Here is a 71,076-nt window from a genome sequence, read left to right on the forward strand (position 1 = left end):
ATGCACGCCAACGTCAGTCAGAGGAAATGGGGTAATAAACAAAAGTTTGGACACACCTCTCATCAAGGGTTTTTCTTTATTTTTAATATTTTATACATTGTAGAATATATTGAAGACATCAAAACTATGAAATAACACACATGGAATCATGTAGTAACCCCAAAAAGTTTTAACAACTCAAAATATGTTTATTTTGAGATTCTTCAAAGTAGCCACACTTTGTCTTGATGACAGCGTCGCACACTCTTGGCATTCTCTAAAACAAGCTTCACCTGAATATTTTCCAACAGTCTGAAGGAGTTCCCACATATGCTGAGCACTTGTTGGCTGCTTTTCCTTCACTCTGCAGTCCACTCATCCCAACCATCTCAATTGGGTTGAGGTCAGGTGATTATGGAGGCAAGGTCATCTGATGCAGCACTCAATCACTCTCCTTCTGGTCAATTGCCCTTACACAGCCTGGAGTGTGTTGGGTCATTGTCCTTTTTATTTTTTTTATTTCACCTTTATTTAACCAGGTAGGCTAGTTGAGAACAAGTTCTCATTTGCAACTGCGACCTGGCCAAGATAAAGCACAGCAGTGTGAGCAGACACACACAGTTACACATGGAGTAAACAATTAACAAGTCAATAACACAGTAGAAAAAAGGGGGGAGTCTATATACACTGTGTGCAAAAGGCATGAGGAGGTAGGCGAATAAATTACAATTGTTGCAGATTAGATACACCGGAGTGATAATGATCAGATGGTCATGTACAGGTAGAGATATTGGTGTGCAAAAGAGCAGAAAAAGTAAATAAATAAAAACAGTATGGGGATGAGGTAGGTAAAAATGGGTGGCTATTTACCGATAGACTATGTACAGCTGCAGCGATCGGTTAACTGCTCAGATAGCAGATGTTTGAAGTTGGTGAGGGAGATAAAAGTCTCCAACTTCAGCGATTTTTGCAATTCGTTCCAGTCACAGGCAGCAGAGAACTGGAACGAAAGGCGGCCAAATGAGGTCCTATTGAACAACAAAGACAGTTCCACTAAGCACAAACCAGATGGGATGGCTTATCGCTGCAGAATGCTGTGGTAGCCATGCTGGTTAAGTGTGCTTTGAATTCTAGATAAAATCACTGACAGTGTCACTAGCAAGCACCCCCACACCACCACACCTCCTCCATGCTTCATTGTGGGAACCACCATGCCAAGATCATCCGTTCACCTACTCTGCGTCTCACAAAGACCCGGCAGTTGTAAACAAAGATCTTGTGTTTCTGGCCCAAGCAAGTCTCTTCTTATTGGTATCATTTAGTCGTGGTTTCTTTGCAGCAATTCGACCATGAAGACCTGATTCATGCAGTCTCCTCTGAACTAGAGGTCGACCGATTATCGGAATAGCCGATTAATTAGGGCCGAGTTCAGTTTTCGCTTAAAGTTAGATATAAGATTCCAGCTTCAGTGATTTTTGCAATTCGTTCCAGTCATTGGCAGCAGAGAACTGGAAGGAAGGCGGCCATATGAGGTGTTGGCTTTGGGATGACCAGTGAAATATACCTGCTGGAGCGCATGCTACGGGTGGGTGTTGCTATCGTGAGCAGTTGAGCTGAGATAAGGCAGGGCTTTACCTAGCAAGACTTATAGATGACCTTGGAGCCAGTGGGTTGGCAACGAATACGTAGCGAGGACCAACCAATGAGAGCATACAGGTCGCAGTGGTGGGTAGTATATTGGGTTTTGGTGACAAACGGATGGCCACTGTGATAGACTAAATCCAGTTGCTGAGTAAGTGGATTGGAGGGCTATTTGTAAATGACATCACCGAAGTCAAGGATCGGTAGGATAGTCCGTTTTACAACGGTAGTTAGGCAGCATGAGTGAAGGAGGCTTTGTGCGAAATAGGAAGCCGATTCTAGATTTAATGTGAGTATGGAAGGAGAGTTTACAGTCTGTCCAGACACCTAGGTATTTATAGTTGTCCACATATTCTAAGTCAGAACTGTCCAGAGTAGTGATGCTAGTCGGGCGGGCGGGTGCAGGCAGCGATCGGTTGATGAGCATACATTTAGTTTTACTAGCATTTTAAGACCAGTTGGAGGCCACGGAAGGAGTGTTGTATGTCGTTGAAGCTCGTTTGGAGGTTTGTTAACAGTGTCCAAAGAAAGGCCAGATGTATACAGAATGGTGTCGTCTGCGTAAAGGTGGATCAAAGAATCACCCACAGCAAGAGTGACATCATTGACATAGAAAAACGTGGCCCGAAAATGTAACCCTGTGGCACCCCCATAGAGACTGCCAGAGTTCCGGACAACGGGCCCTCCGATTGACACACTGAACTCTGAGAAGTAGTTGGCGAAACAGGCAAGGCGGTCATTTGAGAAGCCAAGGCTATTGAATCTGCCGATAAGAATACGGTGATTGACAGAGTCGAAAGCCTTGGCCAGGTCGATGAAGACGGCTGCACAGTATTGTCTCTTATTGATGGCGGTTATGATACCGTTTACGACGTTGGGTGCACCTCAGCCACGCTCTCGACCAGCTCAGAAACCGGATTGCATAGCGGAGAAGGTACGGTGGGATTCGAAATGGTCGGTGATCTGTTTGTTCACTTGGCTTTTGAAGACTTTAGAAAGGCATGGCAGGATAGATATAGGTCTATAACAGTTTGGGTCTAGAGTGTCTTCCCCTTTGAAGAGGGGGATGACAGCAGTCACTTTAAAATCTTGAGGAATCTCAGATGATACGAAAGAGGTTGAAGTTTGAGGTTGAGGTTGGCGGCGGATACTTTTCGGAATAGTGGGTCCAGATTGTCCAGCCCAGCTGATTTGTAGGGAACCAGATTTTGCAGCTCTTTCAGAACATCAGCTGTCTGGATTTGGGTGAAGGAGAAGCGGGGGTTTGGGCCAGTTCCTGCGGGGGGTGCAGAGCTGTTGGCTAGGGTAGCCAGGTGAAAGTATGGCCAGCCGTAGAGAAATGCTTATTGAAATTCTCGATTATCGTGGATTATCGTGGATTTATCAGTGGTGACAGTGTTTCCTAGCCTCAGTGCAGTGGGCAGCTGGGAGGAGGTGCTCTTATTCTCCATGGACTTTACAGTGTCCCAAAACTTTTTGGAACTAGCCTAACTAAATAACTGTGTGAGTATTTTGGTTCTTGATTTCCCTGAAAAGTTGCATATCGCGCGGACTATCCGATGCTAGTGCAGGACGCCACAGGATGTTTTTGTGCTGGTCAAGGGCAGTCAAGTCTGGAGTGAACTAAGGGCTATATCTGTCATTAGTTCTAAATTTGAAAGGGGCATGCTTATTTAAGATGACTACCTCTACTGACGGGACAAGTCGTGATGGATCGGCGGGGCTCCGTGTCGACAAAGGGTCCAGGCCAATTGGCAAGAGAGGTATTGTAGTTGGTGTACTTCGTTTACTAGCCGGGAGATGGGCCTAGCTCGAGGCTAACTGGTGCATGCTTCTGGACAATAGTTACTCGGTAGCAGCTAGCTAGCTGCAATGATCCAGTGTAATGGTCCAGAGCTTGCGGCAGGATTCCGGTGATATCGTGGAGGGAAAAAAAGCAGTCCAATATGCTCAGGGCTGATATCGCGCTGTGCAAACTGGCAGGTATTATACGGGCTAAAGTGGCTGGTGTCTGAGCTATAGGTAAAGACCGCTAGCAGTGGCTAACAATGACTAAATAGCTAGTAGCTAACTAGCTCTGATGGAGGTTCCAGTTATAAGTAGAGGTCGACCAATTATGATTTTTCAACGCCGATACCGATTAAATCAGACGATTTTTATTTATTTATTTGTAATAATGACAATTACAACAATACTGAATGAACACTTATATTAAATTAATATAATACATCAATAAAAATCCATTTAGCCTCAAATAAATAATGAAACATGTCCAATTTGGTTTAAATAATGCAAAAACAAAGTGTTGGAGAAGTAAAAGTGCAATATGTGCCATGTAAAAAAAGCTAACGTTGAAGTTCCTTGCTCAGAACATGAGAACATATGAAAGCTGGTGGTTCCTTTTAACATGAGTCTTCAATATTCCAAGGTAAGAGGTTTTAGGTTGAAGTTAATATAGTATTTATTGGACTATTTCTCTCTATACCATTTGTATTTCATATACCTTTGACTATTTGATGTTTTTATAGGCACTATAGCATTGCCAGTGTAACAGTATAGCTTCCGTTCCTCTCCTCGCCCCTACCTGGGCTCGAACCAGGAACACATCGACAACAGCCACACTCGAAGCAGCGTTACCCATCGCTCCACAAAAGCCGTGGGGAATACTCCAAGTCTCAGAGCGAGTGACGTTTGAAACACTATTAGCGCGCACCCCGCTAACTAGCTAGCCATTTCACATCGGTTACACCAGCCATTAGGCTGATAGGCTTGAAGTCATAAACAGCGCTGTGCTTGCGAAGAGCTGCTGGCAAAACGCACAAAAGTGCTGTTTGAATGAATGCTTATGAGCCTGCTGCTACCTACCATTGCTCAGTCAGACTGCTCTATCAAATCATAGACTTAATTATAACATAATAACACACAGAAATACAAGCCTTAGGTCATTAATATGGTCGATTCCGGGAAATTTTCATCTCGAAAACAAGACGTTTATTCTTTCAGTGAAATAAGGAACGGTTCCGTATTTTATCTAATGGGTGGCATCCATACGTCTAAATATTCTTGTTACATTGCACAACCTTCAATGTTATGTCATAATTACGTACAATTCTGGCAAATTAGTTCGCAATGAGCCAGGCTGCCCAAACTGTTGCATATACCCTGACTCTGCGTGCAATGAACACAAGAGAAGTGACACAATTTCACCTGGTTAATATTGCCTGCTAACCTGGATTTCTTTTAGCTAAATATGCAGGTTTAAAAATATATACTTCTGTGTATTGATTTTAAGAAAGGCATCGTGTTTATGGTTAGGCACAGTCGTCAACGATTGTGCTTTTTTCGCAAATGCGCTTTTGTTAAATCATCCCCCAGCGTTGCATCGATTATATGCAACGCAGGACACGCTGCTAGATAAACTAGTAATATCATCAACCATGTGTAGTTAACTAGTGATTATGATTGATTGTTTTTTATAAGATAAGTTTAATGCTAGCTAGCGACTTACCTTGGCTTCTACTGCATTCGCGTAACAGGCAGTTGTGGAGTGGAGTGCAACGAGAGGCAGGTGGTTAGAGCGTAGGACTAGTTAACCGTAAGGTTGCAAGATTGGATCCCCGTGCTGACAAGGTGAAAAATCAGTCGTTCTGCCCCTGAACAAGGCAATTAACCAACCGTTCCTACGCCGTCATTGAAAATAAGAATGTGTTCTTAACTGACTTGCCTAGTTAAATAAAAGGTATACAAATTTTAATTAAAAATCAAATCGGCGCCCAAAAATACCGATTTCTGATTGTTATGAAAACTTGAAATCGGCCATTCCGATTAAATCGGTCGACCTCTAGTTATAAGGTCTAAAAAAAATAGCAGATCCGTACCACATTGAGTGAGGCGGGTTGCAGGAAGGTATATTTAATTTGAAAATGGAAAAAAAGAGATTAAATTATTTCAATGTATACAAAAAATAAATGAATATTTACACGGGACAAAAACAAACACATCTGGGATCTTGTATGCAGAGCACATCAAGCTTGGAATGTTAATGAGCCATAAGCAGCAGCACAGTTGAGAAGTGAGATTTTCTGAATGGAGCACTCCTCATTGATGTGGCAACAATAGTCGTGGGGCAACAGAGCCAGGATGTTGTTAGCCTCGATTTCCACTTCCAGACTTCCCCAACAGCCCAGTGATAAACAGGGCTTGGGAGCATGGTAAGTGGAGACTACACTGTTGTAGGCCTAATCATGGTTGAGGAAACAGTTAGAATGGATGCATGTCTGAACCTAAGGAAGAGCCTCATGGCCTAGGACTGCTTACTAGCTGGATCCTGTCTACCACTGGGGCCCCTCAGGGAGAAACTTTAGCCTGGGAATGAAAGTCCCAAGATAGGGGGTAGGAGAATAGTCAGGCGTCTGAACTTCAGCCCACAGTCCAATCCCTGCTTCATATCTTTCTGGGCTGATGCTGTGATGACCAATACTACTAGGTTGAGATTATTATTTCTCATTAATCTCGTACATCACATTGGCATCCACCAACCTCTCTCTTCCTCTCTGTGGTAGCTTTTTGACATACATTGTTTTGGTTGTAATGCAGGATTCTGAAGTTGCATACAACTGTGATTTAGACTTTTAGTTTCAGAACACTTTCATTGTTTCTGGACACTGGGTAGGTTTTTGGGCAAAATAAGCAAGGTTCACACAGAAAATATGATTCTGACTATGAAATCCACCCTGATATACCAACACATGCAATCCTATGACTTAAAGGCTTCTAAATGGTCTTAACAACACGAGGCGGATTTAATCCCTTATTACACTTTCATCAAACTGTAATAATCCGAGCAGAGCTGCTAAGCCTGAGTACAATCACCATCTGAGTACAATCACCACTCTGTGCTACAGAATCCCTCCGTAGCCTCTGAAACCCGAGGCCCAGATCCTACCCAAACTGCACAAAAAGTGCTGATATTCCATTTCAAAAGTCTGTACTGGAGTTGAGGGCAGTTGCACAGTGTGCCATGGCACTTAAGCATGTTTAGGTTAAATACAAACCACTGCAAGTTTATTTGTAGAACAGCTTTCACACAAAGGAGTTTAAAGAAGGTGATGAGTTTCTGGCAGCACTGCTTGCACTGCAGCAAGAACCATTTGTTTCAGTCCCTTTGGAGGTGGTCTTTGACAACCAAAACAGACAAAGCTTAGTTTGGATAAAATTGAGACCCAGAGCTGATTTACAGACATACCAGCTCTCAAGCAACAACAAACTCTCCATCAAGTCAGCTGGAGCATTTTAAAACATTGATCTTACAATTTGATAATGTTGACTGATAATGACTTCTGATGAGATATAGTTAGGGGCAACAGACAGTGTAAAAACTATTGATGGACTGGCTAGACTACCTGACCCAATGTTTCACACATTCAACCTCAAGTTCATTAGTGGAATTTTTGGCACGCTTAAAGGGATACTGTAGCAGTACTGTACAGTACTACACATCGCTATCATCCAGAAGGCGAGGTGAGTACAGGTGATTTAAAGCTGGGACAGAGAGATTGAAAAACAGCTTCTATCTCAAGGCCATCAGACTGTTAAATAGCCATCACTAACTCAGAGAGGCTGCTGCCTACACTGAGACGCAATTACTGGACACTTTAATAAATGGATCACTAGTCACTTAAAATAATGTTACTTTAATGATGTTTACATATCTTGCATTGCTCACGTCACATGTACATACTTTATTTTATACCATTTACTGCACCTTGCCTATGCCGCACGGCCATCGCTCATCCATATACTTATATGTACATATTCTCATTCACCCCTTTAGATGTGTGTGTATTAGGTAGTTGTTGGGGAATTGTTAGATTACTTGTTAGATATTACTGCACTGTCAGAACCAGAAGCATTTCGCTACACTCGCATTAACATCTGCTAACCATGTGTATGTGACCAATAAAATTTGATTCGGTGTACCTGTAGCCTTCAGTCATTGTACAAATGCTAGTCAGCATTGGCTATCATCATTACCTCTTAACTTCATTCACACTGCATGCAGAGATCTAAAAAAAAATATCCACGAATTCATCCAACTCTGGGTAATAAGAAAAACTTAACTGCCAGAACCTTGTAGTTGGGCGAGCCTTGTAGACTGCTGCTGTACCACAAACACCTAAACACGCTCAAATATTGGATTGAGACAAACTCACACTACGTATATCATAATTTAAGGATGTGGTAATTATGTAAGTAGATATTTAACAAAAAACGGATGTCTGTCAATTTGTACGGATCCATGTTGTTTTTGATCTTATTATTGAGCGTTTAACGTTACCTCAGAGCAGAAACATGGTCAGGTTGAAAATCCAGATTCCTCAGACAGCAACATGAATGTTGGCTGACAGCATGCAACCAGTATGTTCTTCATTTTTTCCCCACATGTGACAGCCCTTGCATTTTAATCAGTGCATGTTGGAGTCACACCTCTCATTTGTTTACAGTTAGCAAGGTAGCTAAGTTATAAGACTTCCTAGCTGGTACAATAGGGACATCTTTCCCCAATTGTCTAGGAAGAATTAGCCAATATTAGACGTAGTGTGCAAATACTCCGAGTTAGCTACACCAACACCCAAAATATATGCAACATTAAAATGCATGTTTAGTTGTCTAGCTAGCTACATGGGTAGCTTACTAGCTAGGTAAATAAAAGTAACTTGCACTTTTGGTACACATCATCCAAACACAGATATAAAAATATTTGTCCTAACGTTGTTACTATCAATAGCTACCTAGCTAGAAAGCAGTCTAGCATGCACTTCACAGTGACATAAATACAATTAGCGATCTACCTGTACAAGCCCTCAACAAAAGATTCACTGCTTGCAGTTGCAACTAGCTAACTACTCCCACTTCGAACTCATATAACTAACACTATAATATTACCTGCTCGTCGAATCTGTTTATCACCGCCTGAACCCATTCCACTGGTTTATGTGCCGCCATGGCCGTGCGGATGGAAACCGCGAATGACTGCTTGCAATTCCAAGACGAATGTGGACGTTCGTGGCGATGTTAGGCCTGAAATAAGTCCCAAAACCGGCGTCTGAAGATGACAGTACGGCTTGGTTATTGTTCCCTTTGAGCAAGCTTCACCATGCCGCCATGACACACCACCGGAAGTCTTCCCAGTGAAACCGATGGGGATAGGAGATTGCAGAGCAAAGATACCCGTGCGTCGCTTGTTGATGTCGAAGGTAAAAGCTAAGAGGATACACACAAACATTGACCATATAATGTAATGTTGTTACATGTAACTAACTAGCTTGACTTCCCACCGTGTGAAACATGTATGCTACCATATGTTACTAAAAAGAGCAAACAATATTATAAAATGTAATCCAGGAGTTTATGTTTGAATTCTGGTTCTCTCACAACACAAGTCACTCAGAAAAGCATCTGTAGGCAGAAGCATGCTACATGTACATTTGGCATTTGAAAAAAAAAATACAGTTGTGCTATGCTACCGAATGCAAAATGTATCTGTATCATAAAAGTGTAGTGCAATATTCCCTTCATCAGATAGAGTAAATTGCATTGGCTATCTGATGTAGTACAAAATGTAATGTATCAGCCTTTGAGCATATTCAAATTAATGAGCATGTAAAGCGATCAAAAGGACATGTAGATATTTAGAATACTAAAATTACAACGCTTGACCGATTTGCCAAGTTAAGACAGGAATTATCATGCTTTGCTTGTTCGTTTTAAAGTTCCCAGACCTCAGTGAAAGTCCACCTGGGAATGACAGAGGACAGAATCATCAAAAGTGTCCAGGAGCAACTGTCTGATCATAATATCCTGTCCTCTTGCCCACCTGAGCTGACTGTTGGTCTTATCAAGGTGGTGGTCGAACAGCTTAACTCTGCCCTCTCTGCGACCATCAGCAGAGCCATTTCAGGGCGGTCCTCCCCTATTTCTTCTGGTACCCAGGCCGCTGAACAAATGGTCAACATGGTCCAGAAATGTTTTGATGATCACACCACCCCAGAGGACCAGAGCTCTACCTCTGTATTAGAGTCATGCATTCCACCTGCAACAGAAGAAGTGATGACTGTTATCGCAGAGATGGTGGGTGAATTGGAAAAAGAAGATCCGGAATTGGCTAAGGTTTTTCGAGAAGTGGCTGTGAAAGTTAAAATGTTGGCATCTGGCAGTGACCTTGTAGTGGAGCACCTGGATGTTGAAGACTCTCCTGTTCCAGAGGAGCTGAACATAATATGTACATCTTGCAAAGCAATGATGCAAAATCTTGGCACTCTGTTTAGTGTGAAGTTCAAGACCAAAGCCTCAAAGGCTGTGAGTGAAATTCTTGTGAGAAGGTTAATGAGCGATATCTCTGGTATGGTTCAACCTTCTCATTCGTTTAGTACCACTCCAAGCTTGATGAATGCATCTAGCCCTTCTGACAGGATCCTTGATTCTGCGGCCACTGAGCTCATACAGATCAAAGTAGAATCTGAGACATCAAAAATAATTGATAACTTTGTTGAAGATGTCAAGGACATTGTGCAGTATGCTGAATTAGATCAGCCAACAAGCACCCAGAGAGATACCCAAGTGGGACACTGTACGACAAAGCGGAAACCCTTCCGTGCAGCTCGTAGACTCTGCGAGAGACTTCAGGCAAAGCTGGAGACATTGTTCCTCAGAATGGGTGGAGCTCCAGTCCAAGGGGAAGAACTTATGGAAAAAGCTGACTCCAGTGCTGTGCTTCTGGAGCATACTGACTCCAGTGATCTGCCTGTTTCAATCCTGAGCTTGCCTTCCCCATGTAGGAGTGAATCCCCTATATCAGAATGTAGTTCATCTTCTTTATCTGATGGATGTGATTCAACTGGCTCTGTAGGAGAGAAAACACCAGAGCAACCTGAAACCAGTAAGAGTGAGGCAATACTGCAAGTGGTCAACTCAACAGGACTTGGTTCTCTCCGTAAATGCCAAAGTGAGAACTCTCAACCATTACTGTCTCTCTGTGATTCCAACATGGTGCCCTGCACCAAAGAGGTCTTGTCCCAGATTGTGACCATGTATAGGTCAGAGGTGGCAGATTTGGAATGCACATCATCTGTTGCAGAGGGTTCCTCTTCCAACTCCCTTGAAGTCTGTGGCTTTTTGGACAGTGTCATGTCTTATCTAGAAGACATGCCTGTGTCTGGTTCTTCATGGGTGGAAGGATTGAGAGATACTCCAGCCTCAGTCATTGAGAAACTCTCCAGTGAGGAGTTCCAGATGAACGCTACCAACGAAGTGCGAAAAATACTGATCAAATCAGTCAGTAGCTCTCCCAGCAAAGTCAGTTCCAGCCAGACAGATTCTCAGATGTTGCCAGCAAAATCAACAATTTCCTTAAGGCATACAGATATAACTGCTTTTGAAATCGTTGGATCAATTACAAATGACATGAAGAGCCTTTTCCCACCCACAGAGTCTTCTACTACTCTATGGCAGGCAGACTCTATGCTTCAACAGAGTGATGAGAAAACCTCAGAGTACACTGAGGCCACACCCAAAGGCTCACAGTCTGGTTTGGAAGTATCTGAGAAGAAGATCTGGACAACTGCAAAGACTATTTACCACAATGTGAAGACAAAGATGAGGAATTATTTTACATGGCAAAATCAAGTCAAAGCAACAACGGCTCAAGCCAAAAAGACCCTCAGCCATATTCTGGTTTCAATTCAGAAAGAGCTGTCAAAATCTGACCAAACGGTGACTGCGCTTTCACAAATAGAGAATGTGGTTGGAATGATGCTGAAGGATGTTGAAAGGGTAAGCAGTGAATGTGGTGAGGAACTGATCTATCAAGCGCCACAGCGTTCTTCCTCCTCGTTGTCATCCTCATCTGCCAGATCAAAGAAGTCAGAGTGGGAATTTTCACTCCCTGGCACTCCCATCTCTTCTGATTTACCAGAGTGTATTACTCAGCCCATTGTGAGATGCTCAGTCATCGACATGGGCAAATCTACTAAGCCAAAAACATTGGTGTGTGATGCCAGGGAAAGCATGTCTGCAATAGTGGATACCATCATAAAGGAGGTACATCCAGAGGAAGAAGGGGAGGTTGCATTCCACCCTGATCTAACAGTTGCAATAGCAAGACTGGAGGAGCTCATATCTCAGGGTAGGATTGGTGCTCTCTCACGTGATCTTACTCACCAAGTCAACCGCATCATTTCTGAGAGCAACTTGACCCCTCTGGTTCTGACAGTGGCGGCTGGAAAGAGTGCATCCGATACAGTCCTTACTGAGCTGAAGAGGAATGACAAGACGGTGGGGAAGCCCACAGCTTACAAGCTGGTTCAGCTTTTTGCAGAGGAGTCTGTGAAGCGCCTCTTGCTTCCTAGCCTTGTGCCCTCTACAGCTTCAATGAGTTTGGCTCAGGGAGTTAGTGTGCCGGCTAGCGTATCTGAAGATAGGATTTCATGTTCTTTTTCTACATCAGCATTTAGTGACACAGTCAGCCTGTTTACCAAAGTAATGGTAAGCCAGGTCATGGACTCTGTGGTTTCTGATGCACAAAGCAGAGGGTCATCTCCAACCGGAACTGTAACTGATATAGGCAGTCTACTGAGTGGTAAGTCCTACCCTCTGCCATCTTTCTCCGCCATCAGCATGACAACAAGTGGGACCTCCAATGCTGCACGAGGCTTTGAGGCCAACATAGATGCTGAGGAAAGGGATACCATCAGTTGTTTCGGTGTACCTCAGAGCATTGTTTGTGATCAGAATTCAACCAGCCCGGATGTTGCCTCGCTTTCAACCCCATCCACTGACAACTTAGTCGGTGATGATGACTTCACCGGCCTCATCAGCATGTTAGTGGTGAGACTTCTGTCAAAAATCCAAACCCAAACTGATCTGTACCCAACTGACGTCACACGCACGTCACAAGACCTGATTCCAAAAGTTATAGCTGCCTTCTGTGCATGGTCAGGCTGCTCTGAGACCCAAGCTTATCCCAAGAACCTGAAGAGTCACAAAGTATACAGCACCGTCTACAAACATCTGTTGAAGGAGTTTGGCTCAGAGAAAATACTCCAACTGGCCGTGTCGACTCAGGACTCCACATTCAATAGGATTCTTGTGAAGTCATTGAGCAAGGAGCTTCTCCACAGTTGTAACGAGGCATCAAGAGCAGCCTCAAGAACATCTTTCGAAGCCACCAGGCCAGAAGCTCTTCTCATGGCTGAAGATGTGAAGGCTACCAGAGGGAAGCTGTCTTTCCTACAAAGGCTTGCCAGACTGAAATTCGACTTAAAGGTACATCACACTTATTTAAGTTAACAATTGTGTCAATGTGAGTAAACAATGTTATTTAGAGAAAATGTAAAACCATCCATTAATTCCAAAACCATTTATAAATCTTGTTGTGCTGGTGTGTAAGATGTGATCGTTATTACCGTGAGATTGTTCTGCTGTGACAGTTGTTTTGACATGTTTTTGTTTTAGCCATTCATGATGGGAAACAAGAAGGATTCCAAGAAGAATTCCCGCCATTCTGAATCCAAAGACCAGACTACTGCTGAAGATATCATATGTAAGTCCATACAGCAGGACATTTACTGTTTGAGATATTGGTGTACAAAGCTGCTATTGCAAAAATATTAAACCCTATATACAGTACATTATATATTATCGATAGTAATCTCTTATGTAAAATTATTTATAGTTTCCAAATCTCAAGATTCTGGTTCTCATTTATTTGTGAAAGTAATAATGAGTTGAAACTAAGAATACAATATAACATCATTTCTAAATGAAAGTGCATGTCAACTCTCTCTCTTCTGTCGCCCAACATAGTGGCACATCCTGGACTCCCAGAGGGTCTTCCCTCCACCTCTCAACAGGAGAAGCCTCGCAAACGTCCCCTTCTAATCAGGATGTTTTCCACCATCTCCATAGGCCTATCCAAGCCATTCAAACGGTTTTCAAAGCAAGCTTAATACAACAATTTCCTTTAATACAGTAATATTTGCATTGAATTGATGGCCTTTGTCTTCTTTTGTGTTGCCCTGTTAACACATTTGATTAGAAAATACATAGTATATTTAGTTTAGTTTATTATGCAGTCATAGTCACGGTGTAGGCTAAACAAAGTAATGTTGTCCTGAATAATGTATATAACATGCACCCCCCACCCACCCACCCACACAAAGTGTGATTCATTGAACACACACACATAGTACTTCAGATATGTCCCACAACCAACATTCAACCAGATATCAATGATTCAGTGTAAAATACATGTACTGTAAAATAAACCGTATTTAATTTACAACCAATAAAATTATACATGATGCAGGACACTCAGTTATAAGGGAATTAATTGGTTTAACTTCTCAAACAGAAAGACACACTGTAACTGACAGTTAGACTTACAGGTTATGTCGTTGTCTTTTGTTTGAATTGTTTACGTATCCGCTGTGCGGGGGAAATGATAATACAATCGGAACTACGTAGCCAATACTGTTGTAACGGGGATCCTTATTGTAGCAACACACTTTTGGAGGGAAGGAAATCCTGCGCTGCGTTAGCTAAGTTTTCATGTCATCGGGTGTAGTTCATAAAGGTTGAAGAGTGTATGTTAGGATGAAGTGTGAATTCATGCCAGGAATAATAAGTGTGAAGTTTGATTTCCTCCCTTCTGTAATAAGCAGCCAATGAGGTATTTTTTCCTTTATTCATGTGTTTAATCTGAACCCGTAATAACGCCGGTTAAACTGTTATGTATGTAAGCACTTCAGAGTTATACCAAGCTAATAAGTCACTCGTAAGATAAGGTTGTAAGAGTGTGCTTAACTGTATTTTTAATTTACTTTATAATTCTCACGGAAGGTGATAATTCTGACTAAAACTACAGAATAAAGCCGCCAGTTAAAATCAAGGAACGGTTGTGCTCGTGGTTACTGAAGGGAGCTACAGTGAGAACTCAATGCTCTTCACGAGCAAGAGAGAAAGAAGAATCTCATCCAGCTGTAAAACGTCTACATGATTCCCAAATCCTGGTAGACCCAGTCATCTGCCAGATAAGAGTTTTGCACCTACCTGCAAACTAAGAAGAAAATCTCCACATAAGGAAGCATCGTGAGGCAACATAAGGTCAAGACTAACAGGAAAGTCAGACACGCAAGTACAAGTCAAGGTGTTTGGAGGTGGTCCTAGCCTTGTGAACAGCTAATAAGAGACTTTAAGATTACAATTCGTAAGGACTGGAGATAGTTGTCTATTTCATAAAGACTCTGGTATTATGCATTTGCTCTTTCTATCTTAATGTATCGCTGGTATGTGTATTACTGGAAAAATATTATTTGATACTTACTAAAAATATATATATAGTTACAAACATTAAGGGTCAGCGTACACCTATTAATTCTATTTTCACCTGTAAGTTAATAGTGTAATTGTTTGGGAAGGTGTTTGTTCAAGCCTTTGTTACAAGCATTATACATGTTTATACCACGTACTAAGGTTTAAATTACAGTGAATTGGAGTATAAATTATCTACTCACTTATCCAAACCTTACCTAGATTTGATTTGATTTGATTTAAAATGTCAGAAAGAGGTAGTTTCACTAAAGTTGATAGAGATGGGGTGGGTCAAGTTGAGCAGCAGCTGCAACACCTCGCAAACTTCAGGCCTTCATCAGAACAAACAGAGCAGCAGGAAGAGACCCAGACTGGTGTGGAGTCATGGCTGCCAGCGAATGATGATACAGAGGCTGCTAATGAGACATCACAACATGAGCCACGAAAAGGTGAGAGGGTCCGCAGGTTAACTGAAAAGGGCAGAGAACTGCGCAACGAAAGGTGGAGACAGCTCAAACATCATTTCAGGGTCAGCTATGAGAAGTGGAAGGCTCTGGTAAAGGAAGCAAAACTGTCACTGACAGCCTGTTGCTCTGAAGATCTACTAGAAGACCTCTTAAACAAGATTAGCCATACCTCTACAGAGCTAAACCTTGTCTATGTAAATGTGCGTCAAATCTACATACCCGACAACAATATACGCCGCAGAGTTGATACTTGTGAAGCAGTTACAATGTCTATTATCAAGACTGTAAGGTGTCATTTAAAAGGCAGGGAAGAAGGTCAAAGTAACCAGATAAAGCTGCACTGGAAGGACAGCAATTCCTTGTGCATGTCCGAACTCTCACATAAGTCAAGTCTCAACTATCAGCCCTCAAGTGCTTCCTCCCAGTCTCAAAGCAATTCAAAGGTCAACTCCAGATGCTCAAGCGTGTCATCTGTCAAGAGACAAGAGGCTGCGGCGGAAGTTGCTGCTAACCAAGCAGCTTTAGAAGTAATGGTTAAGCAAGAACGCCAACTAGAAGAGCTTCAGAGACTTGAAGATGAAGATAAGAAGAGGACAGCTGAGCAAGAAGCCGAGGCTGTGAAACGCAGCTTAGAAGAAGCTAGGCTGCGAGTCAAGTTAGAGGTAGAAAATGCTGCCAGACGAAGGACGCTAGAAGACAAGCATAGAGAGTTAGAGCGCCTAGAAGTGCTCAAGAAACTAAATGCTGCCAAGGCGCGGATGCAAGTGTATGAGCAAGATGAAAACTCAGAGGACGAGAAGAGAGAACTACTCTCTAACTGCAAATCTGTGAAAGAAATCGTGCACAGAAGTGGCTCATTTCACAGTCTCTCACCACAACATGTTGTGACAAACACACAACAAGAAGATGGCACCAAGACCATGTTCAGGTTACTAGCGGAATCAATCAGTGAAAGCCGCCTCCCCATACCAGAACCAGTAACATTCAATGGAGAGCCTCTCTCATACACTGACTGGATGGTCTCTTTTCAGACTCTGATAGACAGGAAGAACATACCAGCAACTGAGAAGATATATTACTTAAGAAAATATGTCGGTGGGCCTGCCAAGAAAGCCATCGAAAGTTACTTTATGTTAGGAACAGAATCAGCCTACCATGCTGCTTGGACCATTCTTGAAGAAAGGTACGGAAACAAATTCTTCATCGCCAAGTCTTTCAGAGATAAGCTCAATGCATGGCCTACGATAGGATCCAAGGACAGTCTTGAACTTAGAGACCTTGTAGACTTTCTTCGCAGCTGTGAAGCTGCTATGTCTCAGAATAAGGGCCTGGAGGTGCTTAATGACTGTAATGAAAACCAAAAGATCCTCACTAAAAACTTCCAGATTGGCTAACTTCAAGATGGAATAGAAAGGTCACAGACATCTTAGAAGAAACTGAGATCTTTCCTAGCTTCAGTCAGTTTGTGAAGTTTCTCACGAGAGAAGCCAAGATTGCTTGCAATCCTGTAACATCCCTTCATGCTTTGAAACCAAGTGAAGATGGAAAACTTAAGACGCCAAGGATTCAAAGCCCCGGAGCAAGGGTATTAGCAACTAACTCTGATGAGAAAGATACTGTTACTAGTTGTGTCTTCTGTGAGAAGTCAGGTCACAGTCTCCACAAATGCTGGAAGTTCATGGATAAGCCCACCGCAGAGCGACAGAACTCTGTTCAAGAGAATAAATTGTGCTTTGGCTGTTTAAGGCCTGGGCATCGCTCGAAAGATTGTGATAACAGGAACACCTGCGACACGTGTCAGAGGAGGCATCCATCCTGCCTGCACGAAGATCGTACTGAAGAAAGGTTCAGGGATAGGAAGACAGAGCCCCCACGAGATAAGGGGACAAGAGCGTCAAGTGAGGCCATATCTAACAGAGTCGTAAGGGACATTAACAACACTCACACCTCCACAATCATTCCAGTATGGGTGTCAACCACAAGTGAGCCAGATCGTGAAGTTCTTGTGTATGCACTTCTTGACACCCAGAGCGACACCACCTTTATCCTTGAAGAGACAACAAAGGCTCTCAATACAAGGAAGGAGCCAGTCCAACTGAAACTCTCTACAATGGCTTCAAGGAATACCATTGTGCCCTGCCAGAAGCTGTCTGGTTTGCAGGTTAGAGGGTTTTACTTGGAGAAGAAAATCCCTCTGCCAACGACCTACTCGAGAGAGTTTATTCCTGCAAACAGAGATCATATTCCTACTCCAGAGACTGCAAGAGCATGGTCTCATCTTGAACACATTGCAGAGGAGATTGCTCCTCAACAGAGCTGTGATGTCGGTCTCTTAATTGGCTACAACTGCTCCCAGGCTCTCCTTCCAAGAGAAATTGTGTCTGGTAAGGGAAATCAGCCTTTTGCTCAGAGAACAGATCTTGGCTGGAGCATAGTCGGCTATGGAAATCCATGTATCGACTATGGCGACGCTATTGGAGTGAGTCATCGGGTTATCGTTAGACAGGTGATGCCAAGCCTTCAATCTTCTTTCAACCTCACAAATCAAGTACACTATGTTTGTAGAACACGTGTAAGAGAGGTAATCACAGCACTGGACATTATCAAGACGCTTGAATCTGACTTCAACAAGAGAGCTGCAGAAGAGGACCTCATATCTCAAGAGGATATCCGGTTCCTGACGAAAATGAAAGTGGGCATCAGACGCAAGGACAATGGACATTATGAGATGCCGCTGCCGTTTAAGGAAGAAAGACCCAACCTGCCGAACAATAAAACATGTGCAGTTCACCGTCTCAAGTGCCTGGAAAGGAGGCTAAGGAGAGACAAGCAGTACTACAAGGACTACACAGCATTCATGGAAGAGACCATAGCTTGTGGAGATGCTGAGAAGGTCTCCAAAGAGGAAGTTAACCAGCATCCAGCATGGTACATCCCGCACCATGGGGTTTATCACCCACAAAAGCCTGGGAAGATACGCGTCGTCTGCGACTGCTCAGCTAAGTTTCGAGAGACGTCCTTGAATGACCATCTCCTTACTGGTCCAGAGTTGACAAACACATTGCTGGGTGTCCTTTGTCGTTTTTGTAAGGGTCCAGTTGCAATCATGTGTGACGTAGAGCGCATGTTCCACCAGTTTCATGGGAAAGCAGAAGACCAAGATTATCTACGGTTCCTTTGGTGGGAGAACGGAGATCTAGAGTCTCAACCCTCAGTGTATCGTATGAAGGCCCACTTGTTCGGCGCAGCTTCATCTCCTGGTTGCGCCAACTATGGTCTCAAACATCTTGCTGCCGAAGGACGAGGAAGCTTCAGCGAGAAGTCTATCCAGTTCATAGAAAGGAACTTTTATGTTGATGATGGGTTGACGAGCGTATCGTCTGAAGCTGAGGCGGCCCAGCTGGTGAAAGAAGCAAGAGAGCTTTGCAGCATCGGCAAACTTCGGTTGCACAAGTTTATCTCTAACAGCAAGGAAGTTATAGCCACAGTTCCCAAGGAAGAATGTGCCGAGGGTGCCAAAGACCTGGATATGGCTCTGGGTGAACCACACATGGAGAGAGCGCTTGGTGTACTGTGGTGTGTCGCATCAGACGAGTTCCAGTTTAGAGTAGTTGTCAAGGAACGCTCACTCACAAGAAGAGGAGTGTTGTCTACTGTAGCCTCTGTATATGATCCGCTTGGGTTTGTGGCAACCTTTGTCCTGGCAGGGAAGCAGATCTTGCAGCGGATGTGTCGTGACAAAATCGACTGGGATGACCCCCTTCCAGATGACCTACATTCCCAGTGGGAATTCTGGCTCCAAGGTCTACAAAACTTGTCTGAAGTAATGATCCAACGAGGTTACTTGCCATCAAGTTTCAAGGAGGTGCAGAGTTATGAGCTCCATCACTTCTCCGACGCTAGTACCTCATGTTATGGAGAGTGCTCATACCTCAGAACAATCAACACTGACAGAAATGGAATAAAGACAGAAGAAACGCAAGGATTAATGACATTGTCATTTTGCAAGATGATACTGCACCACGCAACCAGTGGAAATTGGCAAAGGTTACAGAAGTATACCCGGGACAGGATGGTCGGGTGAGAAGATTCAAGTTACTGATCAGCGACTCAACCCTAGATGAGAGAGGTAAACGCATCACCAAACCCACCTATCTGGAGAGGCCCATCCATAAGACAGTCACCCTCCTGGAAGCCGATTAAGAAACCTGCAGACCCCTTTCACAGAAATCACCGGTGATTGGTGGGAGTGTAACTGACAGTTAGACTTACAGGTTATGTCGTTGTCTTTTGTTTGAATTGTTTACGTATCCGCTGTGTGGGGGAAATTATAATACAATCGGAACTACGTAGCTAATACTGATTTCCTCCCTTCTGTAATAAGCAGCCAATGAGGTATTTTTTCCTTTATTCATGTGTTTAATCTGAACCCATAATAACGCCGGTTAAACTGTTATGTATGTCAGCACTTCAGAGTTATACCAAGCTAATAAGTCACTCGTAAGATAAGGTTGTAAGAGTGTGCTTAACTGTATTTTTCATTTACTTTATAGTTCTCACGGAAGGTGATAATTCTGACTAAAACTACAGAATAAAGCCGCCAGTTAAAATCAAGGAACGGTTGTGCTCGTGGTTACTGAAGGGAGCTACACACACATTTCCATTTTCTGTGGATCGCCTATGTTTACATTTTACTGAATGCTAGTCTGACCTTTGACCTGTAGATGGCAGTAAAAGGTCTACTTTTGCTGCAGATCCACTTCTAAAGCTCAAACCTCTCTGGACAAGAAGCCGAAACATTTGTCCCTAGTGAGAGAGAGTATGTGTGTGTGTGTGTGTGTGGCAAAAAAAGGGAATATTGCACTACACTTTTATGATACAGATACATTTTGCATTCGGTAGCATACCACAGCTGTACTTTTTTCAAATGCCAAATGTACATGTAGCATGCTTCTGCCTACATATGCTTTTCTGAGTGACTTGTGTTGTGAGAGAACCAGAATTCAAACATAAACTCCTGGATTACATTTTATAATATTGTTAGCTCTTTTTAGTAACATATGGTAGCATACATGTTTCACACGGTGGCAAGTCAAGCTAGTTAGTTACATGTAACAACATTACATTATATGGTCAATGTTTGTGTGTATCCTCTTAGCTTTTACCTTCGACATCAACAAGCGGCGCACGGGCTGGTCCTGCAGACTCCCACGCCCATGGCCCAGGAGAAGGCAGGGGGCCACCTGCTCACTCACGTCCCAGCCATCTCCTTTGAGACCGACTCTACTGTGGAGTGCACCTCCAAGAGGACTCCGGAAGAGGGACCGGGTGAAGGTTAAACTGGCCAACATGGCCTTGATGGGAAGGATCAAAAAGTCTTGGCTGTGAAATGCCCATTATGTGTGATTATCGAATTTATCATTTTCCACTTTTGAAACAACAATGGGAAAGACAGGGTTTATAGCAAAGGTTGCTCAGATTGGGCTTTTGGAAAAATTGGGAGAATGAAAGTGCACTCCTGATTCAGAGAGAAAGATCCAGCTTAATCATCCATACCATTGTTTAAATTACAATTTAAAAAACATTCAAACTGTTCCTGAGTTTCGAAAGACAGAGAAAGGAAAACATCCTTATCTTCAGGCTGTTCACACCTGTTCACACAAGTCCTACTGTCCACAATCTCAGGGTTCTTCAATACAAACACACCTGTTTCAGAAAACCTGATCACTTTCACATTCGAACAATGTTTGTAGGATACTTTTCAATAACTCAATAAATGTAAGTGTTGAAACCATACATAGCTGGTAACTTGAGCTGGACAGAGTACTTGAGCTCGACAGAGTAGTTTTGACCTGTGTCCAGGTCAGTATTGGAATAGTGACTTGTATTTTGCATCTAGAAGTGTAAGAATTTTAGAAGAATGCTATTTCATCAGTCAAATGTTGCACTGTTTGATAAGACAGTGTAAAGAAAACCTCCATTTTAATGAGTTTAGTTGTGAGTTTGACATTTTACCACAAGAAGTTACTATAATACTATACGTTATCAAACAGGGTTGTGCTGAAAATCAAATGAACCACAGCCAAATTAATTATTTGCAACTAAGAGTAAGATTAAAAAAGACATGTATAACTTACTTTCTTGATAAAATACATTGTAAAATGTAAATATATGTGATTTCTGAGTATGTAGTGCACATATCTTTTTAAGGCCCAAAGCAGACGTTTTTATATCAATATCAAATCATTTCTGGGTAACAATTAAGTACCTTACTGTAATAGATTACGATGAAAATTGTCAAAAATAAATTTTTTGCAAAAACAACTTTATCAAGCATAAATTTTGCTAGGACTGTCTGGGAGTGGTCAGTGTGGAGGGGAAATTAAAACTAGCTATTATTGGCACTCTCTTTGTCGTTGGTCTATAAACCAATTTACACATGGTGATGTCACCATGGAAAGCCAAAACTCTCGCCCATGCAAACCTGCTGATTAGAAGGTGCTGTGTAGATGTGAGAAACTCTCTTTTCATATGGCACTTCAATATCGAAGTGAATTTTTTGTAGCAGGTTAGGAATCTGAGGTTAAGGTTAGGAAAAGGGTTAGGGTTAGTGAAAATGCTCTCCAAACCTTCTACGAAAATGACTTTGCATTGAAGTGCTGTGAAAAGAATGTGTCCCTGCTCAGGTGTTGCATGCATCAACCAATGGTTGTGTGCCAAGTCATCCATTGTGTCATCGACTGACAGATTGCTATAACATATGATGTGGTTAGCTGACACACAAAATACCTATCCAGGCAGTGTAAGATCTGGCAAATGTCAGCAAGGCCTGGGCAGAGGAACATGCTCCGTATTTTCAACCAGAACTATCAGGAAGCAACCCCGATCACATTTTTGTAAAACACATTTACAGTGTTAGTTTCATCAGCTGTTGTACAATATGAAATACAATTATTTTGACTTCACAGGGCCTTTAAATGTAGGCAAACAAGTTTTCAGCATTCAAACTAATCTACCCAGCCAGATTCAGCACCATGGACAGTGAAGATCAGAATACCTGCGATCTGACGATTAGAACAACAGTGCTATTTTAAGTGATTTTCAAGACACCCAAAGTCAATTTAAATCCACAACAAAATCTGCATGATAAAAAGCAATAGAATCAAACATTTAAATAAGTAAACAGGCTATATTATTGAAGTGCACTAAACATAGAGACATATTAACCATGGAGAACACGAAACATGATGACAGATTAACCAGGGAAGTGAATTTAACAGAGGTTAAAGCTAAAACAGCAGAATCTGGGTACGTCTGTGTGAAGAGGTGTGGCTTTAGTGTGGATTTGAATAGTACACAAGTAGGCCTACGCTATTTTTGGCCTAACTTTTTTTTAAGTGTTATGTTTTCCCAGATTCATAGTGTTATGCAGCCCAGGCCTATCTAGGAAGGCTGGGCATAAATAGTTTGCTCACAGCATCACATGATGACGTGGGCAACATAAACACTTAAACTCTGTGGATTAAAGTTAATAGTAATCAAAACTAATTTCACCACGAAAGGAAGTGCAATCGAAATGAATGAAGAAGACACGGTAATTCTAGTGAGTTAATAAAATGACAAGGTGTTGCCTGTCAGCGTTGTAGACTACTGCCTCACAAGCCCGGGCTTTAGTGGCACTTGCATACGCGCTTGCCTCTGCACTGAAGGAGCCACCGAACGCGTCCGCGCTGCAGCTCTCACTTTCTCCCGCTACAGTATGTCCTACAATGACATATTTGGTGGGGATTGGCAGCCAACAATAGGATTGGATTGGGACTAAATCAAAGAATAAAACGATATTGAAATGAATATAATTAGGTTGTAATAATTAGGTTATTAGGTTGTTAATTAATTATTAACAACCTAAGGCTGACTAGGACAGATCAATAAACTTGATCCGACACAGTAAGCCTACATGTCATACGTAAGTAAACCCACAAGAGAGACAATATTGCAAAGGCAGGACCATGTTCGATGGAAGGCGTAGGGGTAGGCAATCGAAAACGTTTGACGGGGAATTTTCTGTCAATATTAGCTAGTCCTACTGAGTGGGCAAGTAACCTTTCCCTTCCTAAAAATACTATTTGTGATGTCATAAAGGTCTACGTTCCATGACGTAGCATGTAGCCCTAAATTACAGTCCCTGCCTGCAATATTGTCCTCACTCTCGACCTGAACTCAAGTTGAATGTAACCAACACAGACAAGGACATGCTTTTTGAGATATAAAATAGCTTGAATGGATGAAGAAAAGGTAAGCTAAATGACTTCATACAATATTGGGGGAAAGTAAAATAGGGTAAAGCAATCTAAGCGGATATTTCTTGTAAAAAGCTATAACATATTGTAAAGCAAATGTACCATTCTTTATAAAGTCACCAGCTTAGCTCTGATATGGCTGTAGCTCTATTTATGATGTCCTCTGCACAGATCTACTCTGACATTGACATATTATTACTTATTGGAATGTCTGTCCTTCAGGTAGCACAGAGGGAGGATGGTGATCCTCAGAGGGAAGGAAAGGAAGTTGTTGAGGAAGAACCGGTGGCCACGCCCAAAGAGGAGGCCAAGAAGGGAAGGAAGGTAAGATAGCAGGAGTGACAGAGCACATAATAGGCCTACTGGGTTACACTCTGTACCTGATAGCAGCCATACCATAGATATCTATATATCTTTGATAACAACATACGTAGTAGCTGTTTTCAAAACGTGTTTTAAGAGCTGCTTTGACCTGGCCCATAGCCTATTCATAAATTGTCTCAGAGTAGGAGTGCTTATCTAGGATCAGTTTTGCATTTGAGATCATAATGAATACAATTATTTGGGCAAGGTTGAGCCCACACCTTATCTGATGTACTTTATGTATACGGGCCCTGGTGTTACATGTCTGCCATCATTTGAGATCTGGAATCTGTTCTGTTCTATCCTAGGCAAAAAGGAAGAGGAGTGGCAAGAAGTCAAGGAAGCTGGGCACTGACAACGATGCAGGTCAGAGATTTACCTCTGTAGTACTACATTGTTTCTCTATTCTGTCTGTGATGTGCAGGTTGTGCTATCCATTTTCAATGAAACTGTAGTCTACTGTAATCAGTAAGAAAGGTCACATAGATAGCTTTATTCAAATAGGCCTATTCTAAAACAATGAAATCAGAGTATTAAGAGATAAAACGTCTGATTTCTCTTTAATTTTGTTTCTACTTCCTCTACGGCAATCACATCTTTAGTCTCCAGGAATAAACACCTGGATAGAGGATCTGTAATTGAGCTCCTGGAGAAGAAAGCTGTTAAGGCTGCATTCGGCCCAGGCAACAAGGATGAGATGGAATACTCCTACCCAATCCTCATCTCATTCCTGCGCAAGTCTTACTGATGAGTATGTTAAAAGTGTTTCTGTAATGTTCAACATTTATGAAATATTGTGCAGTGGGAACTAAACACTAACTAAAACACTTATTTAAATGTTCTAGGCAGTGGCAAGTGATCTACAAAGGACTAAAAAACCCTGTAAGTTTCCCTACCTGCCTTTGACCTTTGATGTGTCAATGATCTGTTAAATTCAGAGATTAGCCATCAAGTCATATTCTGTTATTCATGTTCATTTCTCTGTCAGACTTCATCAAACTTTGAATTCAGTCACAAACAAGAATAACAATGTTGATCAAATGCATTCTGTTCGATCTAGAATACTTTACATCACAGTTCCATTGAAAATACTGTTTTTGTTCTGTTTGTTCAAAACAGATGACGAAGGAACAGCTTGCCAAATTGTGCAAGACAATTGTAACCTTCATCGCACAGGCCACCCTGCAGATCCTGCTGCCAGCCCTGGCCCGCGTACTTGGGGTAAAGGAGTTTGCTGACGACGACACTGACTCACCCAAGAGGGGTGGTAGTGCAAGATCCTTTGCTGCCTTTGACAAGGAAAGACTGGAGCTCATCCAGGAAGTTAGATATCTGGCGAAGAAAATGTATAAGGGCGGCACAGGGGCTCAACATCTCAGGTCCCTAACACCCTCTTCTAAGAGGTATGTTCCCCTCAAAGTTTTCATGTATGGATTTCACCAAGATCATCTATCCCAGTGTTAGCCAATGCAATTTACTCTATCTGATGTAGTGCAAAATGTAATGTATCAGCCTTTGAGCATATTCAAATTAATGAGCATGTAAAGCGATCAAAAGGACATGTAGATATTTAGAATACTAAAATTACAACGCTTGACCGATTTGCCAAGTTAAGACAGGAATTATCATGCTTTGCTTGTTCGTTTTAAAGTTCCCAGACCTCAGTGAATGTCCACCTGGGAATGACAGAGGACAGAATCATCAAAAGTGTCCAGGAGCAACTGTCTGATCATAATATCCTGTCCTCTTGCCCACCTGAGCTGACTGTTGGTCTTATCAAGGTGGTGGTCGAACAGCTTAACTCTGCCCTCTCTGCGACCATCAGCAGAGCCATTTCAGGGCGGTCCTCCCCTATTTCTTCTGGTACCCAGGCCGCTGAACAAATGGTCAACATGGTCCAGAAATGTTTTGATGATCACACCACCCCAGAAGACCAGAGCTCTACCTCTGTATTAGAGTCATGCATTCCACCTGCAACAGAAGAAGTGATGACTGTTATCGCAGAGATGGTGGGTGAATTGGAAAAAGAAGATCCGGAATTGGCTAAGGTTTTTCGAGAAGTGGCTGTGAAAGTTAAAATGTTGGCATCTGGCAGTGACCTTGTAGTGGAGCACCTGGATGTTGAAGACTCTCCTGTTCCAGAGGAGCTGAACATAATATGTACATCTTGCAAAGCAATGATGCAAAATCTTGGCACTCTGTTTAGTGTGAAGTTCAAGACCAAAGCCTCAAAGGCTGTGAGTGAAACTCTTGTGAGAAGGTTAATGAGCGATATCTCTGATATGGTTCAACCTTCTCATTCGTTTAGTACCACTCCAAGCTTGATGAATGCATCTAGCCCATCTGACAGGATCCTTGATTCTGCGGCCACTGAGCTCATACAGATCAAAGTAGAATCTGAGACATCAAAAATAATTGATAACTTTGTTGAAGATGTCAAGGACATTGTGCAGTATGCTGAATTAGATCAGCCAACAAGCACCCAGAGAGATACCCAAGTGGGACACTGTACGACAAAGCGGAAACCCTTCCATGCAGCTCGTAGACTCTGCGAGAGACTTCAGGCAAAGCTGGAGACATTGTTCCTCAGAATGGGTGGAGCTCCAGTCCAAGGGGAAGAACTTATGGAAAAAGCTGACTCCAGTGCTGTGCTTCTGGAGCATACTGACTCCAGTGATCTGCCTGTTTCAATCCTGAGCTTGCCTTCCCCATGTAGGAGTGAATCCCCTATATCAGAACGTAGTTCATCTTCTTTATCTGATGGATGTGATTCAACTGACTCTGTAGGAGAGAAAACACCAGAGCAACCTGAAACCAGTAAGAGTGAGGCAATACTGCAAGTGGTCAACTCAACAGGACTTGGTTCTCTCCGTAAATGCCAAAGTGAGAACTCTCAACCATTACTGTCTCTCTGTGATTCCAACATGGTGCCCTGCACCAAAGAGGTCTTGTCCCAGATTGTGACCATGTATAGGTCAGAGGTGGCAGATTTGGAATGCACATCATCTGTTGCAGAGGGTTCCTCTTCCAACTCCCTTGAAGTCTGTGGCTTTTTGGACAGTGTCATGTCTTATCTAGAAGACATGCCTGTGTCTGGTTCTTCATGGTTGGAAGGATTGAGAGATACTCCAGCCTCAGTCATTGAGAAACTCTCCAGTGAGGAGTTCCAGATGAACGCTACCAACGAAGTGCGAAAAATACTGATCAAATCAGTCAGTAGCTCTCCCAGCAAAGTCAGTTCCAGCCAGACAGATTCTCAGATGTTGCCAGCAAAATCAACAATTTCCTTAAGGCATACAGATATAACTGCTTTTGAAATCGTTGGATCAATTACAAATGACATGAAGAGCCTTTTCCCACCCACAGAGTCTTCTACTACTCTATGGCAGGCAGACTCTATGCTTCAACAGAGTGATGAGAAAACCTCAGAGTACACTGAGGCCACACCCAAAGGCTCACAGTCTGGTTTGGAAGTATCTGAGAAGAAGATCTGGACAACTGCAAAGACTATTTACCACAATGTGAAGACAAAGATGAGGAATTATTTTACATGGCAAAATCAAGTCAAAGCAACAACGGCTCAAGCCAAAAAGACCCTCAGCCATATTCTGGTTTCAATTCAGAAAGAGCTGTCAAAATCTGACCAAACGGTGACTGCGCTTTCACAAATAGAGAATGTGGTTGGAATGATGCTGAAGGATGTTGAAAGGGTAAGCAGTGAATGTGGTGAGGAACTGATCTATCAAGCGCCACAGCGTTCTTCCTCCTCGTTGTCATCCTCATCTGCCAGATCAAAGAAGTCAGAGTGGGAATTTTCACTCCCTGGCACTCCCATCTCTTCTGATTTACCAGAGTGTATTACTCAGCCCATTGTGAGATGCTCAGTCATCGACATGGGCAAATCTACTAAGCCAAAAACATTGGTGTGTGATGCCAGGGAAAGCATGTCTGCAATAGTGGATACCATCATAAAGGAGGTACATCCAGAGGAAGAAGGGGAGGTTGCATTCCACCCTGATCTAACAGCTGCAATAGCAATACTGGAGGAGCTCATATCTCAGGGTAGGATTGGTGCTCTCTCACGTGATCTTACTCACCAAGTCAACCGCATCATTTCTGAGAGCAACTTGACCCCTCTGGTTCTGACAGTGGCGGCTGGACAGAGTGCATCCGATACAGTCCTTACTGAGCTGAAGAGGAATGACAAGACGGTGGGGAAGCCCACAGCTTACAAGCTGGTTCAGCTTTTTGCAGAGGAGTCTGTGAAGCGCCTCTTACTTCCTAGCCTTGTGCCCTCTACAGCTTCAATGAGTTTGGCTCAGGGAGTTAGTGTGCCGGCTAGCGTATCTGAAGATAGGATTTCATGTTCTTTTTCTACATCAGCATTTAGTGACACAGTCAGCCTGTTTACCAAAGTAATGGTAAGCCAGGTCATGGACTCTGTGGTTTCTGATGCACAAAGCAGAGGGTCATCTCCAACCGGAACTGTAACTGATATAGGCAGTCTACTGAGTGGTAAGTCCTACCCTCTGCCATCTTTCTCCGCCATCAGCATGACAACAAGTGGGACCTCCAATGCTGCACGAGGCTTTGAGGCCAACATAGATGCTGAGGAAAGGGATACCGTCAGTTGTTTCGGTGTACCTCAGAGCATTGTTTGTGATCAGAATTCAACCAGCCCGGATGTTGCCTCGCTTTCAACCCCATCCACTGACAACTTAGTCGGTGATGATGACTTCACCGGCCTCATCAGCATGTTAGTGGTGAGACTTCTGTCAAAAATCCAAACCCAAACTGATCTGTACCCAACTGACGTCACACGCACGTCACAAGACCTGATTCCAAAAGTTATAGCTGCCTTCTGTGCATGGTCAGGCTGCTCTGAGACCCAAGCTTATCCCAAGAACCTGAAGAGTCACAAAGTATACAGCACCGTCTACAAACATCTGTTGAAGGAGTTTGGCTCAGAGAAAATACTCCAACTGGCCGTGTCGACTCAGGACTCCACATTCAATAGGATTCTTGTGAAGTCATTGAGCAAGGAGCTTCTCCACAGTTGTAACGAGGCATCAAGAGCAGCCTCAAGAACATCTTTCGAAGCCACCATGCCAGAAGCTCTTCTCATGGCTGAAGATGTGAAGGCTACCAGAGGGAAGCTGTCTTTCCTACAAAGGCTTGCCAGACTGAAATTCGACTTAAAGGTACATCACACTTATTTAAGTTAACAATTGTGTCAATGTGAGTAAACAATGTTATTTAGAGAAAATGTAAAACCATCCATTAATTCCAAAACCATTTATAAATCTTGTTGTGCTGGTGTGTAAGATGTGATCGTTATTACCGTGAGATTGTTCTGCTGTGACAGTTGTTTTGACATGTTTTTGTTTTAGCCATTCATGATGGGAAACAAGAAGGATTCCAAGAAGAATTCCCGCCATTCTGAATCCAAAGACCAGACTACTGCTGAAGATATCATATGTAAGTCCATACAGCAGGACATTTACTGTTTGAGATATTGGTGTACAAAGCTGCTATTGCAAAAATATTAAACCCTATATACAGTACATTATATATTATCGGTAGTAATCTCTTATGTAAAATTATTTATAGTTTCCAAATCTCAAGATTCTGGTTCTCATTTATTTGTGAAAGTAATAATGAGTTGAAACTAAGAATACAATATAACATCATTTCTAAATGAAAGTGCATGTCAACTCTCTCTCTTCTGTCGCCCAACATAGTGGCACATCCTGGACTCCCAGAGGGTCTTCCCTCCACCTCTCAACAGGAGAAGCCTCGCAAACGTCCCCTTCTAATCAGGATGTTTTCCACCATCTCCATAGGCCTATCCAAGCCATTCAAACAGTTTTCAAAGCAAGCTTAATACAACAATTTCCTTTAATACAGTAATATTTGCATTGAATTGATGGCCTTTGTCTTCTTTTGTGTTGCCCTGTTAACACATTTGATTAGAAAATACATAGTATATTTAGTTTAGTTTATTATGCAGTCATAGTCACGGTGTAGGCTAAACAAAGTAATGTTGTCCTGAATAATGTATAGAACATGCACCCCCCACCCACCCACACACAGTGTGATTCATTGAACACACACACATAGTACTTCAGATATGTCCCACAACCAACATTCAACCAGATATCAATGATTCAGTGTAAAATACATGTACTGTAAAATAAACCGTATTTAATTTACAACCAATAAAATAATACATGATGCAGGACACTCAGTTATAAGGGAATTAATTGGTTTAACTTCTCAAACAGAAAGACACACATTTCCATTTTCTGTGGATCGCCCATGTTTACATTTTACTGAATGCTAGTCTGACCTTTGACCTGTAGATGGCAGTAAAGGTCTACTTTTGCTGCAGATCCACTTCTAAAGCTCAAACCTCTCTGGACAAGAAGCCGAAACATTTGTCCCTAGTGAGAGAGAGTATGTGTGTGTGTGTGTGTGTGTGTGTGTGGCAAAAAAAGGGAATATTGCACTACACTTTTATGATACAGATACATTTTGCATTCGGTAGCATAGCACAGCTGTAGTTTTTTCAAATGCCAAATGTACATGTAGCATGCTTCTGCCTACATATGCTTTTCTGAGTGACTTGTGTTGTGAGAGAACCAGAATTCAAACATAAACTCCTGGATTACATTTTATAATATTGTTAGCTCTTTTTAGTAACATATGGTAGCATACATGTTTCACACGGTGGCAAGTCAAGCTAGTTAGTTACATGTAACAACATTACATTATATGGTCAATGTTTGTGTGTATCCTCTTAGCTTTTACCTTCGACATCAACAAGCGACGCACGGGCTGGTCCTGCAGACTCCCACGCCCATGGCCCAGGAGAAGGCAGGGGGCCACCTGCTCACTCACGTCCCAGCCATCTCCTTTGAGACTGACTCTACTGTGGAGTGCAAATCCAAGAGGACTCCGGAAGAGAGGGACCGGCTGAAGGTTAAACTGGCCAACATGGCCTTGATAGGAAGGATCAAAAAGTCTTGGCTGTGAAATGCCCATTATGGTTGATTATCAAATGTATCATTTTCCACTTTTGAAACAACAATGGGAAAGACAGGGTTTATAGCAAAGGTTGCTCAGATTGGGCTTTTGGAAAAATTGGGAGAATGAAAGTGCACTCCTGATTCAGAGAGAAAGATCCAGCTTAATCATCCATACCATTGTTTAAATTACAATTAAAAAACATTCAAACTGTTCCTGAGTTTCGAAACACAGAGAAAGGAAAACATCCTTATCTTCAGGCTGTTCACACCTGTTCACACAAGTCCTACTGTCCACAATCTCAGGGTTCTTCAATACAAAATCACCTGTTTCAGAAAACCTGATCACTTTCACATTCGAACAATGTTTGTCGGATACTTTTCAGTAACTCAATAAATGTAAGTGTTGAAACCATACATAGCTGGTAACTTGAGCTCGGCAGAGTAGTTTTGACCTGTGTCCAGGTCAGTATTGGAATAGTGACTTGTATTTTGCATCTAGAAGTGTAAGAATTTTAGAAGAATGCTATTTCATCAGTCAAATGTTGCACTGTTTGATAAGACAGGGTAAAGAAAACCTCAATTTTAATGAGTTTAGTTGTGAGTTTGACATTTTACCACAAGAAGTCACTATAATACTATAAGTTATCAAACAGGGTTGTCCTGAAAATCAAATGAACCACAGCCAAATTAATTATTTGCAACTAAGAGTAAGATAAAAAAAGACAAGTATAACTTACTTCCTTGATAAAATACATTCTAAAATGTAAATATATCTGTTTAAGGCCCAAAGCAGACGTTTTTATATCAATATCAAATCATTTTGGGGTAACAATTAAGTACCTTACTGTAATAGATTACAATGAAAATGGTCAAAAATGTATTTTTGCCAAAAAAACTTTCTCAAGCAAGAATTTTGCTAGGACTGTCTGGGAGTGGTCAGTGTGTAGGGGAAATTAAAACTAGCGGTTATTGGCACTCTCTTTGTCGTTGGTCTATAAACCAATTTACACATGGTGATGTCGCCATGGAAAGCCAAAACTCTCTCCCATGCAAACCTGCTGATTAGAAGGTGCTGTATAGATGTGGGAAACTCTCTTTTCATGGCACTTCAATATCGAAGTGAATTTTTCGTAGCAGGTTAGGAAACTGAGGTTAAGGTTAGGAAAAGGGTTAGGGTTAGTGAAAATGCTCTCCAAACCTTCTACGAAAATGACTTTGCATTGAAGTGCTGTGAAAAGAATGTGTCCCAGCTCAGGTGTTGCATGCATCAACCAATGGTTGTGTGCCAAGTCATCCATTGTGTCATCGACTGACAGATTGCTATAACATATGATGTGGTTAGCTGACACACAAAATACCTATCCGGGCAGTGTAAGATCTGGCAAGTGTCAGCAAGGCCTGGGCAGAGGAACATGCTCTGTATTTTCAACCAGAACTATCAGGAAGCAACCCCGATCACATTTTTGTAAAACACATTTACAGTGTTAGTTTCATCAGCTGTTGTACAATATGAAATACAATTATTTTGACTTCACAGGGCCTTTAAATGTAGGCACACAAGTTTTCAGCATTCAAACTAATCTACCCAGCCAGATTCAGCACCATGGACAGTGAAGATCAGAATACCTGCGATCTGACGATTAGAACAACAGTGCTATTTTAAGTGATTTTCAAGACACCCAAAGTCAATTTAAATCCACAACAAAATCTGCAGGATAAAAAGCAATAGAATCAAACATTCAAATAAGTAAACAGGCTATATTAAAGTGCACTAAACATAGAGACAGACTAACCATGGAGAACACTAAACATGATGACAGATTAACCAGGGAAGTGAATCTGGGTAAGTCTGTGTGAAGAGGTGTGGCTTTAGTGTGGATTTGAATAGTACACAAGTAGGCCTACGCTATTTTTGCACTGTAAAACTTTTTTTTAAGTGTTATGTTTTCCCAGATTCATAGTGTTATGCAGCCCAGGCCTATCTAGGAAGGCTGGGCATAAATTGTTTGCTCACAGCATCACATGATGACGTGGGCAACATAAACACTTAAACTCTGTGGATTAAAGTTAATAGTAATCAAAACTAATTTCACCACGAAAGGAAGTGCAATCGAAATGAATGAAGAAGACAAGGTAATTCTAGTGAGTTAATGAAATGACACGGTGTTGCCTGTCAGCGTTGTAGACTAAATCAAATCAAATTTATTTATATAGCCCTTCGTACATCAGCTGATATCTCAAAGTGCTGTACAGAAACCCAGCCTAAAACCCCAAACAGCAAGCAATGCAGGTGTAGAAGCACGGTGGCTAGGAAAAACTCCCTAGAAAGGCCAAAACCTAGGAAGAAACCTAGAGAGGAACCAGGCTACGTGGGGTGGCCAGTCCTCTTCTGGCTGTGCCGGGTGGAGATTATAACAGAACATGGCCAAGATGTTCAAATGTTCATAAATGACCAGCATGGTCGAATAATAATAAGGCAGAACAGTTGAAACTGGAGCAGAAGCACGGCCAGGTGGACTGGGGACAGCAAGGAGTCATCATATCAGGTAGTCCTGGGGCATGGTCCTAGGGCTCAGGTCCTCCGAGAGAGAGAGAGAAAGAGATAATTAGAGAAAGCACACTTAAATTCACACAGGACACCGAATAGGACAGGAGAAGTACTCCAGATATAACAAACTGACCCTAGCCCCCGACACATAAACTACTGCAACATAAATACTGGAGGCTGAGACAGGGGGGGTCAGGAGACACTGTGGCCCCATCCGGGGACACCCCTGGACAGGGCCAAACAGGAAGGATATAACCCCACCCACATTGCCAAAGCACAGCCCCCACACCACTAGAGGGATATCTTCAACCACCAACTTACTCACACTCCTGGGCCAGACTACACTCAATCATATGACCCACTGAAGAGATAAGTCTTCAGTAAAGACTTAAAGGTTGTGACCGAGTTTGCGTCTCTGACATGGGTAGGCAGACCATTCCATAAAAATGGAGCTCTATAGGAGAAAGCCCTGCCTCCAGCTGTTTGCTTAGAAATTCTAGGGACAATTAGGGGGCCTGCATCTTGTGACCGTAGCGTACGTGTAGGTATGTACGGCAGGACCAAATCAGAGAGATAGGTAGGAGCAAGCCCATGTAATGTTTGTAGGTTAGCAGTAAAACCTTGAGATCAGCCCTTGCTTTGACAGGAAGCCAGTGTAGGGAGGCTAGCACTGGAGTAATATGATCAAATTTTTTGGTTCTAGTCAGGATTCTAGCAGCCGTATTTAGCAATAACTGAAGTTTATTTAGTGCTTTATCCGGGTAGCCGGAAAGTAGAGCATTGCAGTAGTCTAACCTAGAAGTGACAAAAGCATGGATACATTTTTCTGCATCATTTTTGGACAGAAAGTTTCTTATTTTTGCAATGTTACGTAGATGGAAAAAAGCTGTCCTTGAAATGGTCTTGATATGTTCTTCAAAAGAGAGATCAGGTTCCAGAGTAACGCCGAGGTCCTTCACAGTTTTATTTGAGACGACTGTACAACCATTAAGATTAATTGTCAGATTCAACAGAAGATCTCTTTGTTTCTTGGGACCTAGAACAAGCATCTCTGTTTTGTCCGAATGTAAAAGTTGAAAGTTTGCAGCCATCCACTTCCTTATGTCTGAAACACATGCTTCTAGCAAGGGCAATTTTGGGGCTTCACCATGTTTCATTGAAATGTACAGCTGTGTGTCATCCGCATAGCAGTGAAAGTTAACATTATGTTTTCGAATGACATCCCAAAGAGGTAAAATATATAGTGAAAACAATAGTGGTCCTAAAACGGAACACCGAAATGTACAGTTGATTTGTCAGAGGACAAACCATTCACAGAGACAAACTGATATCTTTCCGACAGATAAGATCTAAACCAGGCCAGAACTTGTCCGTGTAGACCAATTTGGGTTTCCAATCTCTCCAAAAGAATGTGGTGATCGACGGAATCAAAAGCAGCACTAAGGTCTAGGAGCACGAGGACAGATGCACAGCCTTTTCTAACATTTTTGAGAGGAATGGAAGATTCGATATAGGCCGATAGTTTTTTATATTTTCTGGGTCAAGGTTTGGCTTTTTCAAGAGAGGCTTTATTACTGCCCCTTTTAGTGAGTTTGGTACACATCCGGTGGATAGAGAGACGTTTATTATGTTCAACATAGGAGGGCCAAGCACAGGAAGCAGCTCTTTCAGTAGTTTAGTTGGAATAGGGTCCAGTATGCAGCTTGAAGGTTTAAAGGCCATGATTATTTTCATCATTGTGTCAAGAGATATAGTACTAAAACACTTGAGAGTCTCTCTTGATCCTAGGTCCTGGCAGAGTTGTGCAGACTCAGGACAACTGAGCTTTGAAGGAATACGCAGATTTAAAGAGGAGTCCGTAATTTGCTTTCTAATAATCTTTTCCTCAAAGAAGTTCATGAATTTTTCACTGCTAAAGTGAAAGCCATCCTCTCTTGGGGAATGCTGCTTTTTAGTTATCTTTGCGACAGTATCAAAAAGGAATTTCGGATTGTTCTTATTTTCCTCAATTAAGTTAGAAAAATAGGATAATCGAGCAGCAGTAAGGGCTCTTCGGTACTGCACGGTACTGTCTTTCCAAGCTAGTCGGAAGACTTCCAGTTTGGTGTGGCGCCATTTCCGTTCCAATTTTCTGGAAGCTTGCTTCAGAGCTTGGGTATTTTCTGTGTACCAGGGAGCTAGTTTCTTATGAGAAATGTTTTTAGTTTTTAGGGGTGCAACTGCATCTAGGGTATTGCGCAAGGTTAAATTGAGTTCCTCAGTTAGGTGGTTAACTGATTTTTGTCCTCTGGCGTCCTTGGGTAGACAGAGGGAATCTGGAAGGACATCAAAGAATCTTTAAGTTGTCTGTGAATTTATAGCACGACTTTGGATGTTCCTTGGTTGGGGTCTGAGCAGATTATTTGTTGCAATTGCAAACGTAATAAAATGGTGGTCCGATAGTCCAGGATTATGAGGAAAAACATTAAGATCCACAACATTTATTCCATGGGACAAAACTAGGTCCAGAGTATGACTGTGACAGTGAGTGGGTCCAGAGACATGTTGGACAAAACCCACTGAGTCGATGATGGCTCCGAAAGCCTTTTGGAGTGGGTCTGTGGACTTTTCCATGTGAATATTAAAGTTACCAAAGATTAGAATATTATCTGCTATGACTACAAGGTCCGATAGGAATTCAGGGAACTCAATGAGGAACGCTGAATATGGCCCAGGAGGCCTGTAAACAGTAGCTATGAAAAGTGATTGAGTAGGCTGCATAGATTTCATGACTAGAAGCTCAAAAGACAAAAACGTCTTTTTTTTTTTTGGTAAATTGAAATGTGCTATCGTAAATGTTAGCAACACCTCTGCCTTTGCGGGATGCAAGGGGGATATGGTCACTAGTGTAGCCAGGAGGTGAGGCCTCATTTAACACAGTAAATTCATCAGGCTTAAGCCATGTTTCAGTCAGGCCAATCACATCAAGATTATGATCAGTGATTAGTTCATTGACTATAATTGCCTTTGAAGTAAGGGATCTAACATTAAGTAGCCCTATTTTGAGATATGAGGTATCATGATCTCTTTCAATAATGACAGGAATGGAGGTGGTCTTTATCCTAGTGAGATTGCTAAGGCGAACACCGCCATGTTTAGTTTTGCCCAACCTAGGTCGAGGCACAGACACGGTCTCAATGGTGATAGCTGAGCTGACTACACTGACTGTGCTAGTGGCAGACTCCACTATGATGGCAGGCTGGCTAACAGCCTGCTGCCTGGCCTGCACCCTATTTCATTGTAGAGCTAGATGAGTTAGAGCCCTGTCTATGTTGGTAGATAAGATGAGAGCACCCCTCCAGCTAGGATGGAGTCCGTCACTCCTCAGCAGGTCAGGCTTGGTCCTGTTTGTGGGTGAGTCCCAGAAAGAGGGCCAATTATCTACAAATTCTATCTTTTCGGAGGGGCAGAAAACAGTTTTCAACCAGCGATTGAGTTGTGAGACTGCTGTAGAGCTCATCACTCCCCCTAACTGGGAGGGGGCCAGAGACAATTACTCGATGCCGACACATCTTTCTAGCTGATTTACACGCAGAAGCTATGTTGCGCTTGGTGATCTCTGACTGTTTCATCCTAACATCGTTGGTGCCGACGTGGATAAAAATATCTCTATACTCGACTGTTTTAGCCAGCACCATCTTCAGATTAGCCTTAACGTCGGTAGACCTGCCCCCTGGAAAACAGTGTATGATCGCTGGATGATTCGTTTTAAGTCTTAATACTGCGGGTAATAGAGTCGCCAATGACTAGAGTTTTCAATTTGTCAGAGCTAATGGTGGGAAGCTTCAGCGTCTCAGACCCCGTAACGGGAGGAGTAGAGACCAGAGAAGACTCGGCCTCTGACTTGCTGCTTAATAGGGAAAACCGGTTGAAAGTTTCTGTCGGCTGAATGAGCGACACCGGTTGAGCATTCCTACAGCATTTCCTTCCAGAAACCGTGAGAAAGTTGTCCGGCTGCGGGGACTGTGCCAGGGGATTTATACTACTATCTGTACTTACTGGTGGCACAGACGCTGTTTCATCCTTTCCTACACTGAAATCAATCTTGCCTAACGATTGCGTCTGAAGCTGGGCTTGTAGCACAGCTATCCTCGCCGTAAGGCGAGTACAGCGACTGCAATTAGAAGGCATCATGTTAATGTTACTACTTAGCTTCGGCTGTTGGAGGTCCTAACGAACCGTGTCCAGATAAAGCGTCCGGAGTGAAAAATTTGAGGGGAAAAAAACAAAAATATAAACGGTAATTAAAAAGTAAAAACCGTAAAGTTGTCAGGTAGCAAAATAGGTTGGCAACAAAACGCACAGCAACTCGTAAACAAGTCTGCAAGTTGTGACCGGAAATTACGTCTGTCGTCTATCCACCGTGAAGAGCACATTCTCGAGCAATAGCACTTCAAAATACAATTGCAGAATATTACTGCCTCACAAGCCCGGGCTTTAGTGGCACTGGAATACGCGCTTGCCTCTGCACTGAAGGAGCCACCGAACGCGTCCGCGTTGCAGCTCTCACTTTCTCCCGCTACAGTATGTCCTACAATGACATATTTGGTGGGGATTGGCAGCCAACAATAGGATTGGATTGGGACTAAATGAAAGAATAAAACGATATTGAAATGAATATTATTAACAAATATTTCCCAGAAGATTTTGGGTTCAACCTAAGGCTGACTAGGACAGATCGATCAACTTGATCCGACACAGTAAGTCTACATGTCATACTTAAGTAAACCCACAAGAGAGACAATATTGCAAAGGCAGGACCATGTTCGATGGTAGGCAATCGAAAACGTTTGACGGGGAATTTTCTGTCAATATTAGCTAGTCCTACTGAGTGGGCAAGTAACCTTTCCCTTCCTAAAAATACTATTTGTGATGTCATAAAGGTCTACGTTCCATGACGTAGCATGTAGCCCTAAATTACAGTCCCTGCCTGCAATATTGTCCTCACTCTCGACCTGAACTCAAGTTGAATGTAACCAACACAGACAAGGACATGCTTTTTGAGATATAAAATAGCTTGAATGGATGAAGAAAAGGTAAGCTAAATGACTTCATACAATATTGGGGGAAAGTAAAATAGGGTAAAGCAATCTAAGCGGATATTTCTTGTAAAAAGCTATAACATATTGTAAAGCAAATGTACCATTCTTTATAAAGTCACCAGCTTAGCTCTGATATGGCTGTAGCTCTATTTATGATGTCCTCTGCACAGATCTACTCTGACATTGACATATTATTACTTATTGGAATGTCTGTCCTTCAGGTAGCACAGAGGGAGGATGGTGATCCTCAGAGGGAAGGAAAGGAAGTTGTTGAGGAAGAACCGGTGGCCACGCCCAAAGAGGAGGCCAAGAAGGGAAGGAAGGTAAGATAGCAGGAGTGACAGAGCACATAATAGGCCTACTGGGTTACACTCTGTACCTGATAGCAGCCATACCATAGATATCTATATATCTTTGATAACAACATACGTAGTAGCTGTTTTCAAAACGTGTTTTAAGAGCTGCTTTGACCTGGCCCATAGCCTATTCATAAATTGTCTCAGAGTAGGAGTGCTTATCTAGGATCAGTTTTGCATTTGAGATCATAATGAATACAATTATTTGGGCAAGGTTGAGCCCACACCTTATCTGATGTACTTTATGTATACGGGCCCTGGTGTTACATGTCTGCCATCATTTGAGATCTGGAATCTGTTCTGTTCTATCCTAGGCAAAAAGGAAGAGGAGTGGCAAGAAGTCAAGGAAGCTGGGCACTGACAACGATGCAGGTCAGAGATTTACCTCTGTAGTACTACATTGTTTCTCTATTCTGTCTGTGATGTGCAGGTTGTGCTATCCATTTTCAATGAAACTGTAGTCTACTGTAATCAGTAAGAAAGGTCACATAGATAGCTTTATTCAAATAGGCCTATTCTAAAACAATGAAATCAGAGTATTAAGAGATAAAACGTCTGATTTCTCTTTAATTTTGTTTCTACTTCCTCTACGGCAATCACATCTTTAGTCTCCAGGAATAAACACCTGGATAGAGGATCTGTAATTGAGCTCCTGGAGAAGAAAGCTGTTAAGGCTGCATTCGGCCCAGGCAACAAGGATGAGATGGAATACTCCTACCCAATCCTCATCTCATTCCTGCGCAATCTTACTGATGAGTATGTTAAAAGTGTTTCTGTAATGTTCAACATTTATGAAATATTGTGCAGTGGGAACTAAACACTAACTAAAACACTTATTTTAAATGTTCTAGGCAGTGGCAAGTGATCTACAAAGGACTAAAAAACCCTGTAAGTTTCCCTACCTGCCTTTGACCTTTGATGTGTCAATGATCTGTTAAATTCAGAGATTAGCCATCAAGTCATATTCTGTTATTCATGTTCATTTCTCTGTCAGACTTCATCAAACTTTGAATTCAGTCACAAACAAGAATAACAATGTTGATCAAATGCATTCTGTTCGATCTAGAATACTTTACATCACAGTTCCATTGAAAATACTGTTTTTGTTCTGTTTGTTCAAAACAGATGACGAAGGAACAGCTTGCCAAATTGTGCAAGACAATTGTAACCTTCATCGCACAGACCACCCTGCAGATCCTGCTGCCAGCCCTGGCCCGCGTACTTGGGGTAAAGGACTTTGCTGACGACGACACTGACTCACCCAAGAGGGGTGGTAGTGCAAGATCCTTTGCTGCCTTTGACAAGGAAAGACTGGAGCTCATCCAGGAAGTTAGATATCTGGCGAAGAAAATGTACAAGGGCGGCACAGGGGCTCAACATCTCAGGTCCCTAACACCCTCTTCTAAGAGGTATGTTCCCCTCAAGGTTTTCATGTATGGATTTCACCAAGATCATCTATCCAGTGTTAGCCAATGCAATTTACTCTATCTGATGTAGTACAAAATGTAATGTATCAGCCTTTGAGCATATTCAAATTAATGAGCATGTAAAGCGATCAAAAGGACATGTAGATATTTAGAATACTAAAATTACAACGCTTGACCGATTTGCCAAGTTAAGACAGGAATTATCATGCTTTGCTTGTTCGTTTTAAAGTTCCCAGACCTCAGTGAAAGTCCACCTGGGAATGACAGAGGACAGAATCATCAAAAGTGTCCAGGAGCAACTGTCTGATCATAATATCCTGTCCTCTTGCCCACCTGAGCTGACTGTTGGTCTTATCAAGGTGGTGGTCGAACAGCTTAACTCTGCCCTCTCTGCGACCATCAGCAGAGCCATTTCAGGGCGGTCCTCCCCTATTTCTTCTGGTACCCAGGCCGCTGAACAAATGGTCAACATGGTCCAGAAATGTTTTGATGATCACACCACCCCAGAGGACCAGAGCTCTACCTCTGTATTAGAGTCATGCATTCCACCTGCAACAGAAGAAGTGATGACTGTTATCGCAGAGATGGTGGGTGAATTGGAAAAAGAAGATCCGGAATTGGCTAAGGTTTTTCGAGAAGTGGCTGTGAAAGTTAAAATGTTGGCATCTGGCAGTGACCTTGTAGTGGAGCACCTGGATGTTGAAGACTCTCCTGTTCCAGAGGAGCTGAACATAATATGTACATCTTGCAAAGCAATGATGCAAAATCTTGGCACTCTGTTTAGTGTGAAGTTCAAGACCAAAGCCTCAAAGGCTGTGAGTGAAATTCTTGTGAGAAGGTTAATGAGCGATATCTCTGGTATGGTTCAACCTTCTCATTCGTTTAGTACCACTCCAAGCTTGATGAATGCATCTAGCCCTTCTGACAGGATCCTTGATTCTGCGGCCACTGAGCTCATACAGATCAAAGTAGAATCTGAGACATCAAAAATAATTGATAACTTTGTTGAAGATGTCAAGGACATTGTGCAGTATGCTGAATTAGATCAGCCAACAAGCACCCAGAGAGATACCCAAGTGGGACACTGTACGACAAAGCGGAAACCCTTCCGTGCAGCTCGTAGACTCTGCGAGAGACTTCAGGCAAAGCTGGAGACATTGTTCCTCAGAATGGGTGGAGCTCCAGTCCAAGGGGAAGAACTTATGGAAAAAGCTGACTCCAGTGCTGTGCTTCTGGAGCATACTGACTCCAGTGATCTGCCTGTTTCAATCCTGAGCTTGCCTTCCCCATGTAGGAGTGAATCCCCTATATCAGAACGTAGTTCATCTTCTTTATCTGATGGATGTGATTCAACTGGCTCTGTAGGAGAGAAAACACCAGAGCAACCTGAAACCAGTAAGAGTGAGGCAATACTGCAAGTGGTCAACTCAACAGGGCTTGGTTCTCTCCGTAAATGCCAAAGTGAGAACTCTCAACCATTACTGTCTCTCTGTGATTCCAACATGGTGCCCTGCACCAAAGAGGTCTTGTCCCAGATTGTGACCATGTATAGGTCAGAGGTGGCAGATTTGGAATGCACATCATCTGTTGCAGAGGGTTCCTCTTCCAACTCCCTTGAAGTCTGTGGCTTTTTGGACAGTGTCATGTCTTATCTAGAAGACATGCCTGTGTCTGGTTCTTCATGGGTGGAAGGATTGAGAGATACTCCAGCCTCAGTCATTGAGAAACTCTCCAGTGAGGAGTTCCAGATGAACGCTACCAACGAAGTGCGAAAAATACTGATCAAATCAGTCAGTAGCTCTCCCAGCAAAGTCAGTTCCAGCCAGACAGATTCTCAGATGTTGCCAGCAAAATCAACAATTTCCTTAAGGCATACAGATATAATCAAATCAAATCAAATCAAATTTATTTATATAGCCCTTCGTACATCAGCTGATATCTCAAAGTGCTGTACAGAAACCCAGCCTAAAACCCCAAACAGCAAGCAATGCAGGTGGAGAAGCACGGTGGCTAGGAAAAACTCCCTAGAAAGGCCAATACCTAGGAAGAAACCTAGAGAGGAACCAGGCTATGTGGGGTGGCCAGTCCTCTTCTGGCTGTGCCGGGTGGAGATTATAACAGAACATGGTCAAGATGTTCAATGTTCATAAATGACCAGCATGGTCGAATAATAATAAGGCAGAACAGTTGAAACTAGAGCAGCAGCACAGTCAGGTGGAAGTTGAAACTGGAGCAGCAGCATGGCCAGGTAGACTGGGGACAGCAAGGAGTCATCATGTCAGGTAGTCCTGGGGCATGGTCCTAGGGCTCAGGTCAGTTGAAACTGGAACAGCAGCATGGCCAGGTGGACTGGGGACAGCAAGGAGTCATCATGTCAGGTAGTCCTGGGGCATGGTCCTAGGGCTCAGGTCCTCCGAGAGAGAGAAAGAAAGAGAGAAGGAGAGAATTAGAGAACGCACACTTAGATTCACACAGGACACCGAATAGGACAGGAGAAGTACTCCAGATATAACAAACTGACCCCAGCCCCCCGACACATAAACTACTGCAGCATAAATACTGGAGGCTGAGACAGGAGGGGTCAGGAGACACTGTGGCCCCATCCGAGGACACCCCCGGACAGGGCCAAACAGGAAGGATATAACCCCACCCACTTTGCCAAAGCACAGCCCCCACACCACTAGAGGGATATCTTCAACCACCAACTTACCATCCTGAGACAAGGCTGAGTATAGCCCACAAAGATCTCCGCCACGGCACAACCCAAGGGGGGGGGGGGGGGCGCCAACCCAGACAGGATGACCACAACAGTGAATCAACCCACTCAGGTGACGCACCCCCTCCAGGGACAGCATGAGAGAGCCCCAGCAAGCCAGTGACTCAGCCCCTGTAATAGGGTTAGAGGCAGAGAATCCCAGTGGAAAGAGGGGAACCGGCCAGGCAGAGACAGCAAGGGCGGTTCGTTGCTCCAGAGCCTTTCCGTTCACCTTCCCACTCCTGGGCCAGACTACACTCAATCATATGACCCACTGAAGAGATGAGTCTTCAGTAAAGACTTAAAGGTTGAGACCGAGTTTGCGTCTCTGACATGGGTAGGCAGACCGTTCCATAAAAATGGAGCTCTATAGGAGAAAGCCCTGCCTCCAGCTGTTTGCTTAGAAATTCTAGGGACAATTAGGAGGCCTGCGTCTTGTGACCGTAGCGTACGTATAGGTATGTACGGCAGGACCAAATCAGAGAGATAGGTAGGAGCAAGCCCATGTAATGCTTTGTAGGTTAGCAGTAAAACCTTGAAATCAGCCCTTGCTTTGACAGGAAGCCAGTGTAGAGAGGCTAGCACTGGAGTAATATGATCAAATTTTTTGGTTCTAGTCAGGATTCTAGCAGCCGTATTTAGCACTAACTGAAGTTTATTTAGTGCTTTATCCGGGTAGCCGGAAAATAGAGCATTGCAGTAGTCTAACCTAGAAGTGACAAAAGCATGGATTAATTTTTCTGCATCATTTTTCGACAGAAAGTTTCTGATTTTTGCAATGTTACGTAGATGGAAAAAAGCTGTCCTCGAAATGGTCTTGATATGTTCTTCAAAAGAGAGATCAGGGTCCAGAGTAACGCCGAGGTCCTTCACAGTTTTATTTGAGACGACTGTACAACCATTAAGATTAATTGTCAGATTCAACAGAAGATCTCTTTGTTTCTTGGGACCTAGAACAAGCATCTCTGTTTTGTCCGAGTTTAATAGTAGAAAGTTTGCAGCCATCCACTTCCTTATGTCTGAAACACATGCTTCTAGCGAGGGCAATTTTGGGGCTTCACCATGTTTCATTGAAATGTACAGCTGTGTGTCATCCGCATAGCAGTGAAAGTTTACATTATGTTTTCGAATAACATCCCCAAGAGGTAAAATATATAGTGAAAACAATAGTGGTCCTAAAACGGAACCTTGAGGAACACCGAAATTTACAGTTGATTTGTCAGAGGACAAACCATTCACAGAGACAAACTGATATCTTTCCGACAGATAAGATCTAAACCAGGCCAGAACATGTCCGTGTAGACCAATTTGGGTTTCCAATCTCTCCAAAAGAATGTGGTGATCGATGGTATCAAAAGCAGCACTAAGGTCTAGGAGCACGAGGACAGATGCAGAGCCTCGGTCCGATGCCATTAAAAAGCATATAACTGCTTTTGAAATCGTTGGATCAATTACAAATGACATGAAGAGCCTTTTCCCACCCACAGAGTCTTCTACTACTCTATGGCAGGCAGACTCTATGCTTCAACAGAGTGATGAGAAAACCTCAGAGTACACTGAGGCCACACCCAAAGGCTCACAGTCTGGTTTGGAAGTATCTGAGAAGAAGATCTGGACAACTGCAAAGACTATTTACCACAATGTGAAGACAAAGATGAGGAATTATTTTACATGGCAAAATCAAGTCAAAGCAACAACGGCTCAAGCCAAAAAGACCCTCAGCCATATTCTGGTTTCAATTCAGAAAGAGCTGTCAAAATCTGACCAAACGGTGACTGCGCTTTCACAAATAGAGAATGTGGTTGGAATGATGCTGAAGGATGTTGAAAGGGTAAGCAGTGAATGTGGTGAGGAACTGATCTATCAAGCGCCACAGCGTTCTTCCTCCTCGTTGTCATCCTCATCTGCCAGATCAAAGAAGTCAGAGTGGGAATTTTCACTCCCTGGCACTCCCATCTCTTCTGATTTACCAGAGTGTATTACTCAGCCCATTGTGAGATGCTCAGTCATCGACATGGGCAAATCTACTAAGCCAAAAACATTGGTGTGTGATGCCAGGGAAAGCATGTCTGCAATAGTGGATACCATCATAAAGGAGGTACATCCAGAGGAAGAAGGGGAGGTTGCATTCCACCCTGATCTAACAGCTGCAATAGCAAGACTGGAGGAGCTCATATCTCAGGGTAGGATTGGTGCTCTCTCACGTGATCTTACTCACCAAGTCAACTGCATCATTTCTGAGAGCAACTTGACCCCTCTGGTTCTGACAGTGGCGGCTGGAAAGAGTGCATCCGATACAGTCCTTACTGAGCTGAAGAGGAATGACAAGACGGTGGGGAAGCCCACAGCTTACAAGCTGGTTCAGCTTTTTGCAGAGGAGTCTGTGAAGCGCCTCTTGCTTCCTAGCCTTGTGCCCTCTACAGCTTCAATGAGTTTGGCTCAGGGAGTTAGTGTGCCGGCTAGCGTATCTGAAGATAGGATTTCATGTTCTTTTTCTACATCAGCATTTAGTGACACAGTCAGCCTGTTTACCAAAGTAATGGTAAGCCAGGTCATGGACTCTGTGGTTTCTGATGCACAAAGCAGAGGGTCATCTCCAACCGGAACTGTAACTGATATAGGCAGTCTACTGAGTGGTAAGTCCTACCCTCTGCCATCTTTCTCCGCCATCAGCATGACAACAAGTGGGACCTCCAATGCTGCACGAGGCTTTGAGGCCAACATAGATGCTGAGGAAAGGGATACCATCAGTTGTTTCGGTGTACCTCAGAGCATTGTTTGTGATCAGAATTCAACCAGCCCGGATGTTGCCTCGCTTTCAACCCCATCCACTGACAACTTAGTCGGTGATGATGACTTCACCGGCCTCATCAGCATGTTAGTGGTGAGACTTCTGTCAAAAATCCAAACCCAAACTGATCTGTACCCAACTGACGTCACACGCACGTCACAAGACCTGATTCCAAAAGTTATAGCTGCCTTCTGTGCATGGTCAGGCTGCTCTGAGACCCAAGCTTATCCCAAGAACCTGAAGAGTCACAAAGTATACAGCACCGTCTACAAACATCTGTTGAAGGAGTTTGGCTCAGAGAAAATACTCCAACTGGCCGTGTCGACTCAGGACTCCACATTCAATAGGATTCTTGTGAAGTCATTGAGCAAGGAGCTTCTCCACAGTTGTAACGAGGCATCAAGAGCAGCCTCAAGAACATCTTTCGAAGCCACCAGGCCAGAAGCTCTTCTCATGGCTGAAGATGTGAAGGCTACCAGAGGGAAGCTGTCTTTCCTACAAAGGCTTGCCAGACTGAAATTCGACTTAAAGGTACATCACACTTATTTAAGTTAACAATTGTGTCAATGTGAGTAAACAATGTTATTTAGAGAAAATGTAAAACCATCCATTAATTCCAAAACCATTTATAAATCTTGTTGTGCTGGTGTGTAAGATGTGATCGTTATTACCGTGAGATTGTTCTGCTGTGACAGTTGTTTTGACATGTTTTTGTTTTAGCCATTCATGATGGGAAACAAGAAGGATTCCAAGAAGAATTCCCGCCATTCTGAATCCAAAGACCAGACTACTGCTGAAGATATCATATGTAAGTCCATACAGCAGGACATTTACTGTTTGAGATATTGGTGTACAAAGCTGCTATTGCAAAAATATTAAACCCTATATACAGTACATTATATATTATCGATAGTAATCTCTTATGTAAAATTATTTATAGTTTCCAAATCTCAAGATTCTGGTTCTCATTTATTTGTGAAAGTAATAATGAGTTGAAACTAAGAATACAATATAACATCATTTCTAAATGAAAGTGCATGTCAACTCTCTCTCTTCTGTCGCCCAACATAGTGGCACATCCTGGACTCCCAGAGGGTCTTCCCTCCACCTCTCAACAGGAGAAGCCTCGCAAACGTCCCCTTCTAATCAGGATGTTTTCCACCATCTCCATAGGCCTATCCAAGCCATTCAAACGGTTTTCAAAGCAAGCTTAATACAACAATTTCCTTTAATACAGTAATATTTGCATTGAATTGATGGCCTTTGTCTTCTTTTGTGTTGCCCTGTTAACACATTTGATTAGAAAATACATAGTATATTTAGTTTAGTTTATTATGCAGTCATAGTCACGGTGTAGGCTAAACAAAGTAATGTTGTCCTGAATAATGTATAGAATATGCACCCCCCCCCCACCCACACACAGTGTGATTCATTGAACACACACACATAGTACTTCAGATATGTCCCACAACCAACATTCAACCAGATATCAATGATTCAGTGTAAAATACATGTACTGTAAAATAAACCGTATTTAATTTACAACCAATAAAATAATACATGATGCAGGACACTCAGTTATAAGGGAATTAATTGGTTTAACTTCTCAAACAGAAAGACACACATTTCCATTTTCTGTGGATCGCCCATGTTTACATTTTACTGAATGCTAGTCTGACCTTTGACCTGTAGATGGCAGTAAAGGTCTACTTTTGCTGCAGATCCACTTCTAAAGCTCAAACCTCTCTGGACAAGAAGCTGAAACATTTGTCCATAGTGAGAGAGAGTATGTGTGTGTGTGTGTGTGTGGCAAAAAAAGGGAATATTGCACTACACTTTTATGATACAGATACATTTTGCATTCGGTAGCATAGCACAGCTGTAGTTTTTTCAAATGCCAAATGTACATGTAGCATGCTTCTGCCTACATATGCTTTTCTGAGTGACTTGTGTTGTGAGAGAACCAGAATTCAAACATAAACTCCTGGATTACATTTTATAATATTGTTAGCTCTTTTTAGTAACATATGGTAGCATACATGTTTCACACGGTGGCAAGTCAAGCTAGTTAGTTACATGTAACAACATTACATTATATGGTCAATGTTTGTGTGTATCCTCTTAGCTTTTACCTTCGACATCAACAAGCCGCGCACGGGCTGGTCCTGCAGACTCCCACGCCCATGGCCCAGGAGAAGGCAGGGGGCCACCTGCTCACTCACGTCCCAGCCATCTCCTTTGAGACCGACTCTACTGTGGAGTGCACCTCCAAGAGGACTCCGGAAGAGAGGGACCGGGTGAAGGTTAAACTGGCCAACATGGCCTTGATGGGAAGGATCAAAAAGTCTTGGCTGTGAAATGCCCATTATGGTTGATTATCAAATTTATCATTTTCCACTTTTGAAACAACAATGGGAAAGACAGGGTTTATAGCAAAGGTTGCTCAGATTGGGCTTTTGGAAAAATTGAGAGAATGAAAGTGCACTCCTGATTCAGAGAGAAAGATCCAGCTTAATCATCCATACCATTGTTTAAATTACAATTTAAAAAACATTCAAACTGTTCCTGAGTTTCGAAAGACAGAGAAAGGAAAACATCCTTATCTTCAGGCTGTTCACACCTGTTCACACAAGTCCTACTGTCCACAATCTCAGGGTTCTTCAATACAAACACACCTGTTTCAGAAAACCTGATCACTTTCACATTCGAACAATGTTTGTAGGATACTTTTCAATAACTCAATAAATGTAAGTGTTGAAACCATACATAGCTGGTAACTTGAGCTCGACAGAGTACTTGAGCTCGGCAGAGTAGTTTTGACCTGTGTCCAGGTCAGTATTGGAATAGTGACTTGTATTTTGCATCTAGAAGTGTAAGAATTTTAGAAGAATGCTATTTCATCAGTCAAATGTTGCACTGTTTGATAAGACAGGGCAAAGAAAACCTCAATTTTCATGAGTTTAGTTGTGAGTTTGACATTTTACCACAAGAAGTCACTATAATACTATACGTTATCAAACAGGGTTGTGCTGAAAATCAAATGAACCACAGCCAAATTAATTATTTGCAACTAAGAGTAAGATTAAAAAAGACATGTATAACTTACTTTCTTGATAAAATACATTGTAAAATGTAAATATATGTGATTTCTGAGTATGTAGTGCACATATCTTTTTAAGGCCCAAAGCAGACGTTTTTATATCAATATCAAATCATTTCTGGGTAACAATTAAGTACCTTACTGTAATAGATTACGATGAAAATGGTCAAATAACTTTCTCAAGCAATAATTTTGCTAGGACTATCTGGGAGTGGTCAGTGTGGAGGGGAAATTAAAACTAGCTGTTATTGGCACTCTCTTTGTCGTTGGTCTATAAACCAATTTACACATGGTGATGTCGCCATGGAAAGCCAAAACTCTCGCCCATGCAAACCTGCTGATTAGAAGGTGCTGTATAGATGTGAGAAACTCTCTTTTCATATGGCACTTCAATATCGAAGTGAATTTTTCGTAGCAGGTTAGGAAACTGAGGTTAAGGTTAGGAAAAGGGTTAGGGTTAGTGAAAATGCTCTCCAAACCTTCTACGAAAATGACTTTGCATTGAAGTGCTGTGAAAAGAATGTGTCCCTGCTCAGGTGTTGCATGCATCAACCAATGGTTGTGTGCCAAGTCATCCATTGTGTCATCGACTGACAGATTGCTATAACATATGATGTGGTTAGCTGACACACAAAATACCTATCCAGGCAGTGTAAGATCTGGCAAATGTCAGCAAGGCCTGGGCAGAGGAACATGCTCCGTATTTTCAACCAGAACTATCAGGAAGCAACCCCGATCACATTTTTGTAAAACACATTTACAGTTTTAGTTTCATCAGCTGTTGTACAATATGAAATACAATTATTTTGACTTCACAGGACCTTTAAATGTAGGCAAACAAGTTTTCAGCATTCAAACTAATCTACCCAGCCAGATTCAGCACCATGGACAGTGAAGATCAGAATACCTGCGATCTGACGATTAGAACAACAGTGCTATTTTAAGTGATTTTCAAGACACCCAAAGTCAATTTAAATCCACAACAAAATCTGCAGGATAAAAAGCAATAGAATCAAACATTCAAATAAGTAAACAGGCTATATTAAAGTGCACTAAACATAGAGACACATTAACCATGGAGAACACTAAACATGATGACAGATTAACCAGGGAAGTGAATTTAACAGAGGTTAAAGCTAAAACAACAGAATCTGGGTAAGTCTGTGTGAAGAGGTGTGGCTTTAGTGTGGATTTGAATAGTACACAAGTAGGCCTACGCTATTTTTGGCCTAACTTTTTTTTAAGTGTTATGTTTTCCCAGATTCATAGTGTTATGCAGCCCAGGCCTATCTAGGAAGGCTGGGCATAAATTGTTTGCTCACAGCATCACATGATGACGTGGGCAACATAAACACTTAAACTCTGTGGATTAAAGTTAATAGTAATCAAAACTAATTTCACCACGAATGGAAGTGCAATCGAAATGAATGAAGAAGACACGGTAATTCTAGTGAGTTAATAAAATGACAAGGTGTTGCCTGTCAGCGTTGTAGACTACTGCCTCACAAGCCCGGGCTTTAGTGGCACTGGCATACGCGCTTGCCTCTGCACTGAAGGAGCCACCGAACGCGTCCGCGCTGCAGCTCTCACTTTCTCCCGCTACAGTATGTCCTACAATGACATATTTGGTGGGGATTGGCAGCCAACAATAGGATTGGATTGGGACTAAATCAAAGAATAAAACGATATTGAAATGAATATAATTAACAAATATTTCCCAGAAGATTTTGGGTTCAACCTAAGGCTGACTAGGACAGATCAATAAACTTGATCCGACACAGTAAGTCTACATGTCATACTTAAGTAAACCCACAAGAGAGACAATATTGCAAAGGCAGGACCATGTTCGATGGAAGGCGTAGGGGTAGGCAATCGAAAACGTTTGACGGGGAAATGTCTCTCAATATTAGCTAGTCCTACTGAGTGGGCAAGTAACCTTTCCCGCGCTCTTCCTAAAAATACTATTTGTGATGTCATAAAGGTCTAACGTTCCATGACGTAGCATATAGCCCTAAATTACAGTCCCTGCCTGCAATATTGTCCTCACTCTTGACCTGAACTCAACTTGAATGTAACCAACACAGACAAGGACATGCTTTTTGAGATATAAAATAGCTTGAATGTATGAAGAAAAGGTAAGCTAAATGACTTCATACAATATTGGGGGAAAGTAAAATAGGGTAAAGCAATCTAAGCGGATATTTCTTGTAAAAAGCTATAACATATTGTAAAGCAAATGTACCATTCTTTATAAAGTCACCAGCTTAGCTCTGATATGGCTGTAGCTCTATTTATGATGTCCTCTGCACAGATCTACTCTGACATTGACATATTATTACTTATTGGAATGTCTGTCCTTCAGGTAGCACAGAGGGAGGATGGTGATCCTCAGAGGGAAGGAAAGGAAGTTGTTGAGGAAGAACCGGTGGCCGCGCCCAAAGAGGAGGCCAAGAAGGGAAGGAAGGTAAGATAGCAGGAGTGACAGAGCACATAATAGGCCTACTGGGTTACACTCTGTACCTGATAGCAGCCATACCATATATATATATATATATATATATATATTGATAACAACATACTGTAGCTGTTTTCAAAATGTGTTTTAAGAGCTGCTTTGACCTGGCCCATAGCCTATTCATAAATTGTCTCAGAGTAGGAGTGCTTATCTAGGATCAGTTTTGCATTTGAGATCATAATGAATACAATTATTTGGGCAAGGTTGAGCCCACACCTTATCTGATGTACTTTATGTATACGGGCCCTGGTGTTACATGTCTGCCATCATTTGAGATCTGGAATCTGTTCTGTTCTATCCTAGGCAAAAAGGAAGAGGAGTGGCAAGAAGTCAAGGAAGCTGGGCACTGACAACGATGCAGGTCAGACATTTACCTCTGTAGTACTACATTGTTTCTCTATTCTGTCTGTGATGTGCAGGTTGTGCTATCCATGTTCAATGAAACTGTAGTCTACTGTAATCAGTAAGAAAGGTCACATAGATAGCTTTATTCAAATAGGCCTATTCTAAAACCCTAAAACAATGAAATCAGAGTATTAAGAGATAAAACGTCTGATTTCTCTTTAATTTTGTTTCTACTTCCTCTACGGCAATCACATCTTTAGTCTCCAGGAATAAACACCTGGATAGAGGATCTGTAATTGAGCTCCTGGAGAAGAAAGCTGTTAAGGCTGCATTCGGCCCAGGCAACAAGGATGAGATGGAATACTCCTACCCAATCCTCATCTCATTCCTGCGCAATCTTACTGATGAGTATGTTAAAAGTGTTTCTGTAATGTTCAACATTTATGAAATATTGTGCAGTGGGAACTAAACACTAACTAAAACACTTATTTAAAATGTTCTAGGCAGTGGCAAGTGATCTACAAAGGACTAAAAAACCCTGTAAGTTTCCCTACCTGCCTTTGACCTTTGATGTGTCAATGATCTGTTGAATTCAGAGATTAGCCATCAAGTCATATTCTGTTATTCATGTTCATTTCTCTGTCAGACTTCATCAAACTTTGAATTCAGTCACAAACAAGAATAACAATGTTGATCAAATGCATTCTGTTCGATCTAGAATACTTTACATCACAGTTCCATTGAAAAGACTGTTTTTGTTCTGTTTGTTCAAAACAGATGACGAAGGAACAGCTTGCCAAATTGTGCAAGACAATTGTAACCTTCATCGCACAGACCACCCTGCAGATCCTGCTGCCAGCCCTGGCCCGCGTACTTGGGGTAAAGGACTTTGTTGACGACGACACTGACTCACCCAAGAGGGGTGGTAGTGCAAGATCCTTTGCTGCCTTTGATCAGGAAAGACTGGAGCTCATCCAGGAAGTTAGATATCTGGCGAAGAAAATGTATAAGGGCGGCACAGGGGCTCAACATCTCAGGTCCCTAACACCCTCTTCTAAGAGGTATGTTCCCCTCAAGGTTTTCATGTATGGATTTCACCAAGATCATCTATCCAGTGTTAGCCAATGCAATTTACTCTATCTGATGTAGTACAAAATGTAATGTATCAGCCTTTGAGCATATTCAAATTAATGAGCATGTAAAGCGATCAAAAGGACATGTAGATATTTAGAATACTAAAATTACAACGCTTGACCGATTTGCCAAGTTAAGACAGGAATTATCATGCTTTGCTTGTTCGTTTTAAAGTTCCCAGACCTCAGTGAAAGTCCACCTGGGAATGACAGAGGACAGAATCATCAAAAGTGTCCAGGAGCAACTGTCTGATCATAATATCCTGTCCTCTTGCCCACCTGAGCTGACTGTTGGTCTTATCAAGGTGGTGGTCGAACAGCTTAACTCTGCCCTCTCTGCGACCATCAGCAGAGCCATTTCAGGGCGGTCCTCCCCTATTTCTTCTGGTACCCAGGCCGCTGAACAAATGGTCAACATGGTCCAGAAATGTTTTGATGATCACACCACCCCAGAGGACCAGAGCTCTACCTCTGTATTAGAGTCATGCATTCCACCTGCAACAGAAGAAGTGATGACTGTTATCGCAGAGATGGTGGGTGAATTGGAAAAAGAAGATCCGGAATTGGCTAAGGTTTTTCGAGAAGTGGCTGTGAAAGTTAAAATGTTGGCATCTGGCAGTGACCTTGTAGTGGAGCACCTGGATGTTGAAGACTCTCCTGTTCCAGAGGAGCTGAACATAATATGTACATCTTGCAAAGCAATGATGCAAAATCTTGGCACTCTGTTTAGTGTGAAGTTCAAGACCAAAGCCTCAAAGGCTGTGAGTGAAATTCTTGTGAGAAGGTTAATGAGCGATATCTCTGGTATGGTTCAACCTTCTCATTCATTTAGTACCACTCCAAGCTTGATGAATGCATCTAGCCCATCTGACAGGATCCTTGATTCTGCGGCCACTGAGCTCATACAGATCAAAGTAGAATCTGAGACATCAAAAATAATTGATAACTTTGTTGAAGATGTCAAGGACATTGTGCAGTATATTGAATTAGATCAGCCAACAAGCACCCAGAGAGATACCCAAGTGGGACACTGTACGACAAAGCGGAAACCCTTCCGTGCAGCTCGTAGACTCTGCGAGAGACTTCAGGCAAAGCTGGAGACATTGTTCCTCAGAATGGGTGGAGCTCCAGTCCAAGGGGAAGAACTTATGGAAAAAGCTGACTCCAGTGCTGTGCTTCTGGAGCATACTGACTCCAGTGATCTGCCTGTTTCAATCCTGAGCTTGCCTTCCCCATGTAGGACTGAATCCCCTATATCAGAACGTAGTTCATCTTCTTTATCTGATGGATGTGATTCAACTGACTCTGTAGGAGAGAAAACACCAGAGCAACCTGAAACCAGTAAGAGTGAGGCAATACTGCAAGTGGTCAACTCAACAGGACTTGGTTCTCTCCGTAAATGCCAAAGTGAGAACTCTCAACCATTACTGTCTCTCTGTGATTCCAACATGGTGCCCTGCACCAAAGAGGTCTTGTCCCAGATTGTGACCATGTATAGGTCAGAGGTGGCAGATTTGGAATGCACATCATCTGTTGCAGAGGGTTCCTCTTCCAACTCCCTTGAAGTCTGTGGCTTTTTGGACAGTGTCATGTCTTATCTAGAAGACATGCCTGTGTCTGGTTCTTCATGGTTGGAAGGATTGAGAGATACTCCAGCCTCAGTCATTGAGAAACTCTCCAGTGAGGAGTTCCAGATGAACGCTACCAACGAAGTGCGAAAAATACTGATCAAATCAGTCAGTAGCTTTCCCAGCAAAGTCAGTTCCAGCCAGACAGATTCTCAGATGTTGCCAGCAAAATCAACAATTTCCTTAAGGCATACAGATATAACTGCTTTTGAAATCGTTGGATCAATTACAAATGACATGAAGAGCCTTTTCCCACCCACAGAGTCTTCTACTACTCTATGGCAGGCAGACTCTATGCTTCAACAGAGTGATGAGAAAACCTCAGAGTACACTGAGGCCACACCCAAAGGCTCACAGTCTGGTTTGGAAGTATCTGAGAAGAAGATCTGGACAACTGCAAAGACTATTTACCACAATGTGAAGAAAAAGATGAGGAATTATTTTACATGGCAAAATCAAGTCAAAGCAACAACGGCTCAAGCCAAAAAGACCCTCAGCCATATTCTGGTTTCAATTCAGAAAGAGCTGTCAAAATCTGACCAAACGGTGACTGCGCTTTCACAAATAGAGAATGTGGTTGGAATGATGCTGAAGGATGTTGAAAGGGTAAGCAGTGAATGTGGTGAGGAACTGATCTATCAAGCGCCACAGCGTTCTTCCTCCTCGTTGTCATCCTCATCTGCCAGATCAAAGAAGTCAGAGTGGGAATTTTCACTCCCTGGCACTCCCATCTCTTCTGATTTACCAGAGTGTATTACTCAGCCCATTGTGAGATGCTCAGTCATCGACATGGGCAAATCTACTAAGCCAAAAACATTGGTGTGTGATGCCAGGGAAAGCATGTCTGCAATAGTGGATACCATCATAAAGGAGGTACATCCAGAGGAAGAAGGGGAGGTTGCATTCCACCCTGATCTAACAGCTGCAATAGCAAGACTGGAGGAGCTCATATCTCAGGGTAGGATTGGTGCTCTCTCACGTGATCTTACTCACCAAGTCAACCGCATCATTTCTGAGAGCAACTTGACCCCTCTGGTTCTGACAGTGGCGGCTGGAAAGAGTGCATCCGATACAGTCCTTACTGAGCTGAAGAGGAATGACAAGACGGTGGGGAAGCCCACAGCTTACAAGCTGGTTCAGCTTTTTGCAGAGGAGTCTGTGAAGCGCCTCTTGCTTCCTAGCCTTGTGCCCTCTACAGCTTCAATGAGTTTGGCTCAGGGAGTTAGTGTGCCGGCTAGCGTATCTGAAGATAGGATTTCATGTTCTTTTTCTACATCAGCATTTAGTGACACAGTCAGCCTGTTTACCAAAGTAATGGTAAGCCAGGTCATGGACTCTGTGGTTTCTGATGCACAAAGCAGAGGGTCATCTCCAACCGGAACTGTAACTGATATAGGCAGTCTACTGAGTGGTAAGTCCTACCCTCTGCCATCTTTCTCCGCCATCAGCATGACAACAAGTGGGACCTCCAATGCTGCACGAGGCTTTGAGGCCAACATAGATGCTGAGGAAAGGGATACCATCAGTTGTTTCGGTGTACCTCAGAGCATTGTTTGTGATCAGAATTCAACCAGCCCGGATGTTGCCTCGCTTTCAACCCCATCCACTGACAACTTAGTCGGTGATGATGACTTCACCGGCCTCATCAGCATGTTAGTGGTGAGACTTCTGTCAAAAATCCAAACCCAAACTGATCTGTACCCAACTGACGTCACACGCACGTCACAAGACCTGATTCCAAAAGTTATAGCTGCCTTCTGTGCATGGTCAGGCTGCTCTGAGACCCAAGCTTATCCCAAGAACCTGAAGAGTCACAAAGTATACAGCACCGTCTACAAACATCTGTTGAAGGAGTTTGGCTCAGAGAAAATACTCCAACTGGCCGTGTCGACTCAGGACTCCACATTCAATAGGATTCTTGTGAAGTCATTGAGCAAGGAGCTTCTCCACAGTTGTAACGAGGCATCAAGAGCAGCCTCAAGAACATCTTTCGAAGCCACCAGGCCAGAAGCTCTTCTCATGGCTGAAGATGTGAAGGCTACCAGAGGGAAGCTGTCTTTCCTACAAAGGCTTGCCAGACTGAAATTCGACTTAAAGGTACATCACACTTATTTAAGTTAACAATTGTGTCAATGTGAGTAAACAATGTTATTTAGAGAAAATGTAAAACCATCCATTAATTCCAAAACCATTTATAAATCTTGTTGTGCTGGTGTGTAAGATGTGATCGTTATTACCGTGAGATTGTTCTGCTGTGACAGTTGTTTTGACATGTTTTTGTTTTAGCCATTCATGATGGGAAACAAGAAGGATTCCAAGAAGAATTCCCGCCATTCTGAATCCAAAGACCAGACTACTGCTGAAGATATCATATGTAAGTCCATACAGCAGGACATTTACTGTTTGAGATATTGGTGTACAAAGCTGCTATTGCAAAAATATTAAACCCTATATACAGTACATTATATATTATCGGTAGTAATCTCTTATGTAAAATTATTTATAGTTTCCAAATCTCAAGATTCTGGTTCTCATTTATTTGTGAAAGTAATAATGAGTTGAAACTAAGAATACAATATAACATCATTTCTAAATGAAAGTGCATGTCAACTCTCTCTCTTCTGTCGCCCAACATAGTGGCACATCCTGGACTACCAGAGGGTCTTCCCTCCACCTCTCAACAGGAGAAGCCTCGCAAACGTCCCCTTCTAATCAGGATGTTTTCCACCATCTCCATAGGCCTATCCAAGCCATTCAAACAGTTTTCAAAGCAAGCTTAATACAACAATTTCCTCTAATACAGTAATATTTGCATTGAATTGATGGCCTTTGTCTTCTTTTGTGTTGCCCTGTTAACACATTTGATTAGAAAATACATAGTATATTTAGTTTAGTTTATTATGCAGTCATAGTCACGGTGTAGGCTAAACAAAGTAATGTTGTCCTGAATAATGTATAGAACATGCACCCCCCACCCACCCACACACAGTGTGATTCATTGAACACACACACATAGTACTTCAGATATGTCCCACAACCAACATTCAACCAGATATCAATGATTCAGTGTAAAATACATGTACTGTAAAATAAACCGTATTTAATTTACAACCAATAAAATAATACATGATGCAGGACACTCAGTTATAAGGGAATTAATTGGTTTAACTTCTCAAACAGAAAGACACACATTTCCATTTTCTGTGGATCGCCCATGTTTACATTTTACTGAATGCTAGTCTGACCTTTGAACTGTAGATGGCAGTAAAGGTCTACTTTTGCTGCAGATCAACTTCTAAAGCTCAAACCTCTCTGGACAAGAAGCCGAAACATTTGTCCCTAGTGAGAGAGAGTATGTGTGTGTGTGTGTGTGTGTGTGTGTGGCAAAAAAAGGGAATATTGCACTACACTTTTATGATACAGATACATTTTGCATTCGGTAGCATAGCACAGCTGTAGTTTTTTCAAATGCCAAATGTACATGTAGCATGCTTCTGCCTACATATGCTTTTCTGAGTGACTTGTGTTGTGAGAGAACCAGAATTCAAACATAAACTCCTGGATTACATTTTATAATATTGTTAGCTCTTTTTAGTAACATATGGTAGCATACATGTTTCACACGGTGGCAAGTCAAGCTAGTTAGTTACATGTAACAACATTACATTATATGGTCAATGTTTGTGTGTATCCTCTTAGCTTTTACCTTCGACATCAACAAGCGACGCACGGGCTGGTCCTGCAGACTCCCACGCCCATGGCCCAGGAGAAGGCAGGGGGCCACCTGCTCACTCACGTCCCAGCCATCTCCTTTGAGACTGACTCTACTGTGGAGTGCACATCCAAGAGGACTCCGGAAGAGAGGGACCGGCTGAAGGTTAAACTGGCCAACATGGCCTTGATAGGAAGGATCAAAAAGTCTTGGCTGTGAAATGCCCATTATGGTTGATTATCAAATGTATCATTTTCCACTTTTGAAACAACAATGGGAAAGACAGGGTTTATAGCAAAGGTTGCTCAGATTGGGCTTTTGGAAAAATTGGAGAGAATGAAAGTGCACTCCTGATTCAGAGAGAAAGATCCAGCTTAATCATCCATACCATTGTTTAAATTACAATTAAAAAACATTCAAACTGTTCCTGAGTTTCGAAACACAGAGAAAGGAAAACATCCTTATCTTCAGGCTGTTCACACCTGTTCACACAAGTCCTACTGTCCACAATCTCAGGGTTCTTCAATACAAACATCACCTGTTTCAGAAAACCTGATCACTTTCACATTCGAACAATGTTTGTAGGATACTTTTCAGTAACTCAATAAATGTAAGTGTTGAAACCATACATAGCTGGTAACTTGAGCTCGACAGAGTACTTGAGCTCGGCAGAGTAGTTTTGACCTGTGTCCAGGTCAGTATTGGAATAGTGACTTGTATTTTGCATCTAGAAGTGTAAGAATTTTAGAAGAATGCTATTTCATCAGTCAAATGTTGCACTGTTTGATAAGACAGGGTAAAGAAAACCTCAATTTTAATGAGTTTAGTTGTGAGTTTGACATTTTACCACAAGAAGTCACTATAATACTATAAGTTATCAAACAGGGTTGTCCTGAAAATCAAATGAACCACAGCCAAATTAATTATTTGCAACTAAGAGTAAGATTAAAAAAGACAAGTATAACTTACTTCCTTGATAAAATACATTCTAAAATGTAAATATATCTGTTTAAGGCCCAAAGCAGACGTTTTTATATCAATATCAAATCATTTTGGGGTAACAATTAAGTACCTTACTGTAATAGATTACAATGAAAATGGTCAAAAATGTATTTTTGCCAAAAAAACTTTCTCAAGCAAGAATTTTGCTAGGACTGTCTGGGAGTGGTCAGTGTGTAGGGGAAATTAAAACTAGCGGTTATTGGCACTCTCTTTGTCGTTGGTCTATAAACCAATTTACACATGGTGATGTCGCCATGGAAAGCCAAAACTCTCTCCCATGCAAACCTGCTGATTAGAAGGTGCTGTATAGATGTGGGAAACTCTCTTTTCATGGCACTTCAATATCGAAGTGAATTTTTCGTAGCAGGTTAGGAAACTGAGGTTAAGGTTAGGAAAAGGGTTAGGGTTAGTGAAAATGCTCTCCAAACCTTCTACGAAAATGACTTTGCATTGAAGTGCTGTGAAAAGAATGTGTCCCAGCTCAGGTGTTGCATGCATCAACCAATGGTTGTGTGCCAAGTCATCCATTGTGTCATCGACTGACAGATTGCTATAACATATGATGTGGTTAGCTGACACACAAAATACCTATCCGGGCAGTGTAAGATCTGGCAAGTGTCAGCAAGGCCTGGGCAGAGGAACATGCTCTGTATTTTCAACCAGAACTATCAGGAAGCAACCCCGATCACATTTTTGTAAAACACATTTACAGTGTTAGTTTCATCAGCTGTTGTACAATATGAAATACAATTATTTTGACTTCACAGGGCCTTTAAATGTAGGCACACAAGTTTTCAGCATTCAAACTAATCTACCCAGCCAGATTCAGCACCATGGACAGTGAAGATCAGAATACCTGCGATCTGACGATTAGAACAACAGTGCTATTTTAAGTGATTTTCAAGACACCCAAAGTCAATTTAAATCCACAACAAAATCTGCAGGATAAAAAGCAATAGAATCAAACATTCAAATAAGTAAACAGGCTATATTAAAGTGCACTAAACATAGAGACACATTAACCATGACAGATTAACCAGGGAAGTGAATTTAACAGAGGTTAAAGCTAAAACAACAGAATCTGGGTAAGTCTGTGTGAAGAGGTGTGGCTTTAGTGTGGATTTGAATAGTACACAAGTAGGCCTACGCTATTTTTGCACTGTAAAACTTTTTTTTAAGTGTTATGTTTTCCCAGATTCATAGTGTTATGCAGCCCAGGCCTATCTAGGAAGGCTGGGCATAAATTGTTTGCTCACAGCATCACATGATGACGTGGGCAACATAAACACTTAAACTCTGTGGATTAAAGTTAATAGTAATCAAAACTAATTTCACCACGAAAGGAAGTGCAATCGAAATGAATGAAGAAGACAAGGTAATTCTAGTGAGTTAATGAAATGACACGGTGTTGCCTGTCAGCGTTGTAGACTAAATCAAATCAAATTTATTTATATAGCCCTTCGTACATCAGCTGATATCTCAAAGTGCTGTACAGAAACCCAGCCTAAAACCCCAAACAGCAAGCAATGCAGGTGTAGAAGCACGGTGGCTAGGAAAAACTCCCTAGAAAGGCCAAAACCTAGGAAGAAACCTAGAGAGGAACCAGGCTACGTGGGGTGGCCAGTCCTCTTCTGGCTGTGCCGGGTGGAGATTATAACAGAACATGGCCAAGATGTTCAAATGTTCATAAATGACCAGCATGGTCGAATAATAATAAGGCAGAACAGTTGAAACTGGAGCAGAAGCACGGCCAGGTGGACTGGGGACAGCAAGGAGTCATCATATCAGGTAGTCCTGGGGCATGGTCCTAGGGCTCAGGTCCTCCGAGAGAGAGAGAGAAAGAGATAATTAGAGAAAGCACACTTAAATTCACACAGGACACCGAATAGGACAGGAGAAGTACTCCAGATATAACAAACTGACCCTAGCCCCCGACACATAAACTACTGCAACATAAATACTGGAGGCTGAGACAGGGGGGGTCAGGAGACACTGTGGCCCCATCCGGGGACACCCCTGGACAGGGCCAAACAGGAAGGATATAACCCCACCCACATTGCCAAAGCACAGCCCCCACACCACTAGAGGGATATCTTCAACCACCAACTTACTCACACTCCTGGGCCAGACTACACTCAATCATATGACCCACTGAAGAGATAAGTCTTCAGTAAAGACTTAAAGGTTGTGACCGAGTTTGCGTCTCTGACATGGGTAGGCAGACCATTCCATAAAAATGGAGCTCTATAGGAGAAAGCCCTGCCTCCAGCTGTTTGCTTAGAAATTCTAGGGACAATTAGGGGGCCTGCATCTTGTGACCGTAGCGTACGTGTAGGTATGTACGGCAGGACCAAATCAGAGAGATAGGTAGGAGCAAGCCCATGTAATGTTTGTAGGTTAGCAGTAAAACCTTGAGATCAGCCCTTGCTTTGACAGGAAGCCAGTGTAGGGAGGCTAGCACTGGAGTAATATGATCAAATTTTTTGGTTCTAGTCAGGATTCTAGCAGCCGTATTTAGCAATAACTGAAGTTTATTTAGTGCTTTATCCGGGTAGCCGGAAAGTAGAGCATTGCAGTAGTCTAACCTAGAAGTGACAAAAGCATGGATACATTTTTCTGCATCATTTTTGGACAGAAAGTTTCTTATTTTTGCAATGTTACGTAGATGGAAAAAAGCTGTCCTTGAAATGGTCTTGATATGTTCTTCAAAAGAGAGATCAGGTTCCAGAGTAACGCAGAGGTCCTTCACAGTTTTATTTGAGACGACTGTACAACCATTAAGATTAATTGTCAGATTCAACAGAAGATCTCTTTGTTTCTTGGGACCTAGAACAAGCATCTCTGTTTTGTCCGAATGTAAAAGTTGAAAGTTTGCAGCCATCCACTTCCTTATGTCTGAAACACATGCTTCTAGCAAGGGCAATTTTGGGGCTTCACCATGTTTCATTGAAATGTACAGCTGTGTGTCATCCGCATAGCAGTGAAAGTTAACATTATGTTTTCGAATGACATCCCAAAGAGGTAAAATATATAGTGAAAACAATAGTGGTCCTAAAACGGAACACCGAAATGTACAGTTGATTTGTCAGAGGACAAACCATTCACAGAGACAAACTGATATCTTTCCGACAGATAAGATCTAAACCAGGCCAGAACTTGTCCGTGTAGACCAATTTGGGTTTCCAATCTCTCCAAAAGAATGTGGTGATCGACGGAATCAAAAGCAGCACTAAGGTCTAGGAGCACGAGGACAGATGCACAGCCTTTTCTAACATTTTTGAGAGGAATGGAAGATTCGATATAGGCCGATAGTTTTTTATATTTTCTGGGTCAAGGTTTGGCTTTTTCAAGAGAGGCTTTATTACTGCCCCTTTTAGTGAGTTTGGTACACATCCGGTGGATAGAGAGACGTTTATTATGTTCAACATAGGAGGGCCAAGCACAGGAAGCAGCTCTTTCAGTAGTTTAGTTGGAATAGGGTCCAGTATGCAGCTTGAAGGTTTAAAGGCCATGATTATTTTCATCATTGTGTCAAGAGATATAGTACTAAAACACTTGAGAGTCTCTCTTGATCCTAGGTCCTGGCAGAGTTGTGCAGACTCAGGACAACTGAGCTTTGAAGGAATACGCAGATTTAAAGAGGAGTCCGTAATTTGCTTTCTAATAATCTTTTCCTCAAAGAAGTTCATGAATTTTTCACTGCTAAAGTGAAAGCCATCCTCTCTTGGGGAATGCTGCTTTTTAGTTATCTTTGCGACAGTATCAAAAAGGAATTTCGGATTGTTCTTATTTTCCTCAATTAAGTTAGAAAAATAGGATAATCGAGCAGCAGTAAGGGCTCTTCGGTACTGCACGGTACTGTCTTTCCAAGCTAGTCGGAAGACTTCCAGTTTGGTGTGGCGCCATTTCCGTTCCAATTTTCTGGAAGCTTGCTTCAGAGCTTGGGTATTTTCTGTGTACCAGGGAGCTAGTTTCTTATGAGAAATGTTTTTAGTTTTTAGGGGTGCAACTGCATCTAGGGTATTGCGCAAGGTTAAATTGAGTTCCTCAGTAGGTGGTTAACTGATTTTTGTCCTCTGGCGTCCTTGGGTAGACAGAGGGAATCTGGAAGGACATCAAAGAATCTTTAAGTTGTCTGTGAATTTATAGCACGACTTTGGATGTTCCTTGGTTGGGGTCTGAGCAGATTATTTGTTGCAATTGCAAACGTAATAAAATGGTGGTCCGATAGTCCAGGATTATGAGGAAAAACATTAAGATCCACAACATTTATTCCATGGGACAAAACTAGGTCCAGAGTATGACTGTGACAGTGAGTGGGTCCAGAGACATGTTGGACAAAACCCACTGAGTCGATGATGGCTCCGAAAGCCTTTTGGAGTGGGTCTGTGGACTTTTCCATGTGAATATTAAAGTTACCAAAGATTAGAATATTATCTGCTATGACTACAAGGTCCGATAGGAATTCAGGGAACTCAATGAGGAACGCTGAATATGGCCCAGGAGGCCTGTAAACAGTAGCTATGAAAAGTGATTGAGTAGGCTGCATAGATTTCATGACTAGAAGCTCAAAAGACAAAAACGTCTTTTTTTTTTTTGGTAAATTGAAATGTGCTATCGTAAATGTTAGCAACACCTCTGCCTTTGCGGGATGCAAGGGGGATATGGTCACTAGTGTAGCCAGGAGGTGAGGCCTCATTTAACACAGTAAATTCATCAGGCTTAAGCCATGTTTCAGTCAGGCCAATCACATCAAGATTATGATCAGTGATTAGTTCATTGACTATAATTGCCTTTGAAGTAAGGGATCTAACATTAAGTAGCCCTATTTTGAGATATGAGGTATCATGATCTCTTTCAATAATGACAGGAATGGAGGTGGTCTTTATCCTAGTGAGATTGCTAAGGCGAACACCGCCATGTTTAGTTTTGCCCAACCTAGGTCGAGGCACAGACACGGTCTCAATGGTGATAGCTGAGCTGACTACACTGACTGTGCTAGTGGCAGACTCCACTATGATGGCAGGCTGGCTAACAGCCTGCTGCCTGGCCTGCACCCTATTTCATTGTAGAGCTAGATGAGTTAGAGCCCTGTCTATGTTGGTAGATAAGATGAGAGCACCCCTCCAGCTAGGATGGAGTCCGTCACTCCTCAGCAGGTCAGGCTTGGTCCTGTTTGTGGGTGAGTCCCAGAAAGAGGGCCAATTATCTACAAATTCTATCTTTTCGGAGGGGCAGAAAACAGTTTTCAACCAGCGATTGAGTTGTGAGACTGCTGTAGAGCTCATCACTCCCCCTAACTGGGAGGGGGCCAGAGACAATTACTCGATGCCGACACATCTTTCTAGCTGATTTACACGCAGAAGCTATGTTGCGCTTGGTGATCTCTGACTGTTTCATCCTAACATCGTTGGTGCCGACGTGGATAAAAATATCTCTATACTCGACTGTTTTAGCCAGCACCATCTTCAGATTAGCCTTAACGTCGGTAGACCTGCCCCCTGGAAAACAGTGTATGATCGCTGGATGATTCGTTTTAAGTCTTAATACTGCGGGTAATAGAGTCGCCAATGACTAGAGTTTTCAATTTGTCAGAGCTAATGGTGGGAAGCTTCAGCGTCTCAGACCCCGTAACGGGAGGAGTAGAGACCAGAGAAGACTCGGCCTCTGACTTGCTGCTTAATAGGGAAAACCGGTTGAAAGTTTCTGTCGGCTGAATGAGCGACACCGGTTGAGCATTCCTACAGCATTTCCTTCCAGAAACCGTGAGAAAGTTGTCCGGCTGCGGGGACTGTGCCAGGGGATTTATACTACTATCTGTACTTACTGGTGGCACAGACGCTGTTTCATCCTTTCCTACACTGAAATCAATCTTGCCTAACGATTGCGTCTGAAGCTGGGCTTGTAGCACAGCTATCCTCGCCGTAAGGCGAGTACAGCGACTGCAATTAGAAGGCATCATGTTAATGTTACTACTTAGCTTCGGCTGTTGGAGGTCCTAACGAACCGTGTCCAGATAAAGCGTCCGGAGTGAAAAATTTGAGGGGAAAAAAACAAAAATATAAACGGTAATTAAAAAGTAAAAACCGTAAAGTTGTCAGGTAGCAAAATAGGTTGGCAACAAAACGCACAGCAACTCGTAAACAAGTCTGCAAGTTGTGACCGGAAATTACGTCTGTCGTCTATCCACCGTGAAGAGCACATTCTCGAGCAATAGCACTTCAAAATACAATTGCAGAATATTACTGCCTCACAAGCCCGGGCTTTAGTGGCACTGGAATACGCGCTTGCCTCTGCACTGAAGGAGCCACCGAACGCGTCCGCGTTGCAGCTCTCACTTTCTCCCGCTACAGTATGTCCTACAATGACATATTTGATGGGGATTGGCAGCCAACAATAGGATTGGATTGGGACTAAATGAAAGAATAAAACGATATTGAAATGAATATTATTAACAAATATTTCCCAGAAGATTTTGGGTTCAACCTAAGGCTGACTAGGACAGATCGATCAACTTGATCCGACACAGTAAGTCTACATGTCATACATAAGTAAACCCACAAGAGAGACAATATTGCAAAGGCAGGACCATGTTCGATGGTAGGCAATCGAAAACGTTTGACGGGGAATTTTCTGTCAATATTAGCTAGTCCTACTGAGTGGGCAAGTAACCTTTCCCGCGCTCTTCCCAAAAATACTATTTGTGATGTCATAAAGGTCTACGTTCCATGACGTAGCATGTAGCCCTAAATTACAGTCCCTGCCTGCAATATTGTCCTCACTCTCGACCTGAACTCAAGTTGAATGTAACCAACACAGACAAGGACATGCTTTTTGAGATATAAAATTGCTTGAATGGATGAAGAAAAGGTAAGCTAAATGACTTCATACAATATTGGGGGAAAGTAAAATAGGGTAAAGCAATCTAAGTGGATATTTCTTGTAAAAAGCTATAACATATTGTAAAGCAAATGTACCATTCTTTATAAAGTCACCAGCTTAGCTCTGATATGGCTGTAGCTCTATTTATGATGTCCTCTGCACAGATCTACTCTGACATTGACATATTATTACTTATTGGAATGTCTGTCCTTCAGGTAGCACAGAGGGAGGATGGTGATCCTCAGAGGGAAGGAAAGGAAGTTGTTGAGGAAGAACCGGTGGCCACGCCCAAAGAGGAGGCCAAGAAGAGAAGGAAGGTAAGATAGCAGGAGTGAAAGAGCACATAATAGGCCTACTGGGTTACACTCTGTACCTGATAGCAGCCATACCATAGATATCTATATATCTTTGATAACAACATACGTAGTAGCTGTTTTCAAAACGTGTTTTAAGAGCTGCTTTGACCTGGCCCATAGCCTATTCATAAATTGTCTCAGAGTAGGAGTGCTTATCTAGGATCAGTTTTGCATTTGAGATCATAATGAATACAATTATTTGGGCAAGGTTGAGCCCACACCTTATCTGATGTACTTTATGTATACGGGCCCTGGTGTTACATGTCTGCCATCATTTGAGATCTGGAATCTGTTCTGTTCTATCCTAGGCAAAAAGGAAGAGGAGTGGCAAGAAGTCAAGGAAGCTGGGCACTGACAACGATGCAGGTCAGAGATTTACCTCTGTAGTACTACATTGTTTCTCTATTCTGTCTGTGATGTGCAGGTTGTGCTATCCATTTTCAATGAAACTGTAGTCTACTGTAATCAGTAAGAAAGGTCACATAGATAGCTTTATTCAAATAGGCCTATTCTAAAACAATGAAATCAGAGTATTAAGAGATAAAACGTCTGATTTCTCTTTAATTTTGTTTCTACTTCCTCTACGGCAATCACATCTTTAGTCTCCAGGAATAAACACCTGGATAGAGGATCTGTAATTGAGCTCCTGGAGAAGAAAGCTGTTAAGGCTGCATTCGGCCCAGGCAACAAGGATGAGATGGAATACTCCTACCCAATCCTCATCTCATTCCTGCGCAATCTTACTGATGAGTATGTTAAAAGTGTTTCTGTAATGTTCAACATTTATGAAATATTGTGCAGTGGGAACTAAACACTAACTAAAACACTTATTTTAAATGTTCTAGGCAGTGGCAAGTGATCTACAAAGGACTAAAAAACCCTGTAAGTTTCCCTACCTGCCTTTGACCTTTGATGTGTCAATGATCTGTTAAATTCAGAGATTAGCCATCAAGTCATATTCTGTTATTCATGTTCATTTCTCTGTCAGACTTCATCAAACTTTGAATTCAGTCACAAACAAGAATAACAATGTTGATCAAATGCATTCTGTTCGATCTAGAATACTTTACATCACAGTTCCATTGAAAATACTGTTTTTGTTCTGTTTGTTCAAAACAGATGACGAAGGAACTGCTTGCCAAATTGTGCAAGACAATTGTAACCTTCATCGCACAGACCACCCTGCAGATCCTGCTGCCAGCCCTGGCCCGCGTACTTGGGGTAAAGGACTTTGCTGACGACGACACTGACTCACCCAAGAGGGGTGGTAGTGCAAGATCCTTTGCTGCCTTTGACAAGGAAAGACTGGAGCTCATCCAGGAAGTTAGATATCTGGCGAAGAAAATGTATAAGGGCGGCACAGGGGCTCAACATCTCAGGTCCCTAACACCCTCTTCTAAGAGGTATGTTCCTCTCAAGGTTTTCATGTATGGATTTCACCAAGATCATCTATCCAGTGTTAGAGTAAATTGCATTGGCTATCTGATGTAGTACAAAATGTAATGTATCAGCCTTTGAGCATATTCAAATTAATGAGCATGTAAAGCGATCAAAAGGACATGTAGATATTTAGAATACTAAAATTACAACGCTTGACCGATTTGCCAAGTTAAGACAGGAATTATCATGCTTTGCTTGTTCGTTTTAAAGTTCCCAGACCTCAGTGAAAGTCCACCTGGGAATGACAGAGGACAGAATCATCAAAAGTGTCCAGGAGCAACTGTCTGATCATAATATCCTGTCCTCTTGCCCACCTGAGCTGACTGTTGGTCTTATCAAGGTGGTGGTCGAACAGCTTAACTCTGCCCTCTCTGCGACCATCAGCAGAGCCATTTCAGGGCGGTCCTCCCCTATTTCTTCTGGTACCCAGGCCGCTGAACAAATGGTCAACATGGTCCAGAAATGTTTTGATGATCACACCACCCCAGAGGACCAGAGCTCTACCTCTGTATTAGAGTCATGCATTCCACCTGCAACAGAAGAAGTGATGACTGTTATCGCAGAGATGGTGGGTGAATTGGAAAAAGAAGATCCGGAATTGGCTAAGGTTTTTCGAGAAGTGGCTGTGAAAGTTAAAATGTTGGCATCTGGCAGTGACCTTGTAGTGGAGCACCTGGATGTTGAAGACTCTCCTGTTCCAGAGGAGCTGAACATAATATGTACATCTTGCAAAGCAATGATGCAAAATCTTGGCACTCTGTTTAGTGTGAAGTTCAAGACCAAAGCCTCAAAGGCTGTGAGTGAAATTCTTGTGAGAAGGTTAATGAGCGATATCTCTGGTATGGTTCAACCTTCTCATTCGTTTAGTACCACTCCAAGCTTGATGAATGCATCTAGCCCATCTGACAGGATCCTTGATTCTGCGGCCATTGAGCTCATACAGATCAAAGTAGAATCTGAGACATCAAAAATAATTGATAACTTTGTTGAAGATGTCAAGGACATTGTGCAGTATGCTGAATTAGATCGGCCAACAAGCACCCAGAGAGATACCCAAGTGGGACACTGTACGACAAAGCGGAAACCCTTCCGTGCAGCTCGTAGACTCTGCGAGAGACTTCAGGCAAAGCTGGAGACATTGTTCCTCAGAATGGGTGGAGCTCCAGTCCAAGGGGAAGAACTTATGGAAAAAGCTGACTCCAGTGCTGTGCTTCTGGAGCATACTGACTCCAGTGATCTGCTTGTTTCAATCCTGAGCTTGCCTTCCCCATGTAGGAGTGAATCCCCTATATCAGAACGTAGTTCATCTTCTTTATCTGATGGATGTGATTCAACTGACTCTGTAGGAGAGAAAACACCAGAGCAACCTGAAACCAGTAAGAGTGAGGCAATACTGCAAGTGGTCAACTCAACAGGACTTGGTTCTCTCCGTAAATGCCAAAGTGAGAACTCTCAACCATTACTGTCTCTCTGTGATTCCAACATGGTGCCCTGCACCAAAGAGGTCTTGTCCCAGATTGTGACCATGTATAGGTCAGAGGTGGCAGATTTGGAATGCACATCATCTGTTGCAGAGGGTTCCTCTTCCAACTCCCTTGAAGTCTGTGGCTTTTTGGACAGTGTCATGTCTTATCTAGAAGACATGCCTGTGTCTGGTTCTTCATGGTTGGAAGGATTGAGAGATACTCCAGCCTCAGTCATTGAGAAACTCTCCAGTGAGGAGTTCCAGATGAACGCTACCAACGAAGTGCGAAAAATACTGATCAAATCAGTCAGTAGCTTTCCCAGCAAAGTCAGTTCCAGCCAGACAGATTCTCAGATGTTGCCAGCAAAATCAACAATTTCCTTAAGGCATACAGATATAACTGCTTTTGAAATCGTTGGATCAATTACAAATGACATGAAGAGCCTTTTCCCACCCACAGAGTCTTCTACTACTCTATGGCAGGCAGACTCTATGCTTCAACAGAGTGATGAGAAAACCTCAGAGTACACTGAGGCCACACCCAAAGGCTCACAGTCTGGTTTGGAAGTATCTGAGAAGAAGATCTGGACAACTGCAAAGACTATTTACCACAATGTGAAGACAAAGATGAGGAATTATTTTACATGGCAAAATCAAGTCAAAGCAACAACGGCTCATGCCAAAAAGACCCTCAGCCATATTCTGGTTTCAATTCAGAAAGAGCTGTCAAAATCTGACCAAACGGTGACTGCGCTTTCACAAATAGAGAATGTGGTTGGAATGATGCTGAAGGATGTTGAAAGGGTAAGCAGTGAATGTGGTGAGGAACTGATCTATCAAGCGTCACAGCGTTCTTCCTCCTTGTTGTCATCCTCATCTGCCAGATCAAAGAAGTCAGAGTGGGAATTTTCACTCCCTGGCACTCCCATCTCTTCTGATTTACCAGAGTGTATTACTCAGCCCATTGTGAGATGCTCAGTCATCGACATGGGCAAATCTACTAAGCCAAAAACATTGGTGTGTGATGCCAGGGAAAGCATGTCTGCAATAGTGGATACCATCATAAAGGAGGTACATCCAGAGGAAGAAGGGGAGGTTGCATTCCACCCTGATCTAACAGCTGCAATAGCAAGACTGGAGGAGCTCATATCTCAGGGTAGGATTGGTGCTCTCTCACGTGATCTTACTCACCAAGTCAACCGCATCATTTCTGAGAGCAACTTGACCCCTCTGGTTCTGACAGTGGCGGCTGGAAAGAGTGCATCCGATACAGTCCTTACTGAGCTGAAGAGGAATGACAAGACGGTGGGGAAGCCCACAGCTTACAAGCTGGTTCAGCTTTTTGCAGAGGAGTCTGTGAAGCGCCTCTTGCTTCCTAGCCTTGTGCCCTCTAC

The 71,076-nt window shown here is 42.5% G+C and overlaps 4 protein-coding genes and 1 long non-coding RNA gene across 6 annotated transcripts in view; 4 read left to right on the forward strand and 1 right to left on the reverse strand.

Annotated features, from left to right (window-relative positions):
• The first annotated feature begins 9,223 nt into the window (after positions 1–9,223).
• On the forward strand, positions 9,224–31,340 carry LOC116365358 (uncharacterized). 2 transcript variants are annotated; one of them, XM_031818009.1, is made up of 9 exons: positions 14,180–14,347; positions 20,614–24,079; positions 24,427–24,484; positions 24,721–24,869; positions 24,964–25,000; positions 25,238–25,521; positions 25,770–29,319; positions 29,509–29,596; positions 29,860–31,340. In XM_031818009.1, exons 4-9 carry the CDS (start codon positions 24,811–24,813, stop codon positions 30,000–30,002), a joined length of 4,161 nt encoding a protein of 1,386 aa, XP_031673869.1. In that variant the 5' UTR covers positions 14,180–14,347; positions 20,614–24,079; positions 24,427–24,484; positions 24,721–24,810; the 3' UTR covers positions 30,003–31,340. The 2 variants fall into 2 exon arrangements, 1 of the variants encoding a protein (XP_031673869.1); XR_004208094.1 differs by lacking the exons at positions 24,721–24,869; positions 24,964–25,000; positions 25,238–25,521; ... (1 more) ...; positions 29,509–29,596; positions 29,860–31,340 and adding exons at positions 9,224–12,942; positions 13,132–13,219 and having other exon boundaries at positions 13,483–19,850; positions 24,427–24,539.
• On the reverse strand, positions 13,362–14,126 carry LOC116365359 (uncharacterized). The gene is made up of 2 exons (XR_004208095.1): positions 14,062–14,126; positions 13,362–13,694 (listed from the first exon to the last, which is right to left on the reverse strand). It is a non-coding gene; the product is annotated as an uncharacterized LOC116365359 (long non-coding RNA).
• A 7,087-nt stretch (positions 31,341–38,427) lies between the features above and the next one.
• Positions 38,428–47,677, forward strand: LOC116365361 (uncharacterized). The gene is made up of 10 exons (XM_031818011.1): positions 38,428–38,433; positions 38,997–39,098; positions 39,446–39,503; positions 39,740–39,887; positions 39,983–40,019; positions 40,257–40,540; positions 40,788–42,438; positions 44,737–46,635; positions 46,825–46,912; positions 47,176–47,677. The coding sequence occupies exons 4-10, from the start codon at positions 39,835–39,837 to the stop codon at positions 47,316–47,318; spliced, it is 4,155 nt and encodes a 1,384-aa protein (XP_031673871.1). The 5' UTR covers positions 38,428–38,433; positions 38,997–39,098; positions 39,446–39,503; positions 39,740–39,834; the 3' UTR covers positions 47,319–47,677.
• A 244-nt stretch (positions 47,678–47,921) lies between these two features.
• LOC116365360 (uncharacterized) lies at positions 47,922–57,964 on the forward strand. Its single transcript, XM_031818010.1, has 8 exons — positions 47,922–51,668; positions 52,023–52,080; positions 52,325–52,472; positions 52,568–52,604; positions 52,842–53,125; positions 53,373–56,922; positions 57,112–57,199; positions 57,463–57,964. Exons 1-8 carry the CDS (start codon positions 51,480–51,482, stop codon positions 57,603–57,605), a joined length of 4,497 nt encoding a protein of 1,498 aa, XP_031673870.1. The 5' UTR covers positions 47,922–51,479; the 3' UTR covers positions 57,606–57,964.
• Positions 57,965–66,459: 8,495 nt separating this feature from the next.
• Positions 66,460–71,076, forward strand: part of LOC116365357 (uncharacterized) — a 6,240-nt gene continuing 1,623 nt past the window's right edge. Inside the window, exons 1-6 of the mRNA XM_031818007.1 lie at positions 66,460–66,738; positions 67,086–67,143; positions 67,380–67,527; positions 67,623–67,659; positions 67,897–68,180; positions 68,428–71,076. The exon at positions 68,428–71,076 is cut by the window's right edge and continues 901 nt beyond it. Coding sequence (XP_031673867.1) covers positions 66,550–66,738; positions 67,086–67,143; positions 67,380–67,527; positions 67,623–67,659; positions 67,897–68,180; positions 68,428–71,076 — 3,365 coding nt within the window. The 5' untranslated portion in view covers positions 66,460–66,549. The remainder of the gene's footprint in view (positions 66,739–67,085; positions 67,144–67,379; positions 67,528–67,622; positions 67,660–67,896; positions 68,181–68,427) is intronic.

This window comes from Oncorhynchus kisutch, unplaced genomic scaffold (assembly GCF_002021735.2).
Source record: "Oncorhynchus kisutch isolate 150728-3 unplaced genomic scaffold, Okis_V2 scaffold1228, whole genome shotgun sequence".
In the NCBI taxonomy this organism is placed as follows: Eukaryota; Metazoa; Chordata; class Actinopteri; order Salmoniformes; family Salmonidae; genus Oncorhynchus; species Oncorhynchus kisutch.

Excerpts from the sequence above, each read along its gene's own strand:
- LOC116365358 (XM_031818009.1), top strand. The coding sequence starts at position 24,811 with ATGAGATGGAATACTCCTACCCAATCCTCATCTCATTCCTGCGCAAGT. Across the intron at positions 25,001-25,237 it reads ACAAAGGACTAAAAAACCCT|ATGACGAAGGAACAGCTTGC; the intron begins GTAAGTTTCCCT and ends TGTTCAAAACAG. Across the intron at positions 25,522-25,769 it reads CTAACACCCTCTTCTAAGAG|TTCCCAGACCTCAGTGAATG; the intron begins GTATGTTCCCCT and ends TTCGTTTTAAAG.
- LOC116365361 (XM_031818011.1), top strand. The coding sequence starts at position 39,835 with ATGGAATACTCCTACCCAATCCTCATCTCATTCCTGCGCAATCTTACT. Across the intron at positions 39,888-39,982 it reads CTGCGCAATCTTACTGATGA|GCAGTGGCAAGTGATCTACA; the intron begins GTATGTTAAAAG and ends TAAATGTTCTAG. Across the intron at positions 46,913-47,175 it reads TACTGCTGAAGATATCATAT|TGGCACATCCTGGACTCCCA; the intron begins GTAAGTCCATAC and ends CGCCCAACATAG.
- LOC116365360 (XM_031818010.1), top strand. The coding sequence starts at position 51,480 with ATGGCTGTAGCTCTATTTATGATGTCCTCTGCACAGATCTACTCTGAC. Across the intron at positions 51,669-52,022 it reads AGGCCAAGAAGGGAAGGAAG|GCAAAAAGGAAGAGGAGTGG; the intron begins GTAAGATAGCAG and ends GTTCTATCCTAG. Across the intron at positions 52,473-52,567 it reads CTGCGCAATCTTACTGATGA|GCAGTGGCAAGTGATCTACA; the intron begins GTATGTTAAAAG and ends AAAATGTTCTAG.